We start from the raw sequence: 72,089 nt of genomic DNA, 5'->3' as shown, positions 1-72,089 counted from the left end.
ACCTTTTGTTGTTAAGACCGGCGTAAGACAGGGTTGCAAATTATTAGGAACAGTCTTCCTGATGATCATAGAGTGGTTTATGGGCAAGACAACCCAAGACAACAACTCAGGCATCCAGTAGAGCTTCACCAAATAGCCAGAGGACCCGGACATTAGTCTCCTATCTCACTGCCAACAACATGATCAAACCAAACTGAGTAAGCTAGCAGAAGAAGCAGAGAAGACTGGCTTAAAGGTCAACAGAAAGAAGACTGAAGTGACAAGCAGGAATCTCAATCCAACTTCAAGGAGAGAACATCCTGGAAAGAGATCGTTTGTATATCTCGGGAGCATAGTCAACAAGGATGGCGGAGTGGATGAGGACATCAAAAGTAGCATCAACAAGGTCAGGCATGCACACAACAGCTTACGGTCCATCTGGTATTCCCGACCATAATGATTTCGCAGTAAGACCCGCACCTTCAAGACTAATCTGAAGGCAGTCCTGCTGTGTAGTTCTGAAACCTGGAGAGTGACAGATACCATCAACAACAAGCTTCAGTTCTTTACCAAACGAGGTCTACACAATATTCTGCGAATAAAAAGGACTGAAAAGATCTCCAGCAGCAGCCTGTGGAAAAGAACCAGCCAGAATGCCATTAGACAAGACATCAAAAAGCGCAAATGAGTCTGGATAAGACACACCCTGCACAAACCAGCTGACACCATTGCCAAGCACGCACTTGACTGGAACGTTCAGTGGAAGAGGAGAGTTGGGATAACAAAGAAATATTTGAAAAGAACAGTAGACAGCGAGGCAAAGGACGTAGGGACCAACTGAAGGAGAGGGGGGGCTGCTGTATACCGGGTCCGGTGACGAGGTGTTGTTGTGGCCCTGTGCTCACCGAGGGAGCAGCACAAAATAAAAATTCCGTGTGTGCACAATGATCACACACACATACACGAGCGCGCAAAGAGAGAGAAACACAAAGACACATAAGCACGGATACCCTTACAGAGTAAAAAAAAAAAAAAAAAATCAGCCTTAGAGGTAAATGCAGAAAATGTCATGACGATTATCGCAAAGAAATTGAGACATTCTTTCTTGTCAAGAAGACTCTTTACAGCTTGATAATCTCTAAGATTGAAACCGCCATATCTTACCAAAAATACAGTCAACAGAAGATCAAATCTCTTCTGACTGCAAAAAAAAATATCTAAAAAAGTCTATAAAAAACATCACTCGATTAAAAAGCCATGTTATTAATCTTTTGACTCTATATATGTCCGTTGAGTGACATTTTTTCAATTACTCATGAATAATCAAATAAAAGTACAAGAAACATAATTCTTTTAACTCAGCATCTAAAGTACAAATCGCATTTTCAAAACTGAGTATAATACAGAACATTATGTTTTGCTAAATGGTTTAGTGTTAATAGTGGAATAGAAATTACTCAATTAGCCTCAAAGACAAATTTATCACATTCTTCCTTTCGCTCTCCTGTTAGGTACAGAGATGTGTTGATAGGAGCGGATGGAATAGTGAATTATCTGCTACCTGTAGATTTTATATTAGAAGAAAACGAGTGCCTGGAAGTCTCTGTTAACTCGGACAATGCGAAAGGTAGAGGAATAGGAAGTTGCAGTTTTGACGCGTGGTCGTGGTTCGTCTGCAAGTTTGCCGTTAGTGGCGACGACACTTTACCACAGATGCCGGTGTCACTCACAGCCAGCTGGTCAGTGGACGTCTTGCAGTGTCCGTCACTCCACTACACACACACTTTCCTCGCTTGTGATGTCAAGAGTGAGTGCTGGGCGGACAAGTACGACAACGCTAAGACATGTAGTACTCCTCTGACGTCACTTCGTCCTTCGTTCTCGTGTATCAACGAGATGCAAGGAGTGCCGTACCCTCTTGTGTGTGATCATCGTCCTGACTGCTCCGATAACAGTGACGAGAGTTTCTGCGTCTTTTCTTCATGCCCTTGGTACAAAAACGTTTTCCAGTGCAGCAACAAACAGGTAAACAGTTGAGTGTGGGAATGAAGGTTGATAGTTTCGATACTAGTAGTGTGGTAAGTTCAGCCAAATATATATTAATGCATTGTTCACACCATGTGCGTCCTCGTGTTTTACTTGATGCATAAAATGATTTAAAGAGGATAATAAATGCAACGAGCATTAGCCGAAGATACACATTACTGATACCCACTTTGTAAGCCTTTAGTTACATTTGAATTGTTCTCACGTTTTCTTGTCAGGTCAAACATTAGCGCAAATGAGTAAGAGTTTTCCCACCCATAACGTTTGAAGATTATATAGATAGAATATTTTTCATGTGACATTTCTCGAGCTAAATATAGCAGTAAGTTAAGTATCCTTTTTTTTTTTCTTTGTCGTTATATTTCTTAGAAGAGAAGTTTTAGTCTGCTTCGAATCCTGAATTCGATTCGTAAAGCTAAGTTTTTTTTTAATCTTTTATACTGACCTGCTCTCATTTTGTTGCATGATTATCGTCTTTTGACAAGACCTTTGTTTGATACTCTAAAGTTTTCTCTGTTTTTTAAAGTGCATTCCAGATCAGTTCCGATGCGATGGATTCTGGCACTGCCTAGATGGCTCAGACGAAGTAAATTGCCCTTGTCATCGTGTGTCTAGAGTCAAAGAAGGTCTTCCTCCACCAGCTGTCATAGACATTGACTCGGATGGTGCGCTGAGAGGAGTGAAGCCACTGATTACGACAAACCAGCCTCTGTGTCCTAAAACCCATTTCCAATGTCCAGGAATTGACATCTTACTGTCTTCCGTCTATGTCCGCTGTAATGGTGTCTTTGACTGTCCTGGTAAACAGGACGAGACGGCGTGTGACACCTACACCTGTCCCGGCTACTACCGCTGCCGCTCGTCACCACGTCTGCCTGCACCCTGATCACGTGTGTGACGGTTGGTCACAGTGTCCTCGGGGAGACGATGAGCTGCTGTGTGACCTTTCTTGTCCTGACACGTGTGTGTGTCACGGACTGGCCTTCACCTGCACGGCAAGGTTTGCAGCAATCAATTACCCTGAACTGCGGTATCTTGACGCAAGTGGCTCGGGGATGACCCCCAGAGATGTTGTCAATAACATCATGATCGTTTATCTCAGCTTTAAAAACTGTGACATCAGTGTTCTCGACCAAATGAACTTGTTTAACCTTCAGGTCTTTGACCTAAGTAACAACTATATTACCTCATTCAGTTCTAATATATTTGAAAACTTACAAAATCTGAGGACATTACGTCTAGCAGGTAATCCTTTTACATCATTATACCCAACTGACAGACATCGTCATTGTGTCTTAAGGCAAGTAATAGACCTTGATGTTTCTAGAGTTGTGTTTTCAATACTGGATGTTATGATTTCTGCAACATTTCCTAATCTACGAAAACTCAATCTCTCTGGCTGCGGCGTTGAAACCATTGCTGGCGAGGTGTTCAGAAACCTGACTGAACTACGAAGTCTAGATTTAAAGGGTCTACTGTGAACTATTTCCCACCACAAACATTTACCTTCTTAAGTAAGTTAGAGTCCCTCTATACGGACAACTATAAGGTCTGTTGCTCTTCTTCCCTTCCCGAACGGTTTATTCTGCAAAAGTGTGAAGCGCCATCTGACGAGATCTCGTCCTGTGATGCTCTCCTGCGCTCAGAGACATATCGTGTCTTCCTCTCGTTATTCGCGTCTTTAGCTCTGATGGGCAACGCGGGAAGTTTTATTTACCGTGTGTTTATCAGTAAGAAAACTAGCAACCTTGGGTTTGATGTCTTTGTCACTAATTTAAGTTTAGCTGACTTTGTGATGGGTGTGTACCTGGCCATCATAGGAATAGCTGACCGTGTGTACCTGGGAAACTACTTGTGGAACGACTTAATATGGAGAAATAGTTTTGTGTGTAAGCTGGCCGGCTTTCTCTGTCTACTGTCTAGTGAAGTGTCAGCTTTTATTATCCTTCTCGTCACATTAGACCGACTCCTAGTCATCGCGTTTCCATTTAGTTTCTTTCACTTTTGTAAACGTTCTGCGTGGATTGCTTCAGGTATAGTATGGAGTGTAGGTTTTAGTATTGCAGTGACTCCATTGCTGCCGTCAACAACTGACTGGAACTTTTACAGTCAGAACGGACTCTGTATTCCGATCCCAATCATTAGAAACTACTTTTCTGGAAAGGACTACGCTTTTGGTGTCATGATTATCCTCAACGGCTCCATCTTCTTGCTTATTACTGCTGGTCAGGTTTTAATCTTTTCGTCAGTAAGAATTAACAGTATTCCAAACTCCGACACATCCAAGAAGATAAGGACCTGACCATCGCTCCGTCGACTGATGACAGTGGTTGTGTCTGACTTTTGCTGCAAGTTCCCCGTGGCCTTGCTGGGACTTCTAGCGGCCCGCGGCACGCCGGTCTCTAGTGAGGTCATCGTCGCTCTCGTCATCTTCATTGTTCCCCTCAACTCCGCTCTCAACCCCTTCCTGTACACATACAACGTCATGAAGGAGCGCAGGCGCAAGGCCAAGGAAGAGAAAATGAGAAAGTATTTTATATCCATTTCGAAATGTAAAAACACGGAAACATAACAGTGTTTGTGTAAAGAAACACAATTGCTTTGTTTCAGAAATTAATTTGCCTTATTTTATAAGTAAAATATATTCTTTACAGTAATATTAAATTTGTGACAAGATTCATGTTAAGCTTAACAGCAGAAATTTCAGTAGGTAGCACACGGTTCATTATCAAGGCCTTTGTTATTAGTTACTTCGTTCGAAAACATAAATACTGTATTATTGATTAAAGGCAGCGTACTCAGTTTAAATAAATTACTAAATAAAGGCGTTTGTAAAATTTACTGGTTTACAGACAGGACGCACTCAGACGCTAAGAATGTGTAGACTATACTGAAATCTTTTTATGGTGGAGCAAAGACAGCTCGATCTTGATTCTTCCTACGGACTAGGTCATGTCACACTTGTCATGTCACGTGGAATGTGTAACTCCTGACGTTACAGCTACTGGAGGACATAAGGATGTCATGGACCTAGTCAGAGTGTTAGAACTGAGCACGTGTGTGGATGAAAGGGAGCGAATGATGGACTTTCTAAATGGAACTTGATAAATGACGTAAGGGCACGTCAAAACAAATAGTGACGTCAAAATTAAGGTGACGAGGAGAGGGGGGGGGTCGTTAGAGGAAAATGGAAGAGGAAGGACGTTAGAGGCATGATAGAAGAAGAAGAAGGAAGAGTGGAGAGAAGGGAGAAGACGGAGTGAGTTTGTAGAGAGCTATTGCCAAGACATTGTGCCTCGCGATTGAGTAAACGATTGAGTGTGTTAGTCAAAGGAAAAGCCGTTGTGTCAGTGACTGTATTTCTTTTAGAGTTAGGATTTGTTCTTTTGAGTTTTTGTTTAGTAAACACGGGCAGACTCGTACAGGCGAATTTTTTTTTCTGAGAAAGAACGCGCAATTGTTCCGACCCGCTGGTGTGTTGGAGAGAGTGAAAAACGAGAGGCACCAGCGGCGTCGTGACAATTTGGTGACCCCCCAACGTGATTTGACTGTTGCGGGTCTGTCTCCATCGTAAAGAAACTGACGGAATTGTTTTATAGAGATTTGTAGAAATAGTGTAGAATGTCTGGTCAGGAAGAAATTGTGATTGATATTGCAACCTAGAAGGAGGAAGGAAAATTAATAGGATTAGAAGGTGATGCTTTGACAAAATATATATTACAGTCCATAGACAGACATGAGCGACGCTTAGCAGAAGCAGTAGAGAAAGAGAAAGCAGGGAGAGAAAGTTAGGGTTCAAGATTTGCGTGATACAGGAGCAACAATCTCAGGCATTCGGGCAAGTTTGGTGGCCCCACGTGAGTATTTAAATAAACGCCAAACATGTGTAACATTTTGCAGACGGTGAAAGATCTTCCCGTTGGCGAGAGTCCAAGTTAGAACTCCCTTTTATACTGGGCCCCTCACGGGTTGCGTGATCAAAAGCCCCATTATTATAGACCTAATTATTGGAAATGTTAGAAGGGAAGCTACTCGTCGTGATGTAGAGTCTGAGAGGACCAAGGTTCAAAGTGTGTCACAAGCACAACAGCCGTCAATGCAGAGAGAATCGACTCTTCAGGAGGTTGATGAAGCATTGAACCGTAAAATCAACGACATGAGTGATGAAATCAGAGCGTTACGACAATGTTTACAGAACATTAAAGAAAATACTGAACGTGATGAATGCAGACTTGCAGAGAGAAATCAGTGACCGGGACAAAGAAATTATTCGGCTTAAGGCTGAGACAGAGGTTTGGCGAAAAGAAAGAGATGAAATGTGTAAACAACAGTGGGTGACAGTTGGTGACTTTAAAGAAAAAGTTCGTGAACTTGAATTAGGTCATAAGAAACAGTCTGATGACCTACAGAAAGCCTTGGCAGATATCAAATTCTTCAAGGAACGCGAAGAAAGCATGAAGAAAGACCGTGAGAATACTGTCACAAAAGAGAAATATCTGGAAATGGAGAAATCGGTCAATCGTGAGACTAACAAAGCGGTGGAACGATTGACAAAACTAAAAAGAGAACCCGAACAAATCTACGATGACGAGAGAAAAACTAAAAAGGTGTATCTGGACATGAGACATCAGATGTCGAATGAGATAGAGGAAAAGACGACAGACGCCGGCATCTTGACCAAAGAGTTTAAGGTTCATCAGACCTTCAAAGAACTCAAGACATAGATGGGAAAAGCCAAGAAAAGATGATCATTTTCAGAGGACTATTATGGGACAACTTTTAAAGAATTAGGATATCTGCTGCTAAATTTTGATCCAAAAACAAAAAGACGAAAATTGTGAGTTTTCAAGAAGAGAAGAACTGTCAAGCTAATCATTGCATGACTCCACGGATGAGTTGCGGTATAACTTTTTAACGGACGACTAGTCGTTTACTTTCGGAGGTCTCCCGCTAGCTGCAGAGGCAGTCTGCATATAGGAAGTGGAGACTGTATCCGCCAATTCCAGTAAACAAAGTTTTATTTATTTTAAACTTTTGATTTTGCAGGCCCTTGCGTACTCCTGTAGGTACGTGTGCTGGATGTTATTCAATAATTGATTTCACAGGCTTTTGTGGCGGAGAGCCTGCTTGTCTTAGCGTTTACAACAGGAAGGAGAGATGGACAACATGGACAGGATACGAGGAAAGGAAAAATACAAATAACAGTGCTGACGACAAATAGAAAGAAAACACAATACAGGGTAAAAACACAGAAGCACCGAAGTAACAATGAACTGTGAAACTAGTTGGGATTTTTGTTCAGGAAGACGACTAAGAAAGCCAGCAAAGCGCGAGAGACTACACGATAGCGGGTGACGTTCGTGTGACAAAGATAATGTACGAGCCATTGGTTCGTGTGTGGGACTGTTTTCGTTGATAGGAGTCATGCTGTATAAAGAAGTGCATATTTCAGGGCAGATGTAAAGGATTCAATTGTGGTAGTCGTTATGGTGGATGTCGACAATACAGAAGACATTTATTGTACGGTACTACCTCCTGGTCCAGAAACTCTTGTGACCATATGTTGTTGTTCTGGTGACAGGAATAGTCAGGATACGGTACTCAGACAAAGGCGGAGACTTTTTGTACTGAGTCCGAGAGCGGGTGGGTAGCCAGTGTAGAAAACGATGTAAACAGCTACCCAAGCTCTGTACCTTCTGAATGAAGTCTTTGAATGAGGGATGAGGGACAGCCTGCGAGCATGGAGCTGCAGTAATCAAGCTGAGAAGGAACAAATACACAGACAAGAGTGTTGGTGGCTCGCGTACAGAGAATGTAACGGATGGCGCTGATCTTACGACGCTTATAATAGGCAGACAGCTGTAACTTGTTTATAATAATAGTTAGACTGACAGACAGCTGTAACTTGTTTATCATGATAGGTTGGCTGACAGACAGCTGTAACTTGTCAGGAGTGTCAATCAATCCCACACTTCTGACGGATGACACAAAGGTGATGTTGGTTTCGCCCATCTTGATGTGATTGGGCAGATCAGTGACCGAAGGTCGAATTTTTTTTCTTCTAAAGAATAGGAGGGCTTCCGTTTTTTCCCGTTGTGTGTAAGTTTGTTTGCTACAAGCAAGTCCTTGAGGTCGCTAATACGGGTTGATATAGTGCAAGTAGCAGAGTAAAACTCAGGGAAATGACAGCAGGGTGAGATGTTTGACCATCCAGACTGGATCCTGTCGTTGACGTAGGACTGGAACCATGAGAGTGCAGGTCCAAACATTCCGTATAGAGTGTGGAGTCTTAGAAGGACCAATAGAGTCGAATGAACAGACAGGTCAAACAGAGTCAAGACAAAAACCTTACCACTGTCAAGGGCAGACAATGTGTCTGTGGTTACTTTAAATAGAGTAGTCTCAGTGCTATCAAAAGGTTGATTTGCCCACTGAGCCTATGGGATAAGATGATGCATTGCCGGAATCAGGCCTTTTCTACTTTGTGACGATGCGGGTTGTTCTCGTCCCATGAGAGGACAGAAGAAGGGAGACCACTTGTGTCACTGAGCGGAAACTGCACGCGGACGACGACAGGACGGTTCGGACAAAGACAGGTTAATCCAGTTATCGTACCTTGTACAGTAGACATTGGCAGCAATGACTTCCCGTAGTTCAGGAGACGAACATCAGTCAAACGAACAAGGACATTGGAGCTAGAATGACCACTGAACACTGGAAAATCTCGCCAAACTAAAACACTTTAATTTTAATTAATTCGAGAGCTCCAAGTATGCTTAACCCCAATAAACAACACAAGGCAATTTAAGGTATTAAAGAAAGTTATTAATCATCGAGAGTATTCAAACATTTACAAAAAAATAATACAATTTCAAAATATAAAAATATTGTCGTTTTCTATGTGTCCCGTGATTATCTATCCCTAGTCCAGATATCGTGAACCACTAAATATCTAGCACTAACACTAATTACTACACACCGCTCTCTCATTTGTCTGGCACACACTCGCCACTCATCTCGTCACACCCAAAGTCTCTTGCCTCGTGGAAGGCCCTCCTCTGTTAGACGTCCTAGAAATCTGTTTGTGTCACTCCATCGAGCCTGTCGGCCTTCTTTCTCCAGAGCATAGACTCTGGCACTGTCCTGTGTCAACCACGTGTCTTTCTCGTGGTGTCCTTTCTTTCTGCACGCAGAGGCTATGGTCCTGCCGTGGGTTACCACGTACCTCTCTCGTCCCTCGAGGCTGAGTCGTTGTCTCAACAGCAGCACCTGACAAGGACCAACATCTGTCTACTGCTTCAACCTCTACTGGTTTTGACCAAACAGTTACTGGTGATGACACAATATACAATACACTCGGGATGGCAACCCTGTGAGACTGAGGCCTTGTTGGATTACAGAAGTATTACACACTTCCAAAACATCCCTGACCAGTGTAACCAAGGCTCACCATGCAGGCAATCGCTATATACAACATCTCTAATAGTGTTAACTGCTGCCTGCTGCTGTCAAGCTTCTAAGCGACTTTCTCATGGCCATGTCCTGTATAAACATCCAGAGGACTACACTCTGTCCAGGGACACATTTTATGTTGAAAGTTGTAACAGTGTGTGTGATCTTTCTGCCTGTGTTCGTATTACAAACACAAGGCACCATGACATACGCATGGGTCTCGCTGTTTTAGACTCCAATGAACATGTTGATAGAGATTCTACTTCAAATTACAAGCAAAGAAGTGTACAGCACAGCCGGAGACAACTTGGACAACACAAAAAGAAAACTTATAAACTAGCAGAGAATATCTGTAAATGTATCGTTGAACAATACAAACTTAATTCCGAACATGAAGAAAACACATTAACTGAAACAGACAATAGTTCTGATGAAGATTTGGAAATGAAAATATAATATCTATAACAAAATTCATCCATCATTGATAAATGAGATAATAATTTACCATCAATATTTGCACTTTCAAAACTGAAATTGTTCTAACCACGGTACAGCTCTACACGGACAATTTATTGTATTGTCTCTATAAACATGTTCATTCCAGTCTAAACCTGCAAGACCCACTCGTATGCTATAACGGATTTTTATCTTCTTCACTTCACATATTTGTTATTTTGTGATATCATTTTGTTGTTATTATTGTTGCTCTTTTTCCTCTTCTACTCTTTTTCGTTTTGTTGTCCAAAAGGAATCAAACCCCACCTGAGTCAAACTAACAGCGATGTATATACAAGCTCTGCCCTCTGGCTTCCAGCCTCGGATGTTATTACACATTTACAGATTACAGAAGTATGTGATGAGTACCCGCAACGGAAGTGTGATAAGAAATTGGTGTAGCAGAAATTGTAAATTCATGAGATGGACACGACTGTCATTTTCCAGATTGAGAGTGTAAGAAACAAAGTATACATAACAACTGGAAAATAAAAATAACACTACTACATATGAACACTAGCGTACACGCACATCGCACTCAACACGTGGGTGGAATGTACACACAGACCGTACATGTAAACACGGACTACAAGCCGAATACTGATATCCCCACTTATGAGGAAAGAACGATAAGAGATAATTATAGAGAAAGACCAAAAAGCAATAAAAACGAAGTTTGAAAATTCAGTTGTTTTTATGTTTGTGTCATTTGCGCTGTTCATTCTTCTCTCCTATTTATATAGATTCTAGTTTGTTTGTGGAGAATACATTCGTTGGAAAGCGTTTCATTTCAGCTTTGTGAAAGGCCAAAAGCAAGTACTCAGCTGAGAAACACTTTTTATTTGCCCGGTTAGTGCGCTCAGACCCTACGGCAAGTACTGGTCGGGTGAGGAAGGCCAGGCCAGTCGGCGGTGCCTGTCATCTCTACCCCGCCTTTTGTCCGGGTAGTAATTGGAGACGACAGGCCGCTTGCAGTCGTGTCCTCAAGAAACATTGTTTAAACTGGTCAATGTTACTAGTAAATTATATAAAGCAGACTGAATCTCTCTACACAGTATTTTATGATGACAGAGTAGAGCCTCTAAAAGTTCTTGGAAGAGTTGGTTGTTAAGGAAATTTATGTTCATGGTACATCGGCGGGAGGGCGCACACACACACACTCGCAAGCGCACGTGTACACACATCTGAAAATAAAACGCAGATCATTGACTAATTTACTGTATTTCGTAACCTTAATCATAAACAATTAACAAGTGCAAAGGAAACATTGTCGTGAATATCGGATTAAGTTACAAACAAACTTATTAGAGACGTCAGTTGTGTTTTGTTTGTGTGATTCTCTTTACTATTTACTTGTGTGTGTGGTGAATGTATATATATATTTAGATTATGGAACAATAGTTCCCAGTGGCTGTTGATACGGAGAAAGCAGGGTTGTGCCAAACTTTACACTTATTGAACTTTCTCTCACGACTGTGCTTAGAGTTAAAGAGATTATTATAAAATAATGAGAGGTCTAATATAGATTGTAGTAAGGAATAACTGATTTATGTTTACTAGGAAATTCTTTTAAGCATTTACTGTGTATTTTCATTAGTTATTATAGCATAAATTTAGTTACTATCATTAAATGTAAACAGGCTTACAAAAGAGACGAAGTTATTTTTCTGAAGAAAGAATTACGTGCAAATGTCCAGGTGTGCAGGTGACTGTAATCGTCAATGACAGCAAGTACTAATTGTCCAGAAGGAAGAGGTCCAAGAAAATAAAACGCAATGTTCTCTCAAGGTCCTTGGGGTATCTGTGTATTGTACAATGGCTCTGGGGGTTTGCTTGGTTCATAATTTGACATCTTTGGCATGTCTTGCAATATTTCTCTGACTCTTTCTCTATGTGTGGCCACCATACTTTTGTAATTAGTTTTTTGTCCCGACCACATCTAAATGTCCTTCGTGCGCTAGTGTCAACTCACGATGTCTCAATTTCCTAGGAATGGCAATTCGAGAGTTTTCAGTATCAACTTGTGTTTAGTATATATCGCAGGATTTATGGCAGCATACAGCTTGTCAATGTCAGGGATGCGTTCACTTCACATTTTCATACACCGTCACACATCACTCGAACTCACTGACGGCCATATGTATGCACGTCCCCACGCGTGTTCTTTTCACACAGATATCACAGAGATTTGTCGTGGGCAAATAAGATTTATATAATTCAACATTTAACATTAAACACATACCTTATTAAAAACCATATACGGTGTAACATCGGTATAAATGTCTTTTTGCGGCGTCGTTCAATTAAGTTGGTCGTCCGTTTTTCTTTCAAAAGTTCTCAAATTGCTACTTACAGTTTGGCTTCTGTTATTCACACTTATTTATACTTCCACACTGTCCGAAGCGATCGCCCAAGAATAAACTTTCTGGTAAAATCCTCCCTGAATTTCACATACACTATACTGCATCCCAATGTTAATGATCGTAGTCACTCTCCTTTTCTGACTACACATTGAACAACCGTATTAACAGAGTCGTACATTGATTAGTTTGACAGTTCTTCTCTTCTTGAAAACGCTCACAATTTTCAGTTCTCATAAGGGGTAGATGCTTCCTTGGCCGACATCTAGGTGGCGACCACGAATAAATATTCTGGAACAACACACAAGTTCCCAAAACTGACAATCCATACACTCTGTCCGCTTCTCTCAGCAGTCTCTGTATCCACACGTACAGTCAGACCGCTCCTCAGTTTTCCGCCCGTCCTCTCTCCCAACAATCTTCTGCGTCGTCTGCTGTCTTCCAAATTATTTTCACTCCCCTACAATCTAAAATTACGTCATAAAATGACGTCGGGTTCTGACGCGAAACCACGACGCAGCAAACACACTCATATACTGGCAAGGGCAATAATCTCTGACTAACAACAGACAGGGACAACAACCCCCTGTTCCTAACAGTCAACACTTTGCCTATTCCCTGCCTCAAATCAATGATCTGTTTCTTGTTGTTCCTCATCCTTTTCTGCTTCTGGTCTTCGGTTTGGAATTTAACCGAATGTACTCTACTGCCTCTGCACAGAAATTCGATGAAGATTAAGACGATGTTGAAACCAGTATGAAAAGTGAATCTGCTATATTTACTTTTCCCAGAATATTAATCTCTCTAAATGTGTAAGCCTGTAGTCTCGATACCCATTATTCAATGTGTTAACAAACTTCTCAAAGGCCAGGATGATATGAAGCGCTTCTTCCTCTGTCTGAGAATATCGCTTCTAAAAGACTGTCAGACTTCTATTGGCATAACAGATAACTGTTTATATTAAATTTGTATGTGTGTGTGTGTGTCAGGTGTATTAGAAAAAAATATATATAGGCAGATATGGGTGCGTGTGTGTGTGTGTGTGGTTTACATATATATACATAAGCAGATATGAGACTGTGTGTAGGGGGATTTTATATATACATAAATGCACATATGTGAGTAGCTGTTAGTGTCAGGGGGTATTAGATAAAAATATTTGTGCCGATATGAGTATGTGTGTAACAGAGGTTACATGTGTGTTTTATATATATATAAAAGCAGAGATGAGTGTATGTGTGGGGGGGAGTTACATATATACATTCCGATATAAGGCTGTGTATGGGTGGGGTAGTTATACAAGTATACATAAGCAGATGTGTGTGTGAGGAAGGGATTTTATATATATATATGTGTGTGAATATGAGTAGGTGTGTGTGTGTGTGTCTCAGGGGCATTGTATATATATTTGTAAATATGAGAAGGTGTGTAAAGAGAATTATACATATATAAATGTGAGTAAGAATGTATGTGTACATATATCTGTGTTTACATAAAATGAAATAAAGGGGCAAAAAATCACCTCCAAAACATTTTGGTTGTTTACATATGTTTAAATACTTTGAATTATTTGATTAGACATGCAGTGATCCAATTTGCATTAAAGGGCTAGAAGAAGGAAAGAACAAGTGAGTGAGGCAAAAAATTAGCTTTTAATGTATTAACTGTTACAAACTGATCAGTACGTGAATGTGTGTGTGCGTGGGTGAATCAGGGAGATTGAATATAAGATATAGAGTCATGCGAGTGAATATATGTATATTTTGAATATCTCAACATCCTTAAAAGGGTGAAAAAATTAAGATTTTTGAATCAGAAGCTTCAGAAACTGATGACACTCTGAAAAACATGAACTAAGTGCATGGATGAAGATGTAAGACATGAACCATGGAGTGCTACATTACACAAAATATTTCTTCAAGAATTCTTAAAGTAAAAGGTTATAAAATCAAATGACCACAAATACAAGCACTGGTTAAAAATACCAAATGGTGTGCTTGTCTGTCCCTGATAGCAACAGTTTGAACACTTTGCCAATGCTAGTAGCAAAGGAATTAGGGTTTTTGATGCAATTAGTAACTTGTCAGGAAATAGGCATTTACTCAATATCTGAACATGCCACTATGATACCCGATTTTAGAACTTGTAGGTGGTATGAATTTTAAGAAATATAGGTTTTGATTTTTTTTTACTAAATTTAACTGAAAGATTGTAACTGTATGGAACAGTGAGGTGAAAAAAGAAAAGTATGTCAAAACTTAAAATACACAAAAATTCAAACATATAATGTTAAATAAATAATTTGAATTTGAATATTACTTGCTATTTAATAGTAATTTTTGGTTATTAGAGTACAGATCACTGTCGAATGGAGCAACCGACTCAAGCATTGCGCTTGATCAACTGACTTTGTGTCCACTTTCAAAAATAATAATTAATAGCCTCTCCACCAACACTCCAGCGGTTAATGGGAAGTAATCCATAGTAGAGCAATTCTTAGAGAGTCCAGCAGTTACCTCCCATAAGTAATCTATTATGATAGACTAGCTACATATGTATGTCAGTCTGCCTATTATGATAGGCTAGTTACAGCTATCTGTTAGTCTGTCTATTATGAACTACGCAAGATCAGCGCCATCCGTCACATTCTGTCTACACGCGCTACCAACACTCTTGTCTCTGTGTTTGTTTTATCCAGACTTGATTATAGCATGTCCTTGCTTGCTGGCTGCCCTGTATGCCTTCTTCACAAACTCCAGAAAGTACAGAACTCTGCTGTACGTCTGGTGCTTAGAGCTAGGAAACAGGACCACGCCACCCCTCTCATTCGTTTTCTTCACTGGCTTACCATCCCTTCTGGCATACAGTACAAACTGTCCGTGCTGTCTTTTAATTTCTTTGATGGTGCCTGCCCGGATTTTTTCTCTGAACTGCTCCTCTTTACATCCCAGCTAGACAACTCTGCTCATCGTCTCCTTACTCTTCCTGTCACAAGAACAACAACATATGGTCACATGATTTTTAGTTATAGAGCAGTCAAAAAATAGAACTCTCTTCCTTTCCATATCCGCCACCTACCCACTATTGAATCCATTAAAAGTGCACTGAAAACTCACCTCTTCCATAAGTATTACTCCTAACAACCTTCCCCATAATGCTAGTCCTTTTTCAAACATTCCTTTTAGAAAAAAATCTTGTTACTCTTCGCTCTGGTACTTATTATGTGGTTCCTCTTTGTGTTTTTTCTGTAGTTGATTTTATTCTTCGTGTAGAACGATTATTTATGATTTTATGGCTGATATGTTACTTGTCTGTTTTCCTGTCCCTCTTCTACTGTCAGCGGTCCGGTGGCGCAACGGTTAGCGCTGTTCGCGCCTGTCACCAATACAGTGAAGGTTGGCTGCCATGAGTTCATTTCTCGTCTCGGGCACGCTGATCTTTCTCTGCACGTGGCATCTGTTTACAGGGCTGGCTGCTTGCCGTAATATAGCCTTAGCTGCTGACACGTCGTAAAACACCAATTTCCCCCCCCCCCCTTCTACTGTCCATGTTTCGTTCTTGTTCTTAAGCGCCAAGAGCTTACTCCTTATGAAATGGGTATCCGCTTTAAAATTTCTCATTTATTAGTATTATTTTTACATTTTTAAAGAACAGAAAAGTAAGTAAAATATTAAAATTTGCAACAAAGCAAACATATAATGCTAAAAAACACATATTTTATTATAATATACATTAGAATTTAAATGTTACTTATTATTCACTTGTCATTCTCGGTTATTGGAGTGCAGATCCATGTCGAATTGAGCAACTGTCTTGAACATGGTGCTTGATCAACTGAATTTGTGTCTGCTTTCAAACATAATAGCCTATTGACTTTATACCCCCTGCAGTCAATGGGAAGTAATCCATGGTACAATAATTCCTTAAGAGTCAGCAGTCGCCTCCCTTAGGCAGTTGCCCCTTAGGCAATCATTAGGCAAAGTGCGATATGTTGTATGATCCTACCGTTGTTTAGAACGCGTAGTAAGCGGGCTATACATCCTTACCACATGTCCCTATAGCTTCTAAACAAAAATTTACTCCTTTAATTAAATACCGGACTGGTGTCCTTCGCATATTGATATCAACTGAACGTCGAAAAGCTGTGTAGCCCTATCTTTTTCACGTGGAAATGGTAGTCGTCACAAGAGGATATTATGGAGCAACAGTAGGGCACGTGACTAACCGTGAGAACGTGACTGTGTCCTTAGAACCAGCTCTGGGATAAGACAGTTGGCGCTTTTCTTGTGAACATATTCTGTGTCAAAACTGGTATTAGGTTTTGAGTGTAAGAGTGTTTATTTTTTGTGTCATTTGGAACAAGTGGATGACAGGAAGTAAAGTCCCATTAAATTTTGATAGGGTCCGTAAAGGCAACGTCCAAGCAAACACACTATGATTGCCCTGTTCCTTTTAGTTACAATATTGGCGCAAGATGAAAATGTCCAAAAACGGCCCGAAATTGCTTAAAATCTTGTCATATCTAGGCATAATTTCTTTTCGAGACAAGGGTACAAAAACTCCTTGAAGTGATGGGATTTTGCCGTTACAAAATATTTTAATACAAAGAGGAAAAAAAGATAGTATTAACCATATAAATACAGTTAGGTTGGTACAGAAATCAATCAAAAGTAATTTATATTATAAATTATAATTGATAAGTCAAATTTATTTGACAAGCATCGAACAAGATTGCCGTCTTGCACTTTTGTCTGGAACCAATTGAGTAATGTTTGGCCAGCAATTTTTTTATTATTAACAGTCTTATATAAAAAAAATGCCTCTCATACAAGCTATTTGATTCCGTATAACTTTATATGAGTGTAACAGAGCGCAGGGGTGGGCAATTAATTTTCCCAAGGGGCCGCATGAGAAATTGGGATGGTTTTAGAGGGCCGGACTAATATAGTTAACTCAGTTTTTACCCAATACTGCATATATTAATATATAGTGTATATATATATACTGGCGGGCGGGCCGGTCAGAGACAGGAGGCGGGCCGAATCCCGCCCGCCCAGGTCTGTTCTATGGTATTAAACTTTAAAGAATGCAAAGGGGACTTTACTCTGGAGCACTCATTAGATTATTTGTTATTTATTAACTGCTACTGGTATGTTCTTTGAATAGCTTTTTCTTTCCTCCCCTTAAAAACTCCTCCCCTACGGTCTGCATCACTGTGGTGCGGAGATTTTCTCAAATACTGTAGGTAGTGTCGCACAACACATCGCCCTGTCCAAAAGCAATGAATGAATGTAGAAGGGCGGAAACTTATGGTACATTCAGGATGTGTTTTAGCATGGATTACTTCCCTTAGACTGTTGGGCGGGGGTAGGAGTCACCCAGTCAGTTATTTTGTTGTTTGAAAGTATGAAAGTTTTAGTAGATCACGCGTCATGTTTGAGTTAGTTGTCTGTTACTTAATTCAACAACTGAAAATTACAAGAAAATATTAATACTTAAATTCTAATGTCTATTCCAATAAAAGATTTGTTCTCGCACTATTTTTTATATACATTTAAACTTTTGATCTACTTTACCGGTCTTCTTTGTCATACCCAATTAAAATCTTTCAGTTTAGTACAAGAGATTAAAATCTACAAACCTTAAAGTCACACCACGTAAATGTTTAAAAAATATTCGTTAAAACGATGTATCACAGTTGGTTGTCTTTATTATAAGATAATATTTACAAACTTTTGATCGTGGGCTTTTCAGCCCAAAGTCACTTGTACGGAGTATAATCAAAGCTCCCGACAATAGAAAATGTGAAGCCTATGGACAGATCTTTGGGATTTGTTGTGAGAAAGAACACACTGTTTGTGTTAAAAGCGTTAAATGTGCACAGGAGTGGGTTGAGTGTTGAGATAATAGAAACAATGATGACCAGAGCTACGATGACCTCACCAGAGGCTGGCTAAAGACGAGGCCGTTAATCGTTAGTGTGAGACTGCGTCCCTCGTGTTGTGCAAAATGTCTTCATGATATGCTGATGACTGTCGCAGCAGGTGTAGAACTGGTCTTTGGTCGCCATACTTCTCATTAGTGTTAAGTTCTCTGTACGAGATCCTGCACTCAGGCCCGTTCTTAGCCCCCGCGGGGCCCGAGGCAAAGGGCATGTGCGGGGCCCTCACGCCACGGCTGACTACACTTCCGTATGCCTAGTTACCATATCAATCAAAAGCGCGGGGCCCTAGGCAGATGCCTCGTCCGCCTGCCCCTAAGCACGGCCCTGCCTGCACTAATATAACATGAGGCCCACATATTACACATAATTAAATATGACAAAATTTAAAAAAGTAGTTCTGTTTGTTTTAATGTCTTCTTTTTTGTCAAATGTAAACATTTTCTAATTTGGAAACCACTCATTTACAAGGGTTTCAGATAAAATCCTAATTTGTCAATGAATGTACCCGATACAAAGCTCTATCTGGGTCATGACGTGTCAGTTCACTCAGGTGAAGCGGAAACTAGTCGATAAAGAGGTCGTGTCGCTGCGTGGGGGCGCTGTGAATACGAGAAGACATGCGCAATGGTGACCTCTGCAGAACTTCCAGAGATACAGACTTTCGGGAAAGTTTTTTAAGCGAAAGACTGTGGGGGATACGACTTGACTACCTCCCCTATCCAAGTCGTCGTTCATACACTTTATATGCCCAGACATGATATCATTGCTTTTTTTTTTTCTCCGGAAAGACAAAGAGTGTAGCTTTACTGACCAGTGACAATCATAGACGAGCTTTGTACAATATTTAGATTAACGTTATTTGTTTCTTTTCCATTAACTTTTAATACAGGATTAGCCAAAGGAAGTTAGTTCTACATATGTCAAGGTCAAACTTCTGATACTTTGTTGAACATGTGTCATAAAATGGGGTAATGTTGCTTAAAGTTTGTAAAAAAAAATTTAAACAAAAACCTGATTATTACTAGAAGATTGATCTAGATTGAGGGCATGCATGTGTTGGCTTAAAACTCACAAATCCTGTCATGCGAAATGGAGAAGAAAATTGATTAGAACAGAATGCAAACAGGTCACGTGGAGGTGAAGAGGTGGTCGACAGGGACCTGGTCGTAGACATCCATGATCAGTAGCACAGTAGGTGTCTAAAAGGCACCGAGGCGGATGAATATATCTCCGTGCAAAAGGTGAACAGCGATAAAAGATTTCTTTGAAAAGAACTTCGCATTGTTGTCAGCCACGTAGTACTTTACAGTCTTCTATTTTAGTAACAAAGGATAGTTTGTAGCTTTTTCCTCACATCCCGCTGTGGATTAAATTAGAACATATTTTACCAAGAAGCTGAATCCCGGCGTATTGTACTATACCTATTGTCGACAAGCAAGGTGCTGGGAGGACCCGGCAGGCTGGTGTGACTTCCAGCGCCTACCTGCAGCCAGTTGCTGTCGCGGCCTGAACTCAGCTCACACGTCCCGTCGTTCTCTTGGAAAGGCACCCCACCCCCTCCTCTGCTTCTGATGTTTAGAGCAAAAAAACGAGGGAAAAGTTTCTGGCGGAGCTTTTCTGATCGTACGGAAGCTTGTGTCTCTGTATCGATAGATAGCTTCCTGGCATCTCTGTGATCACAGTTTATACCGTGTCGCTTATCGAGAAAATTTCATAAAACATGACAAAGAATGTGCCTAAAAGTCACAACAAAACTGCGCTATAAATTTGTGAAAATACTATTTTTGAAGGGAGCTTCTCTTAATTAAGCTATGTTTACAAACATTGTAAATTTGCATGGTAAATGTGCATGACAACATGGCAGCCATGGAATCAATTTTTGATCTTCCATTTATAAGAAAAAAAAACACATAACATATCAAGCATATTTAACGGTTAAGCGTGGCTGCTTGAATAAATGATTTTAACCACTCACAGGTCACCACACGAACACCCCGCTATGCTTCATTTCATCCTTCATTTTACATCCACAATGTCAGGTCTTATGTAATTTTTGTCGTTAAAAGAACTGTTAATACTTAAATACCACTAGTCATAATATCAAGTAAGGACTGCATTTTGACCTGGGTTTCATGTGATCGACGCCATAAGGTAAAAAAAAGTAGTTCCCACTTCCAAGAATCAAGTTACTGTTCCGCGTGGTCTTCTTACAAGAGTGTAGTCCAGATTCTGCCAAAGTAATTCAGAAATGTTATGCTCGGTAAGCTCATTAGTCAGTGTAATAAAGACTCGTGGTATATGATCAACTTCAGGAATGTTTCGTCTCCAAGTGGAACACTTTACACTTAGCTTGTCACCCCTTGAAGAATCCGCAGATGTTTCGTGGTGAATCAATTTCTGTCAACACCATCATTCACAGAAAACGTAACAGACACTTTGTCCCCAAAATAAATTTCTTTTTGCTGCAGGACCACGTGATTCAAGATCATGGAGGAAAAACTTCTGCAGATGCAGTTATGCTACGAGATCTGTGAGAGCTGACGACAGTTCCGGCAAACGATGAAACAACAACTAAACTGTGATGACCTGCATGACGACTGGCGAGGACTAAAGCCTACAGTCACATCCAGAACACTGGCTCCTCCTCATGGCATGAGTCTCTGTGTGTGTGTGTGGGGGGGGGGGGTGTAAATGGATTTCTTCGTTGCCTTAAGAGAAATATTTTTTTTCGTACAGAAATAGCTAATCAGTTCAGTCTGTGCAGGGAAGCACACATCTGTATGTGCACGCACCATTATGGGTGTATATACGTGTACGTCCATGTGAATAACGGTTACAAATTTCATGCTGTTCATGCGCTTTCCCGAAATGCCAAGACATGGACATTAACACTTGGCAAATCCTCACAAAAGCTTTAACAAAATAAATCTCCATATTTCATAAAAAAAATATCTTTAAAATAATGTAGTGATCTTTGTGCGTTTGTGCACGACTGTGAGAGCAGTTCTGTGCGAATGTGTGCACGTGCGCGAGCGCCAATCAACGTCGTCCCCTCACAATGCATGCACACACACGTACACAATTAACGATTTCATCCTCTCCTGTAAGGAGTTATTTATTCCTTAGTTACAAATTTCAGACTTTTCTCACAAGAAAAAATTTAAAACTAAATGTAGCTTACCTCTACGTTCCTTACTAAAAAAAAAAATTGTTTTGGAATGTTCTTCGGAAACAAAGGCGGGGAAGTGGGTAAGTGTATTTAAATCAGCCTGGCAGACAACGGAGCCCACAGGACGTCACAAAGAAACTGTTGATAGGACTGCAGCAGTGACTACTGTTAATAGTTGTCAAATGAGTTCCGTTGGGAAAACGGTGGATGTCTTAGGATTAGTTGTTATACTGTTCACTGAAATATTTGTATTTTCTAACTCAGGTAGATTAGGAAACACTTCGGACACAGAGAACCACTCGCGCCGGTTTGATAATGAATACTTGTTATCTTCTCTGGCTCTCGTCAGACGCGATGTTTCTACTAGTCACGTGACAGTGTCTACACCTGACGTCACGTCTGACACTGAACAGCTAGACAGGAGACTTACACTGTCTTCACTGTCAGATAGGGAGGATGTGTTCGTGACAGAGAATATAAATGTATTCATGTTTTCAGGAAATGACATTTATTCTTCCGTCAATATTTCTCTCGATTACATTAAAAAATGTTTGATAGAACAAACATCAGATGAGTTCAATGTAAGACTTATGCAGATAGGAATAAGCGCTTCGCATTTAACTGCGATAGGAAAATGTACAATTATAGTAACTGTACCACGTGACCACGTGGCTAAAATCCAAGTAAAGGTGATCAGAGAAACATCGTGTGATGATGTCGACCTACAGATCTTCGACCTTGGGAAAGACAACATGTCGCTCGTGCGTTACTGCGCGGCTTCTGAAGATGTCTTTTCTTTCAGCAATAAGGTCAAAGCTGTGATAAACAAAAGGAACACTTTAAGTACTCTTTTTTCTTTATTTATCAATATATCCGCAGTTCATTCTCACCTTAGGCCGAAACTGGAAGTCAACTATACCACAGTAACGCAGGGTACGTGAAACATGAAATTTTTTTGCGTGTCTGAGTAATTAAATTATCGACTGTGCTATTATCTTAAATGACTAAAAGTAAAACCTACCTCATAACTGAATCAATGCAATCCATTAATTCATTAGCAGGTATGTGAATAATAACCTAAACACTAAACAATAACACCGTAAACACTAAACATCGGCCGTCAAACATTCAGGTCCAGCAGGTCGCGTCTGTTTTAACTGTTCTCAACAATCAAATAACTAGGCTACAATGTACGTGCTTGAGAGTGAGTTCGCTTTGTCATGTGGTGACTTTCTGGGTGACACGGAATTTGCCCACGTGTAAAGGTCTGGACTAAAGCTGACCTCGCGCACTTAACAAAGTAAAAGGAATCTGTGAGTTAGGGAAGCGTTTTCAGGGTAGAAAGCATTCAGTGGGTAGAGGAAGCCACGCGTGAACAGCTGCCCAGCGGAGGTATGAATGTCTGCGGGACGAGGATCGTCTCCATGGTTACGTGTGACGGTTGTAGGGAGAGAAAACAAGCGAGGGCTGTAACACCTGGCAGGGTTCAGGATGAGTGTTATTTCTATTGGCGGGGCTGGGGCTAGACACAGGTCAAGTGAGGTCAGTGAGTTGTGGTAGGTCTCGTGTTGTCTCGTGTACCAATGTGTCTTGTGTCTGACGTCTTGTGTCTGACGTCTTGTGTCTGACGTCTTGTGTTTGACGTCTTGTGTGCGTCATTTGTTCCACGTCAATTGAGGCAGAAAAAAACGTCATCAATAAGAAATGTAGTTGTACCCAAAATGTCAAAGTGAGCGGGAGAACAACGGTCTTCGTCCGCCATCTTCTTTATAACTCTGTGACATTTCTCTGAACTTGTTCCTCTTCGATTCACCTACAAATATCGTCATCGTCATCGTCATCGTCATCGTCATCGTCATCTGTGCGATGTCGCTGTTCTTTGTGTGTGTGTGTGTGTGTGTGTGTGTGACATATGTCGTCGTAAAAAACTCTAAGGTCCACGCGACCAGAATACATGGTACCTGTAAGAAACATAAAGCCAAAGCCGGCAGGAGTAAGGTAGGGGACTGCTGTTTTCAAGCCAAGCTGGAACCGACAGGGGAGGCGCAGGGTTGGGAGACCCAGACAGACATGGAGGAGATCAGTCCACAGCCAGATGAAGACAGTTGGCATGACATGGTCCCAACTGGAGAGGGACGTCCAGAACAAAGTCCGATTGCGGGGTGTAGTTGCGGCCCTATGCTCCACTAGGAGTGATTAGGAACCAGAAGACAAATATTTTGTTCGTAAAAGCGGAGAGACGTTGCAAAATCCTGTACTAAATATTCCAAACAGTTGTGAATCGCCTTAAGTAAACCAAAGTGCTATGTGTTTGTATTTGGATGTCCTGTGCGCATGTATCTGTAACTATGTGAGCGTAATTCATCGTAAAATGTATACAACTGATTACAGGCTATGTTCAAACACCAAACTGGAACGGAAAAACTCTGTATCCATTCATGGATAGCTGGACTAAGATATCTATCCCCGAGCATCATAAAGTAATGGTCAGTTTTCAAGAAGTAAATATCGCAGGATCACCCTACTGCGGATTTGATAAAATATCACTTTACAGTGAACACCCTAAAAATATGAGTGTGATCGATGAGATATGTACCAGTCACAAGCCACCTGTTTCTCTCTACAATGTCAGCAAGCTGTACATTCACTTCAAATCTGTGACATTATATCCAGGGACAGGGTTTAGACTTTCATTCTCTTTTCATGCCCTCTCCGCTCTTCCCCAACAACTGAGGGACGGCAGGTGGAACTGCTCTGTGCCGCACTGGCCCGACTTCCGCCTGCACTTCCCGTGTAACCTGGTGTCCGACTGCGTGGGCGGCGAGGACGAAGTGGACTGTCCTTACACCAGTCACGTGTGTGGTCCAGGCTTCCAGTTAGTTAATGGCGCATGTCTGCAGTTTGTGAAGACAGACCAAAACATTTCGTGGAACACAGCTTCGAAAACTTGTGAGTCTCGAGGTATGCTGCTGATGGCAGCGAACACACCTGCAGAATGGGAGGCAACTCTTAATCTTCTGCGATATCATCCCTTCGAATACTTGCTTTATGGGCTTGTACCAGCTTCCCCTTCGTTGCCGTACATGTAAGCTACTGTAGTTTTCAAATGACTATTACTATCTGTTATTTAACTATCCCTTGTCTAGTTTTAAATTGAATTTAAAGACTAATCTTGATTAAGTGCTTCTTAAACAATTATAATCTTCCTACATCATCGAACAAATCGATCTTATATCTCTTGCCACAAACACACACACACACACACAAAAAGAGAGACAGAGAGAGAATTAAATGAATTAAAATCTCCCATATAATAAGCCTTATAATGTTCCAATTACCTGTGACTTTGAATGTGTGCCTTTAGCGACATTTTTCGACCTGAATACCATCCAAGTAAACCAGAAGTCATTACCATAATCACAAATATTTACAGAACATTACGTTTTATCGTTCGGTGTAGTTTTCATGATGTAAAAGAATGAGTATGTACAGTCGGGAAGTAAAATCTCTCACATTCTTTCCTTTTGTGTTAGGTACAGTCATGGGTTGACAGGGCTGGATGGAATATTCCGCCACTTTCTGCCGATAGATTTTTATTACGGAACTAGCGACTGCATTGGCATCTACATTTTAAAAAACGAGGACCTACGGGTATTTACACCAGACTGCTATAGTGCGATGGCGTCTATGTTGATCTGCAAGTTTGCCGTTAGTGGCGACGACACTTTACCACAGATGCCGGTGTCACTCACAGCCAACTGGTCAGTGGACGTCTTGCAGTGTCCGTCACTCCACTACACACACACTTTCCTCGCTTGTGATGTCAAGAGTGAGTGCTGGGCGGACAAGTATGACAACGCTAAGACATGTAGTACTCCTCTGACGTCATTTCCGCCTTCTTTCTCGTGTATCAACGAGAATGAACGAGTTCCTTACTCCCTTGTGTGCGATCATCGTCCTGATTGCATTGATAACAGTGACGAGAGTTTTTGCATATTTTCTTCGTGTTCTCTGAGCAAAAATGTTTATGAGTGTACCAACAAACAGGTAATACAGTGTGTGTGGAGTGGGGAGGGCTTTAGCTGTTGGATTCACTTATCTTACTATGGTTCAACATGGAATTTTCCCCCACCAGGTACGCGTAAGCATTTCATCTTAATAAAAAATGAGAGAAGCCATCGTGGCATACAAAAGTCGAAACATTAGGATGTGCAATGGGAGTACAGAGAGAAACGAAGAGAAAGAAAAGAGATATAACGGCAGCAACCCGAAAATACAATGGTCATATACATGCTCCTAGTTACAATAGAATTATTCTTATATTTTCTTTCTTATTCCGATATTTATTGGCCAAAATTGAAAGCTCTTTCTTACTCAAAAATCTACACGGTCATCTGTAGCTTCTTTCACATATAGTATGTTCCTCGCTAAATTGTAATGAAACATTTTTCTTTATCATCAAAGTTTTGAAAGGTAGATTTCTTGTTATTAAAAGTATCAGTGCTAATAAATGTCAGAAATAAATCAAAAAACTAACCCTGATATGTCAGTTTTATTTCCTAAACATAAATCGTGAGTTGAAGATTTATGTCCAATAATTTTAATACGACTTTCATAACGCTACATATTTATCGTTTTATAAAAAAAAATGCTTTGGTTTATACTTGACAAGATGTCGTGTTCTTTCCAGTGCATTCAAGATCGGTTCCGGTGTGATGATTTCTGGCATTGCCCAGATGGTTTAGACGAACTCATGTGCGACCATCGAGGTTATCTACAAGCAAAAAGCGGTCAACCTCCCCCTGCCCTCATAGACATTGATTCTGATGGTAAGCTGAGAGCAATGGAGCCACTGTCAATGACACAGAAACTTCTGTGTCCTGAAACCCATTTCCAGTGTCCATTAGCTGACTTTTACTGTCTGCCCGTCTATCTTCGCTGTAATGGTGTCTTTGACTGTCCTGGTAAACAGGACGAGACGGCGTGTGAACCCTACACTGTCCCGGCTACTACCGCTCTGCCGCTCTCGACACGTCCAGTGCCTGCCACCTGATCACGTGTGGTGACGGTTGGTCACAGTTGTCCTGAGGGAGACGACAGCTGCTGTGTGATCTTTTCTTGTACCTGACACGTGTGTGTGTCACGGACTGGCCTTCACCTGCAACGGCAAGGGTTTTGCAGCGTCCAGTTACCTGGAACTGAGGTTTCTTGACGCAAGTGGCTCGGGGATGACCCCCAGAGATGTTGTCAATAACACCATGATTGTTTATCTCAGTTTTAACAACTGTAGTATCAGTGTTCTTGACGCTATGAACTTTGTTAACCTTCAGATCCTAGACCTAAGTAATAATTATATTAAATCATTAGGTTACAATAATTTTCGTAATTTATATAATCTGAGATCCTTAGATCTTTCAGGTAATCCTCTTTCATCCTTACACCCAACTGACAGACCTCCTCATCCTGTACTAAGACAGGTAACAGACCTTGATGTTTCCAGGGTTAAGTTTTCAATACTGGATGTTATGATTTCTGCAATATTTCCTAATCTACGAAAACTTAATCTCTCTGACTGCGGCGTTGAAACCATTGCTGTCGAGGTGTTTCGAGACCTTAACGATCTACGAAGTGTAGATATGGTGGGTTCTCTTCTAAACTATTTTCCACAACAAACATTTACTACCTTAAGTAAGTTAGAATCTATCAACGCTGACAACTACAAGGTCTGTTGTCCAGCCTCTCTTCCCGAACGGTTTATTCATGCACAAAAGTGGTGAAGCGCCCTCTGACGAGATCTCGTCCTGTGATGCTCTCTCTGCGCTCAAGACATACTAGCCGTGTCTTCCTCTCGTTATTCGCGTCTTTAGCTCTGATGGGCAAACGCGGGAATTCCCACTTTTATTTACCGTGTTTATCAGTAAGAAAACAAGACAACCTTGGTTTTGGATGTCTTTGTCACTAATTTAAGTATAGCTGACTTGTGATCGGCTGTGTGGTACCTGGCCATCATAGGAATAGCTGACCGTGTGTACCTGGGAAACTACTTAGTGGAACGACTTAATATGAGAAATAGTTTTGTGTGTAAGCTGGCCGGCTTTCTCTGTCTACTGTCTAGTGAAGTGTCAGCTTTCAATTATCCTTCTCGTCACATTAGAGACCGATTCTTGTCATCGCGTTTCGCATTTAGTGTCCTTCACTTTTGTAAAAGTTCTGCGTGGGTTGCTTCCGGTATAGTATGGAGTGTAGGTGTTCTTATTGCAGTGATTCCTTTGCTGCCGTCAACAGCAGTTTGGAACTTTTACAGTCAGAACGGTATCTGTATTCCGATTCCATTTATCAGGAACTACTTTGCAGGTAACGACTACTCTTTAGGTGTCATGATTATATTAAACGGTATTTTCTTTTTGTTTATTGCTGCCGGTCAGGCTTTTATCTTTTGGTCTGTAAGAATTAACAGGATAACTAACTCCGACACATCCAAGAAGATGAAGGACCTGACCATCGCCCGTCGACTGATGACAGTGGTTGTGTCTGACTTTTGCTGCAAGTTTCCCCGTGGCCTTGCTGGGACTTCTAGCGGCCCGCGGCACGCCAGTCTCTAGTGAGGTCATCGTCGCTCTCGTCATCTTCATTGTTCCCCTCAACTCTGTTCTCAACCCTTTTCTGTATACATACAACGTGATGATGGAGCGAAGGCAAAAGGCTAGGGAAGTGAAGCTAAAGAAATATTTTATATCACTTTCACATAAAAGGAATACTGAAATAACGCAATGTACCTGAGAAACAGTATTTTAAGTGTTATATGCGAATTCTGAAGTGTTAATATTTTTAGGATTTAAAAAAGATAAGTATCCGTAATCTTAGTCAGCAAAGGTATCTTGTTTTTATGATGGTGGTGCTGGCGGTGTTGGTGGTTGTGTATGGTAGTGGGTGGTGGTGTGGTTATAGTGGTTGGTGGTGCTGGCGGTGTTGGTGTTTGTGGTGGTGGTGGTGGTGGTGGTTGGGGTACTGTTGGTTGGTGATTAATGTTGGTAATTGATGGTGGTTGGAAGGTGATTTTGTGTTTTGTTTGAGTTTGTTGGTGCTGGTTGTAATTTTTGTTTGTTGCGGTCGTTGATGCTTGCTTGTTGTGGTTGGTGGTGGTGGTGGTGGTGGTGGTGGTGGTGGTGGTGTGTGGTGGTGGTGGTGGGTGTGGTGGTGGTGTGGTTGGCGTTGGTCGGTGTTTGGTGATGTTGGTCCAAAGAGGTCAGTTTAACCTGTTTAAAATATTTCTAGAAAACTCCAAGTTTCGATTGATTTGTTGACGTAGTTTTGATGATCGCATGTGTTGACTCTGTCAGACTAGACCAAGACCATAAATATTAAACTATGCAATAACAAAATGCCAACGCCTGGTTTTAATGAAGTCCTGTGTACCTACCTCTATGCCTGGAGAAAGAAGATGATGAAAGGTGTTTCCCTCTCTCAGGACAACGCCAACCCGCTCGCTCCAAGCGTGACCAGGGTCACCATCATCTTCTCTAAACCGTAAACCATTTATCGACAGAAATATTGCAATAATTATTCCTTTAGGCTTAACACTATTTTCTTAACTGCTATCCTTACAAAGTTCTATGGGTACAGTTCTTTCAGAACTTTACCAAAACAATATATCTTTAAATTAGACTTTGGCGGAAAAACTATATTTGTCGATTAGACTGTGTCCAACGGAGAAAAGTGTGAATAAATCAAGATTCAGCAGTGGATACAGGATCATGGTCCTACAGCCACGAATCATGAGTTTTTATACACTGTCATACGTGGATATTTTATTATCACGATTAGTCTCTTTACCAATTAATTATATTTCCTTATTTCTTATTTTACCTTTCTTGATTTTGTTGATGCAAGTGGTGGAGTTTGTGGTGTTGTAAAACTTAACAAAACATTCCATTGTGTGAACAGGTCCGATAGTGTTTCTCATGTCACAATCACTCTCGGTGTGGTCTGTAGGCGAGTAGGCAACAGAAAAAAAGTCTGAGTGGATAAGCTTGCCACTGCTATTGTGTGAAAGGAAGAAAGAAAGGATGGAAGGAATGTTACACGTGATGCACATTTATCTTGGTTATACATTTTAATTTTTCCTCAAAAATCCTCAAATGTTATGAGACACACCACGACAACCATTACTGGTAAAGAATATCCGTGTACTGAACTGAGTTGTTCTGTAAATAAAATGCATCTGTGGACTAGATCGCTCGAACAGGCAAATAAAAAGTAAATCCAAACACCAATTATAAATGTTCTCATGAAATGTGTGCACGCGCGCGTACACACACGGCGCCATAATGAACAGTGCGTCCTCAATTTGCAATATTCAAGTTATTACTCTGCTTGATCTGTCTTACCATACTACAGTCCAGCTTTTGTCAAAGTATTTGACCGACCTTAAGCTCAGTGGCCTCAATAATTAGCATGTTGAAGACTAGTCGCTAGAGTATGTGATCGGCTTGAAGACTGTTTTGACTATACGGAGCAGAATGCTGTAGTGTTACCTTGTCAACTCCCTGGAGACACTCCTCAGATTGTGTCGTGTTACAGCAATTTGCGTCCATACCATCATCCACATATAGCATACATATAACACCATCATCCACACATAGCATACATATAACACCATCATCCACACATAGCATACATATAACACCATCATCCACATAGAACATACATATACACCATCATCCACATACAGCATACATATTTATCATCATCCACATAGAACACACATATCAACAATCGTCTGCAGCTTCAACTAAAGTGTTCGAATATTTGGCCAGAATGTAGAAAAAAAGAGAAATGTGGACATTCAAGCCTGAGAAGTATGACATGATCGCTTAAAACCTGATAGATGTGAGACTCTCTCTTCAAGTCTGATAACTGTGTACTACTAGCTAATAATTCACATAAATAGCATGTTACAATGCCATACTTTCACTATTTATGTGTATGAGTCTGTTTTGTGTTTGCTTACTTGTGTGTGCGTGTGTGTGTGTTAGACAAAGAGAGATGTTAAACCGATTGTTTATGTCAAATTAATTTTCTGTCAGGGAAACGGTTTAAAATAAATTTTTATAATTATTAGCATGTTTTCAGAGATAATAATGATAATGATAATCTGAGTAAATCATTCACTAACAGTAGATCACATAAACATGTCGCTAACGGATCATACCTGTTAAAAGTCAAACATGTTATGCTGCTTCTAAGTCTGTTTTTGGTATCGACTGTGTGTTACGACTGTAGCGGTAACTTGGCTCGTTTAAAGATCTGAAAATCTGCGGTGTCACACTTTCCTGTACAAAGTCACTTCAGTCATCCGTTGAACAGAAGATAGAACACGTATACAGCGGCTCACACTGTAATATTTCTCAGTATTATTTCAACGTTCAACAACTCAACGTTATAACCACATAATCAGCGGACTGCCACACAGGCTACTTATATCTTCTTACTTTCAACTCACACAGAGTACTACTTCCAACTCACACAGAGTACTACTAACAACTCAGAAAAATCGAATAACGACCACCTAGGTCTACCCCAGCTTTTTATAGATCCCTTCAAAAATGCTAAAAATGCAAAATAAAAAAAAAAATATTAAAAAAATTAAGACGCAGTACGCCCTGGCCTTGACATCGCCACTTCCTGCCAAGGCCCCGTCAAACTAAAAATACTCAATTTCGTAACATACCTCCCACTTCAAGAACAAACTCCGCAGGACTTTCTTCTACAAACATACGAAATGAAACAAACATTTTAAGGTATCATCCATCTTCTCAACCAAAAACCAAATTAAAAGCATGATCTCTCCTCATATCAAAACTAACCAAGTCTCTTAACAATAAAGCTACTTAACAAAACTTCACACATGTAATTGCTAATCACAGTATCTTTCATCGGATTGTAGTTATATTCAGCTCAGTTCAGTTCTTTGAGCCAACCCGGCTCAAGAAATCAGCACCAACGTTGTCTGATCCATTTACAGAGTCAAAATGCACGTCAAAGTTCTGCAAAAACAGGGTCCACCTCATCACCCTATTGTTCTCAAATCGTGCAGTGTTCAAATAGGTGAGAGGGTTGTGGTCTGTCCGTATGGTAAACCTAACTCCTTCTAGTATAACCGGAATTTCCTCACCGCCCATACGATGGCTAAACACTCCTTTTCGATAGTGGAGTATCTTCTCTCAGCCCCATTCAGCTTTCTGCTTGCGTAGCAGACAGGGAATAACTTTCCTTCGTGTTCCCTGCATCAGAACCGCCCAATCCCTGTATCTGATGCATCTGTGCTTAAAACGTACATCTTAGAAGGATCTGGGAGCTGCAGCCACCGGGTCACTGGTCAGGAATGTTTTGACTCGGTAACAATGCCCGCTCTTGCGCTTCACCCCACTCGAGTGAATTTGGCTGTCCTTTCTTTAGAAGAGTCCGTGAGAGGTGCCGTCACGGCTGCGAAGTGAGGCATATACTCCCGATAAAAGGATGCCAGGCCAAGGAAAGAACGTAACTGCTTCTTATTTTGTGGCCTTGGTGCATCTCTCACCTTCTTGACATTGTCCTCGTGCACTCCTTTCACTCCGCTCTTAAGACGATGCCCTATGAAGTCTACGTCATCAGTGCCGAGTATACACTTACTAGGCCTGGCAGTCAGGTTGTTCTCGACGATGCGATCAAGCAGCACGCGGATCACGCGGAGATGATCTTCCCAAGTCTGAGTGTGAACCAGTATATCGTCGGAGTAGTGCACGATACCCTCCAAGTCGTCTAATATCTTCTTTAAACCCTCCTCAATGTTGCACCTGAATTTTTCATTCCAAACGGCATTCTCAAAAATTCGTATACACCATCGGGTGTAACGAACGCTGTTTTCTGGATGTCCTCTTTCGGGTATGGTCACTGCCAATAACCCTTGCTCAAATCGATTTTCGTAAAGATCTGTCACCGCTCAGCTGTCGGAACAGATCAGCCGGCGTCGGCATGGGCTCTGGGTCCAAGTGGTAAGTTTATTAAGTTTCCTGAAGTCGACGCACACCCGGTTGCTTCCATCTTTCTTTCTCACTACCACAACTGGCGACGCGTAGGGTGACTTGGACTCCCGAATAATTCCCAAACGCAGCATTTCCTCGATATCCTTCTTCAAAGACTCCCTGGTAGCGTATGGTATCGGGTAAGGCTTTGATCTGACCGGCACGTCTGACGTTAATCGTATCTCGTGCTGGATGAGGTTCGTTTTTCCCGGTACGTCCGTAAAGATACAGCTATGTTGTCTCACTAGTTCTTGTAGCTCTGCCCGTTGTTGGCTGGACAGATTGAGCCCGTAAACCAGGTTGTCCACCGACTCACCATGGTGTATGTCTCCCAGTTCGAGGAGGTCCTCACCCCCGTCCTCGACACACCCATCTTCATCTCTCGTGATGGTGGCCACTTGACATGATGCAGAGTTGCTCAAGCTTGGCGGCCCATTAGCAATCGAAGCGATTGCTATATCGGTAATGTTTTCAGCCGCTCTATCCGGATCTCTCTCTACGTACCGCTTGAGCAGATTGGCGTGGAACACCTTCTCTTTTCTTTTTAAAAACACGACATAGTCATTCAGGCCCTTGACGTCTCGCACTGTAAACGGACCTTTCCATTGCATAATCAGTTTATTGTGGTCTGAGGGTAGTAACACTAGGACTCTGTCGCCGGGCTTGAACGTTCTGTTCTTCGTCTTCCGATCATAGAAATGCTTGGCCTTCCTTGAGCCTTCTCTAGTTCAGTCATCGCTAGCTGTAAGGTTTCTTCCAACCTTTCCCGCAGCTCGAATACATACTGATAGCTGTTCCGAATTTCGGGTTCGTTGACCTCCTTGGTCCATAGCTCCTTCAAAATGTGCATGGACCTCGTATGGTTCGTCCAAATAACAGTTTCAAAGGTGAAAAACCCGTAGCCTCTTGGGTGACCTCCCGATAAGCGACAGCAGTGCGTTGACGTACCGTCCCACTGTCTAGGCTGGTCGCGGCACAGTTTTTCTTACATCCTTAAGGGTACCCGTTGAATCTCTCGACAAGTCCATTACACATCGGTGGTATGGGTGTGTGTAATTCTGGCGAATGCTGAGGAGCCTGGAGACCTCTTTCATGCACTCAGACACAAACTGCGGTCCCAAATCGCTAAGTATTCTTCTGGCACTCCAATGGCTGAATATTCCAATCAAGGCTTCAGCGACTGTCTCAGTATCAATCTTCTTCAGAGGGACCGCTTCTGGGTACCTGGTTGCGTAGTCAACTAGCGTCAGGAAATATACCTATGTCCTGACTCGCTGGCGGGCTCAATCTCACCTATGAGTCTACCGCTACCCGCTTAAAAGCACATCGATCAGCGGCATCTTCTGTAAAGGTACCTAGCCACCCTGCCTTATGCACCGTTTTCTGACAGGCATCGCAAAGACTGGCAAAAGCGGTTACATCCCCGGAGATGCCAGGCCAGTAAAGGCTGCAGTGACTCTGTCCAAAGTCTTCCTGACACCTAAATGACCACCCATGATGGATGAATGTGCGACGTCCATCACTGACCGCCGTAAGACTGACTAGCACTTGGCGACCGGCTGCCCATTAATGAAGTTTCGCTGGCGAATATGCGGTACAACACCCCTCCTTCTCCTCAAACCTGATCTTTTTCGTCATCTCTGTGTACTTGCGACCTGCTTGCGACATTGATCCAGTGTCGGGTCATCTCGCTGCATCCGAATGAGTTCTTCTTATCAATGTCAGGCATTCTCACGTTCGGTATGACAGTTAAAGCTTGGTTTTACTTTTCTGGGCCGCCTGTGCTCTAGTCATTACAGCACATGTGTGTTCCACTCTGGGTCGGGTCATCAGCGGCTCTAGCGCCTTCAATGTTGCCGATGATCAGATCATATGGCGGGTTATCGAGGCATACTGCATTCACCTGACCACTGAAATACGGCGACGATATTTCAACATCAGCAATCGGCACATCTGAGTATGCCCGTGGCAGCATCTGAGCCTCGAGCTTTACCCGAACTGCCTTCTAACACAAGGTCTTTCCGGATGACAACTCCAGAACACCAGTGTCCCTCAGCACGGTGACGTTGTTACCTCCCACCTGTCCGCGTGACACCGCATATCCAATGTCGCCGTCGTCTCATGTAAACGCGCAGTCTACCACTGGAGTGTGCCGCTCGTTCTGGGTCGTGCTGTCAGTAGCGATCGTGTGTTGTCGTCGGCCTTCATAGCTTGGCCCTTGGCCCTTGGCCCTCACAAATGCCACGTTTGCGGACATCACAGGACGACGATTCGACGTTGCGGAGTCCGTCGTGTGTTCCCTCCAATGTTTGGCGGCTGGTTTGAATGTCTCATCGAGTTGCTCGGGCACCCATGGCTTGTGACCCTTTCCACCGCAGGAATAACACCGCAGCTCGTTGCCTTGATGCCGATCGTAACCTTGGCTGCGCTGGGCAGATGTGATGTTCTGGCCGTGTCGGCTGCAGACAGGACCCTCTTAACCTGGCTGTGAACTCTCTGCCTTGCGACTGCAGGTATCTTGTCGCAGCATTTGACAATGCTTTTAGGCTCTGTCTTCTTGCTGCTGTAAGAAGACTGCCAAGTCTTTGGGCATTCTCGATGAACTGCTCTTTGAGTACTATAATACAACATCGACCGTCGAAGTCCGTCTTCTGCCCCGCTCCTCAATCCATCTATAAAGTATGCTCTTAACCTTCTTAAAACTGCTCAGGGCTCTCCCCTTTCTCTGATTTACTGCACGGAAACGTCGCCTAAAGCCGTTATCTCCGTGAAGTCATATCCACTCAACAACGCTCTGCTTTAACTGATAATAGTCTTGAACTGCTTCTGTCGGCAATGCGTGAATAAATGTCCAGTGCATGCCCGACACGTAACGCACTGAGCGACACCGCCCACTCAGTTCGTGGCCAACTAGACAGCTCAGCATGGCGCTCGAACCGTTGTAAATAACTGTCCATACTGTCTTTTCCGTCAACAAATTTCGGCAACCTTGATGCCTCTCACACTTCACAGACACCTCCGACATGGTGACTGCTGGCCTCAACGACGCCAATCTCTAATTCATGCACGCGTTGTCTTTCTCTCTCTTCATGTTCTACAGTTGTAAATTCCGTAGTTCTCGCTCGGCAGCTCTTTCTTCTCTCTCCCTCTCTCTTTGTTCTCTTTCTTTCTGCTCTTTTCCTCTCTTTTGGTTCTACAAACTCTTTTAACTCTTCTTTCTCCAGGCCTAATCTCTTTGCCTAAACTTCACTAGCTCCTTCGTGACTTCCATGGCTGTACACTCAACTCAAAAAGATCACTCACAGTTCTCTGTCCTTTCTACACCAGCTTCTTTGCAACGAAACGATGACGGTGCAGATCCCGGACAGGCCCCCAGATGTTTACGACCGTAGCGGTAACTTGGCTCGTTTAAAGATCTGAAAATCTGCGGTGTCACACTTTCTGTACAAAGTCACTTCAGTCATTCCGTGAAACAGAAGATAGAAACGTATACAGCGGCTCACACTGTAATATTTTCTCAGTATTATTTCAACGTTCAACAACTCAACGTTATAACCACATAATCAGCGGACTGCCACACAGGCTACTTATATCCTCTTACTTTCAACTCACACAGAGTACTATTTCTAACTCACACAGAGTACTACTAACAACTCAGAAAAATCGAATAACGACCACCTAGGTCTACCCCAGCTTTTTATAGATCCCTTCAAAAATGCTAAAAATGCAAAATTAAAAAAAAATATTAAAAAAATTAAGACGCAGTACGCCCTGGCCTTGACATCGCCACTTCCTGCCAAGGCCCCGTCAAACTAAAAATACTCAATTTCGTAACACTGTGAGTCCCTCATAAACGACACTTGAATACGAATATTAAATAAATAATTTAGACGATACTCTAGACAAGATGTACCACCCTCAAGACAGCTGTAAGTCTTTTAAATTCATTTAGTACTTAACTACGCTTTCTAAACGCTTCTTGACTTTCATCTGTAAAAGAAAACGACTTTCTTTTGTACGGAGCTCTCTCCATGATCAGTCGCACACCGGGTGTTTGCAAGGCTTGGAGTTGGGTGGATATATCTCCGTGAAAAAGGCGAGCGACGATGTCTTTGAAAAGAACTTCGCATTGTTGTCAGCCGTAAAGTGCTTTGCCGGCTTCTGTTCTTGTAACAAAGGATAGTTTGTAGCTGTTTTCTCACACCCCCTGTGGATTAAATTTAAACATGTTTTATCTAGAAAATAATGTAGGAATCCCGGCACATTGTACTCCAAGACTCCCCTCTCCCCCAGCTATTGTCGACAAGCAAGGTGCTGGGAGGACCCGGCAGGCTGGTGTGACTTCCAGCGCCTACCTGCAGCCAGTTGCTGTCGCGGCCTGAACTCAGCTCACACGTCCCGTCGTTCTCTTGGAAAGGCACCCCACCCCCTCCTCTGCTTCTGATGTTTAGAGCAAAGACAAAGAAAAAGTATTCGGAGGAGCTTTTGTGATCGTGCGGCAGCTTGTATCTGAGTATCGATAGATAGCTTCCTGGCATCTCTGTCGTCAGAGTTTATACCGTGTCGCTTATCTTCCCTTTTCGAGAAAATTTCATAAAACATGACAAAGAATGTGCCTAAAAGTCACGACAAAACTGCGCTATAAATTTGTGAAAATACTACTTTTGAAGGGAGCATCTCTTAATTAAGCTATATTTACAAACTTTGTAAATTTGCATGGTAAATGTGCATGACAACATGGCAGCCATGGAATCAATTTTTGATCTTCCATTTACGAGGAAAAAAACCACATAACATATCAAGCATATTTAACGGTTAAGTGTGGCTGCTTGAATAAATGATTTTAACCACTCACAGGTCCCCACACGAGCACTCCGCTATACCCTCTATTTTTACATCCACAATGTCAGGTCTTATGTAATTTTTGTCGTTAAAAGAACTGTTAATACTTAAATACCACTAGTCATAAAATCAAGTAAGGAATGCATTTTGTCCTCGGTTTCATGTGATCGACGCCATAAGGTAAAAAAAAAGTAGTTCCCACTTGCAAGAATCAAGTTACTGTTCCGCGTGGTCTTCTCGCAAGAGTGTAGACCAGATTCTGCTAAAGTATTTTAGAAATGTTATGCTCGGTAAGCTCATTAGTTAGTGTAATAAAGACTCGTGGTATATGATTATCTTCAAAAACGTTCCAAGTGGAACACTTTACACATAGCTTGTCAGTCCCTTGAAGAATCCGCAGAGGTTTCGTGGTGAATCAATTTCTGTCAACACCATCATTCACAGAAAACATAACAGACGCTTTGTCCCAAAAATAAATTTCTTTTTGCTGCAGGACCATGTGATTCAACCCAGATCATGGAGGAAAAACTTCTGCAGATGCAGTTAAGCTACGAGATCTGTGAGAGCTGACGACAGTTCTGGCAAACGATGAAGAAACAGCTAAATTGTGATGACCTGCATGACGACTGGCGACGACTAAAGCCTACAGTCACATCATCCAGAACACTGGCTCCTCCTCATGGCATGAGTCTCTGTGTGTATGTGTGTGTGGGAGGGGGGGGTGTGTAAATGGATTTCTTCGTTGCCTTAAGAGAAATAAATTTTTGTTTATACAGAAATAGCTAATCAGTTCAGTCTGTGCAGGGAAGCACACATCTGTATGTGCACGCACCATTATGGGTGTATGTACGTGTAGGTCCTTGTGAATAACGGAAACAAATTTCATGCTGCTCATGGGCCTCCTTAAAATTGCAAGACACAAACATTAACACTTGGCAAATCCTAAAGCTTTAACAAAATAAATCTTAATGTTTAATCAAAAAAAATGTCTTTAAAATAATGTTGTGGTCTTTGTGCGTTTGTGCAGGACTGCGAGCAGTTCTGTGCGAATGTGTGCACGTGCGCGAGCGCCAATCAACGTCGTCACCTCACAATGCGTGTGCACACACGTACACAATTAACGATTTCATCCTCTCCTGTAAGGAGTTATTTTTACGTACTTACAAATTTCAGACTTTTCTCACAAGAAATGTTTTAAAACTAAATGTAGCTTGCCTCTACGTCCCTTACTAAAAAAAAAATTGTTTTTAGAATGTTCTTCGGAAACAAAGGCGGGGAAGTGGGTAAGTGTATTTAAATCAGCCTGGCAGACAACGGAGCCCACAGGACGTCACAAAGAAACTGTTGATAGGACTGCAGCAGTGACTACTGTTGATAGTTGTCAAATGATTTCCGTTAGGAAAACGGTGGTTGTCTTAGGATTAGTTGTTCATATACTGTTCACTGAAATATTTGTATTTTCTAATTCAGGTAGATTAGGAAACACTTCGGACACAGAGAACCACTCGCGCCGGTTTGATAATGAATACTTGTTATCTTCTCTGTCTCTCGTCACACGCGATGTTTCTAGTAGTCACGTGACAGTGTCTACACCTGACGTCACGTCTGACACTGAACGGTAGACAGGAGACTTACACCGTCTTCACTGTCAGATATCGTCACTAGGGAGGATGTGTTCATGACAGAGAATAAAAATGTGTTCATGTCCTTAGGAAATGACACTTATTCTTCCGTTAATATTTCTCTCGATTACTTTCAAAAATGTTTGATAGAACAATCATCAGATGAGTTCAATGTAAGACTTATACAGATAGGAATAAGAGCTTCACATTTAACTGCGATAGGAAAATGTACAATTATAGTCACTGTACCACGTGACCACGTGGCTAAAATTAAAGTGAAGGTGATTAGAGAATCATCGTGTGATGATGTCGACCTACAGATCTTCGACCTTGGAAAAGACAACATGTCGCTCGTGCATTACTGCGCGGCTTCTGACGAGATCTTTTCTTTTAGCAATAAGGTCAAAGTTGTGATCAGCAAAATGAACACTTTAAGTACGATATTTTCTTTATTTATCAATATATCCGCAGTTCATTCTCACCTTAGGCCTAAACTGGAAGTCAACTATACAACAGCCAATCAGGGTACGTGAAATACGGATTTTTTTTACTTGTCAGAGTAATTAAATTACCGACTGTGCTATTATCTTAAATGACTGAAAAGTGAAACCTTCCTGATAACTGAATCAATGCAATCCATTAATTCATTTGCAGGTATGTGAATAATAACCTAAACACTAAACAATAACACCGTAAACACTAAACATCGGCCGTCAAACATTCAGGTCCAGCAGGTAGCGCCTGTTTTAATTGTTCTCAACAATCAAATAACAAGGCTACAATGTACGTGCTTGAGAGTGAGTTCGCTTTGTCATGTGATTACTTTCTGGGTGACACGAAATTTGCCCACGTGTAAAGGTCTGGACTAAAGCTGACCTCGCGCACTTAACAAAGTAAAAGGAATCTGTGTACAAGAGTTAGGGAAGCGTTTTCAGGGTAGACAGCATTCAGTGGGTAGAGGAAGCCACGCGTGAACCGCTGAGCAGAGATATCAATGATGTCTGCGGGACTCGTCGAGGATCGTCTCCATGGTTACGTGTGACGGTTGTAGGGAGAGAAAACAAACGAGGGCTGTAACACCTGACAGGGTTCAGGATGAGTGTTATTTCTATTGGCGGGGCTGGGGCTAGACACAGGTCAAGTGAGGTTAGTGAGTTATGGTAGGTCTCGTGTTGTCTCGTGTACCAATGTGTCTTGAGTCTGACGTTTTGTGTCTGACGTTTTGTGTCTGACGTTTTGTGTCTGACGTTTTGTGTCTGACGTCTTGTGTCTGACGTCTTGTGTCTGATGTCACGTGTGCGTCATTTGTTCCACGTCAGTTGAGGCAGAAAAAGACGTCGTCAATAAGAAAAGAAGTTGCACTCAAAATGTCAAAGTGAGAGGGAGAACAACGGTCTTCATCCTCCATCTTCTTTATGACTCTCTCTGTGATATTTCTCTGAACTTGTTCCTCTTCGATTCACCTACAAATCTCTTCATCGTCATCATCATCGTCATCGTCATCATCATCTGAGCGATGTCTCTGTTCTTTGTGTGTGTGTGCGCGTGCGCGCGTGCGTGTAACGTCTGTCGTCGTAAAAAACTCTAAGGTCTACGCGACCAGAATGCATGGTACCTGTAAGAAACATAAAGCCAAAGCCGGCAGGAGTAAGGTAGGGGACTGCTGTTTTTAAGCCAAGCTGGAACCCACAGGAGAGGTGCAGGGTTGGGAGACCCAGACAGACATGGAGGAGATCAGTCCACAGCCAGATGAAGACAGTTGGCATGACATGGTCCCAACTGGAGAGGGACGTCCAGAACAAAGTCCGATTGCGGGGTGTAGTTGCGGCCCTATGCTCCACTAGGAGTGATTAGGAACAAGAAGACAAATATTTTGTTCGCAAAAGAGCAGGGAGTTCTACTCGTAAAAGAGGATAAAAATTGTAAAAATCCTGTACTAAATATTCCAAACAGCTTTGAATTGCCTAAAGTAAAGCAAAGTACTTCGCATTTGTATTTTGATGTCATGTGCGCATGTATCTGTAACTATGTGAGCGTAATTCATCGTCATAACTGATTACAGGATATGTTCAAACACCAAACTGGAACGGGAAAACTCTGTATCCATTGATGGATAGCTGGATTGAGATACGTATCCCCGAGCATCATAAAGTAATGGTCAGTTTTCAAGAAGTAAATATCGCAGGTACACCCTACTGCGGATTTGATAAAATATCACTTTACAGTGAACACCCTAAAAATAAGGGTGTGATCGATGAGATATGTACCAATCACAAGCCACCTATCTCTGTCTACAATGTCAGCAAGCTGTACATTCACTTCAAGTCTGTGACATTATATCCAGGGACAGGATTTCGACTTGATTTCTCTTTTCACGCCCTCTCCGCTCTTCCCCAACAACTGAGTGACGGCAGGTGGAACTGCTCTGTGCCGCACTGGCCCGACTTCCGCCTGCACTTCCCGTGTAACCTGGTGTCCGACTGCGTGGGCGGCGAGGACGAAGTGGACTGTCCTTACACCAGTCACGTGTGTGGTCCAGGCTTCCAGTCAGCTAATGGCACATGTCTACAGTTTGTAAAGACAGACCAAAACATTTCGTGGAACACAGCTTCGAAAACTTGTGAGTCTCGAGGTATGCTGCTGATGGCAGCGAACACACCGGCAGAATGGGTGGCAACTGTCGATATTCTGCGATATCGTCCTTTCGAATACTTGCTTTATGGGCTTGTACCAGCTTCCCCTTCATTGCCATACATGTAAGCTACTGTAGTTTTTCCAAATGACTATTACGATATGTTATTAAAATATCGCTTGTTCTCTAGTTTTAAATTGACTTTAAAGTCTAATCTTGATTAAGCGCTTCTCAAACAATTATTATCTTCTAGATCATCGAACAAATCGATCTTACTTTTCTAGCCACAAACACACACACACAAAGAGAGAGAGAGAGAGACAGAGAGAGAATCAAATGATAAGGTTAAAAAAATCTCCTATATAATAAGCCTTATAATGTTCCAATTACCTCTGACTTTGAACGTGTGCCTTTAGCGACATTTTTCGACCTGACTACCATCCAAGTAAACCAGAAGTCATTACCATAATCACAAATAGTTACAGAACATTCCGTTTTATCGTTCGGTGCAGTTTTCATGGTGTAAAAGAATGAGTATGTACAGTATGTATCGTCCTTTCTCCACCTGAATACCATCCATGTAAACCGGAAGTCATTACCATTATCACAAATACTTACAGAACATTAAGTTTCATCGTTCGATGCAGTTTTCATGGTGTAAAAAAAGGAGTATGATCAGTCGCGAAGTAAAATATCTCACATTTTTTCCTTTCGTGTTAGGTACAGTCATGGGTTTGCAGGGCTGGATGGAATATTCCGCCACTTTCTGCCAATAGATGTTTATTACGGAACTAGCGACTGCACTGGAATCTACATTTTAAAAAACGAGGACCTACGGGTATTTACACCAAACTGCTATAGTGCGATGGCGTCTATGTTCGTCTGCAAGTTTGCCGTTAGTGGCGACGACACTTTACCACAGATGCCGGTGTCACTCACAGCCAACTGGTCAGTGGACGTCTTGCAGTGTCCGTCACTCCACTACACACACACTTTCCTCGCTTGTGATGTCAAGAGTGAGTGCTGGGCGGACAAGTATGACAACGCTAAGACATGTAGTACTCCTATGACGTCACTTCCGCCTTCTTTCTCGTGTATCAACGAGATTGAACGAGTTCCTTACTCCCTTGTGTGCGATCATCGTCCTGACTGCTCCGATAACAGCGATGAGAGTTTTTGCATATTTTCTTCGTGTTCACTGAGCAAAAATGTTTATGAATGCACCAACAAACAGGTAATACAGTATGTGTGTGGATTTGGGAGGGCTTTAGCTGTTGGATTTACTTATCTTAGTCTGGTTCAATTTGGAATTTTCCCAATCAGGTATGCGTAAGCATTTCATTTTAATAAAAGATGAGAGAAGCCATCGTAGCATACAAATGTCGAAACATTAGGATGTGCAATGGGAGTACAGAGAGAAACGAAGAGAGAGAAAAGAGATATAACGGCAGCAACCCGAAAATACAATGGTCATATACATGCTCCTAGTTACAATAGATTTATTGTGATTTTTTGTTTCTTACTCCGATATTTATTGCCGAAAATTGTAAACACTTTCTTACTCGGAAATCTACACGGTCATCTGTGGCTTCTTTCACATATAGTATGTTCCTCTGTAAATTGTAATTTGAACATTTTTTTTATCATCAAAGTTTGAAACGGAGATTTCTTGTTATTAAAAGTATCAGTGCTAAATAAATGTCAGAAATAAATCGAAAACTAACCCTGATCTGTCAGTTTTATTTCCTAAACATAAATCGTGAGTTTACGATTTATGTCCAATAGTTTTAATACGACTCTCATAACGCTACATATTTATCGTTTGTAAAAAATGTTTGGTTTCTACTTGACAAGATGTCGTTTTCTTTCCAGTGCATTCCAGATCGGTTTCGGTGCGATGATTTCTGGCACTGCCCAGATGGTTTAGACGAACTCATGTGCGACCATCGAGGTTATCTACAAGCAAAAAGCGGTCAACCTCCCCCTGCCCTCATAGACATTGACTCTGATGGTAAGCTGAGAGCAGTACAGCCACTGTCGATGACACACGAACTTCTGTGTCCTGAAACCCATTTCCAGTGTCCAGGAAGTAACTTCTACTGTTTCCCAGTCTATCTTCGCTGTAATGGTGTCTTTGACTGTCCTGGTAAACAGGACGAGACGGCGTGTGACACCTACACCTGTCCCGGCTACTACCGCTGCCGCTCGTCACACGTCTGTCTGCACCCTGATCACGTGTGTGACGGTTGGTCACAGTGTCCTGAGGGAGACGACGAGCTGCTGTGTGACCTTTCTTGTCCTGACACGTGTGTGTGTCACGGACTGGCCTTCACATGCACGGCAAGGTTTGCAGCGTCCAGCTACCTGGAACTGAGGTTTCTTGACGCAAGTGGCTCGGGGATGACCCCCAGAGATGTTGTCAATAACACCATGATCGCTTATCTCAGCTTTAACAACTGCAACATCAGTGTTCTTGAAGATATGAACTTTGTTAACCTTCAGATCCTTGACCTAAGTGATAACTATATTAAATCATTAGGTTATAAAATTTTCGTAATTTACATAATCTGAGATCCTTAGATCTTTCAGGTAACCCTCTTTCATCATTACACCCAACTGACAGACCTCCTCACCCTGTTTTAAGGCAGGTAATAGACCTTCATGTTTCCAGAGTTAAGTTTTCAATACTGGATGTTATAATTTCTGCAATATTTCCTAATCTACAAAAACTCAATCTCTCTGACTGCGGCGTTGAAACCATTGCTGGCGAGGTGTTTCGAGACCTTAACGATCTAAGAAGAGTAGATATGGTGGGTTCTATTCTAAGCTATTTTCCACCACAAACATTTTCTACCTTAAGTAAGTTAGAACGTATCAATGCCGACAACTACAAGGTCTGTTGTCCAGCCTCTCTTCCTGAACGGTTTATTCTGCAGAAGTGTGAAGCGCCCTCTGACGAGATCTCGTCCTGTGATGCTCTCCTGCGCTCAGACACATACCGTGTCTTCCTCTCGTTATTCGCGTCTTTAGCTCTGATGGGCAACGCGGGAAGTTTTATTTACCGTGTGTTTATCAGTAAGAAAACTAGCAACCTTGGTTTTGATGTCTTTGTTACTAATTTAAGTATAGCTGACTTTGTGATGGGTGTGTACCTGGCCATCATAGGAATAGCTGACCGTGTGTACCTGGGAAACTACTTGTGGAACGACTTAATATGGAGAAATAGTTTTGTGTGTAAGCTGGCCGGCTTTCTCTGTCTACTGTCTAGTGAAGTGTCAGCTTTCATTATCCTTCTCGTCACATTAGACCGACTCCTTGTCATCGCGTTTCCATTTAGTGTCCTTCATTTTTGTAAATGTTCTGCGTGGATAGCTTCAGGTATAGTATGGAGTGTATGTGTTACTATTGCAGTGATTCCTTTGCTGCCATCAACAGCAGTTTGGAACTTTTACAGTCAGAACGGTATCTGTATTCCGATTCCATTTATCAGGAACTACTTTGCAGGTAACGACTACTCTTTAGGTGTCATGATTATATTAAACGGTGTTTCTTTTTGTTTATTGCTGCCGGTCAGGCTTTTATCTTTTGGTCTGTAAGAGTTAACAGTATTCCAAACTCTGACACATCCAAGAAGACGAAGGACCTGACCATCGCCCGTCGACTGATGACAGTGGTTGTGTCTGACTTTTGCTGCAAGTTCCCCGTGGCCTTGCTGGGACTTCTAGCGGCCCGCGGCACGCCAGTCTCTAGTGAGGTCATCGTCGCTCTCGTCATCTTCATTGTTCCCCTCAACTCTGTTCTCAACCCTTTTCTGTACACATACAATGTGATGATGGAGCGGAGGCAAAAGGCTAGGGAAGTGAAGCTAAAGAAATATTTTCTATCACTATCACATAAAAGGAATACTGAAATAACGCAATGTACGCGAGAAAAAGTATTATAAGCTTTATATGCGAATTCTGATGTGTTAATATTTATTTTTAGGATTTAAAAAGTAAGTATTGGTAATCTTAGTCAGCGAAGGTATCTTGTTTTTATGAGGGAGGTGTTGGCGGTGTAGGTGGTGGTGGTGGTGGTGGTTGGTGGTTGTGGCTGTTGATGTAGGATGTTGGAGTTTGTTGTTTGTTGTAATTTTTGTTTGTTGTGGTCGTTGATGCTTGCGAGTTGTACTTGTTAATTGTTGTGGTTGTCAGATGTTCGTTGTTTTTGGTTGGTGTTTAGTTGTACGTGGTGGTTGTGGTTGGTGGTTGGTGGTAGTATTTCGTAGTTTGGTGTTGTTGTTGGTTGGTTGTTGGCGTTGGTCGTTGTTGTATCTGTTACTGGTCCAAAGAGACCCTGTTTAAAATATTTCTAGAAAACTCCACATTTCGATTGATTTGTTGATCTAATTTTGATGATCCCATCTGTTGACTCTGTCAGACTAGACCAAGACAATAATATTAAACCATGCAACAACAAAATGTCAACGCCTGGCTTTAATGAAGTCCTGTGTACCTACCTCTATGCCTGGCGAAAGAAGATGATGAAAGTTGTTTCCTTCCCTCAGGACAACTGCAAACCGCTCGCTCCACGCGTGACCAGGGTCACCACCACCATCTTCCCATAAACGTGAACCATCTATCGACAGAAATATTTCAATAATCATTCGTTGAGGCTTCACACTATTTTCTTAACTGCTGTCCTTGCAAAGTTCTAAGAGTACAGTTCTTTCAGAACTTTACCAAAAGACTATGTCTTTAAATTAGACTTATCGGAAAAACTATATTTGTCGATTAGACTGTGTCCAACGGGGAAAAGTGTGAATAAATCAAGATTCAGCAGTGGATACACGATCATGGTCCTACAGCCACGAATCATGAGTTTTTATACACTGCCATATGTATATATTTTATTATCACGATTAGTCTCTTTACCGCAATTATATTTCCTTATTTCTTATTTTACCTTTCTTGATTGTGTGGATGCAAGTGGTTGAGTTAGTGGTTTTGTAAAGTTTGACAAAACATTCCATTGTGTGAATGGGTCCGATAGTGTTTCTCATGTCACAATCACGCACTGCGTGGTCTGTAGGCGGGGAGTCAACAGAAAAAAACTGATCACTCATGAGACACACCACGACAACTATTACTGGTAAAGAATATCCGTGTACTGAACTGAGTTGTTCTGTAAATAAAATGCATCTGTGGACTAGATCGCTCGAACAGGCAAATAAAAAGTAAATCCAAACACCAATTATAAACGTTCTTATGAAATGTGTGCACGCGCGTACACACACGGCGCGATAATGAACAGTGCGTCCTCAATTTGCAATATTCTTACTCTGCTTGATCCGTCTTACCATACTACAGTCCAGCTTTTGCCAAAGTATTTGACCGACCTTAAGCTCAGTGGCCTCAATAATTTGCATGTTGAAGACTCATCGCTAGAGTATGTGATCGGCTTTAAGACTGTTTTGACTATACGGAGCAGAATGCTGTAGTGTTACCTTGTCAACTCCCTGGAGACACTCCTGAGCTTGTGTCGTGTTACAGCAATTTGCGTCCATACCATCATCCACACATAGCATACATATACACCATCATCCACATATAGCATACATATACACCATCATCCACATATAGCATACCTATACACCATCATAGCATACCTATACATCATCATCCACATATAGCATACCTATACACCATCATCCACACACAGCATAACAGAGATCCTCAACATTAAGTGCTTCTCATGCACACACAGAAAACCCAAAGCGTTTGTCAAGGCCAAGTTAAAGAGAAGAATCGTCTGCAGCTCCAACTAAAGTGTTCGAATATTTGGCCAGAATGTGGAAAACAACGAGAAATGTGGACATTCAAGCCTGAGAAGTATGACATGTTCTCTTCAAAGCTGGTAGATGTGAGACTCTCGCTTCCAGTCTGATAACTGTGTACTACTAGCTAATAATTCACATAAATAGCATGTTACAATGCCATACTTTCACTATTTATGATTATGAGTCTGTTTTGTGTTTTGTGTGTGTGTGTGTTAGACAAAGAGAGATGCTAAACCGATTGTTTATGTCAAATGACTTTTCTGTAAGGGAAACGGTTAAAAATAAGTCTTTATAATTATTAGCATATTTTCAGAGATAATAATGATAATGATAATCTGAGTAAATCATTCACTAACAGTAGATCACAAAAACATGTCGCTAACGGATCATACCTGTTAAAAGTCAAACATGTTATGCTGCTTCTAAGTCTGTTTTTGGTATCGACTGTGAGTCCCTCATAAACGACACTTGAATACGAATATTAAATAAATAATTCAGACGATACTCTAGACAAGATGTACCACCCTGAAGACAGCTATAAGTCCTTTAAATTCATTTAGTACTTATTTACACTTTCTAAACGCTACAAGGCTTTCATCTGTGAACCCTCGACTTTCTTGTGCACGGAGCTGTATGTGGGTCATGACCTGTGAGTTCACTCACGTGAGGCGGAAAGTAGTCGATAATGAGGTCGAGTCCTGCATGTCGGTGCTGCATGCAGAAGAGGAACAGACATGTGCAGCAACGTCCTCAGCAGGTCCTCTATACGTGTTTCCATAAATTCATCATTCTGGGGATTTTCCACCCTTCGGTATTTAATTCTGAAAGTTAAAGGGGTGGAGGATATAGTTACCTCCCCGTCTCGCTAAGCCATCGTTCATAGACAATCATACACTTGATGTGCTGAGATATAATATTTTAATTATTTTATATATAAACTAAGATACCGAGTGCCCTTTTACTGACCAATGTAACAACCGAAGATGGGAAATAACAAATTGATTTTGTTGTTCGTTTCCTATTTCTGCCCTATCAACATTAGTCATATCCAAGACCTTTCTGATATGATGTTGAATCTTGTCTCATTAAAAGTGTGTTATGCACTTGAATTAACGTTCATGACATTCCTGCCCATTATACTCCCACTGAGCTAATGTCAGTCGAAAGTAGAAGCTGAGGAGGACAAATATAAGAAATGTAAGAAGGATTTATTTTAAGCTGCCCCGAAAGTTACAAATCTTGTCACAAAATAATTTTCGAATTGATCTGCACTGAAAGCAAACCGGGTGTTTGGAAGGCTCGGAGTTGGGTGGATATATCTCCGTGCAAAAGGTGAGCAACGATAAAAAAAAAGTCTTTGAAAAGAACTTCGCATTGTTGTCAGCCGTAAAGTGTTTTCCCAGCTTCTATTCTTGTAACAAAGGACAGTTTGCAGCTGGTTTCTCGCATCCCGCTGTGGATTAAATTTAAAGATGTTTTATCTAGAAAATAATGTAGGAATCCCAGCGTATTGTACTCCAAGACTCCCCTCTCCCCCAGCTATTGTCGACAAGCAAGGTGCTGGGAGGACCCGGCAGGCTGGTGTGACTTCCAGCGCCTACCTGCAGCCAGTTGCTGTCGCGGCCTGAACTCAGCTCACACGTCCCGTCGTTCTCTTGGAAAGGCTCCCCACCCCCTCCTCTGCTTCTGATGTTTAGAGAAAAGACAAAAATAAAAGTTTGCGGCGGAGCTTTTGTGATCGTGTGGCAACTTGTATCTGAGTATCGATAGTTAGCTTCCTGGCATCTCTGTCATCACAGTTTATAGAGCATCGCTTATCTTCCCTTCTACAGAAAGTTGAATAAAATGCGACGAAAAACTAACCTAAAATCAAAACAAAATTGAGATATAAATACTACTTTTGAAAGGAGCTTCTGTTAATAAAGTTATGTTTACTAATTTTGTAAATTTCCATGGTAAATGTACATGCCTCAATTGCAGCCATATAATCAATTTTCGATTTTCCAATAAATATCAGCAAAACATATCAAGCATATTTAGCGGTTAAGCTTGTCTGCTTGAATAAATGATTTTAACCACTTACAGTTCACTTGATGTACTTGATGTATGGTGGGAACAATGAACACTAACACACGGACACACACTCCCTACCCACGCACAGACACACATATAACAATACACATCTGCATGTCAAACTTTATTCTTTTGCAGTACTATACAATACTATTGTATGGTAAATATAACAGCGTAATTAATATAGTGCCATTAAAATTACTGTTGATAAAATATTTAATAAGTGGCATTACCGAAACATCTGCAGCTATGCGCTAAAACTTGTAGGTGATGAGAGTAAATTGAGTTTTGCAGACAATCTCTCTAATAAACGGATTCCTTGCGTTACCATAATTAACATTTGCAAGAGCAATATAAATATTCCCTGAGAATCGGATTTACCAGCATAACAAACACGCTACTAGAAATTTCATTTCTTGACATGTCAAAGAAGAAGAAATTATCGATATTATGAATATTTTATTATTATGAATAATGAAAAATTTAAGGTCTTCAATTATGAAACACAAACTTCCGCAATTATAATTATTGTAATTTTTCATAGACGAAACCCGTTCCTTACTGACTGGCCACTTGACTGTAACCATTGTAGTTTTATGCTTCTTCTTCTTCCTTTGGCTGTAAAGGACTTCTTTTTAATAAAATGACAAATAACTGTTACATATTTACCGCTTACGTCCTGTTCATTTAGAAATAAAACAATTTATTGCTCTTGTGTAAGTTGAAAGACATTTGAGCTTACCTGCAGAGGCTGTGAAAAGGACCTTGGTCATGTCATCATTCATGTTCAGTTTGTTCTGGGAGAGGTTTACATACAATCAACTGTGTATTGTGTGATGGTGTGGACCTGTTACACATGTGAACGAGGTCAGACACTAGCAGCTGTGTATCATCAGCATCCATGTGATAGGCCTCAGTGATGGATGGTGGAACCGAATGGTTAATGTACACAGTCAATAAAAGCCGGCAGGGTTAAACCAAGTCTCGGTGTTAAAGCAACATCGACTTTACATTAAAGAATAAAAATTCAGTAAAGCATCCTCCATAAATACATTTTAAATATTGTACACCGCTTACCTCCTACGTCCTCCGTCCTAATCCCTGATAATTCCTCGATGTACAAGATACATGCTACTTGTATGTGTTTGAAAACACGATTTGTTGTCACTAAATGTACTGAAACAAGTTATAGAAATTTTGTATTTCAGTGTATACACAGAAAATATACCCGTCAGATTTATTGAAGGTTCGAACATCACGTAGTTATGCAAACGTATAAAGCAAAAACTGAGGTAGCTAAATGTATTAGCAAGACAAATGTCCTTAAAAGCAAAGCTTTATCACTGAAAAAATACTTACTGTGAAAATGAGCCACTCACACGGCCTCAGGTGTACCTTTATCATGAAGCTCCATTATTGACATTGCATAAATCATGTCAATACTTTTAGTGTGGGCTTTTACTTTGATGTCAGATATTTATCCATCTAACATTACAAAGATCTCATCAGATAGGTCTGTTTTATCGGGGTCACAAATGAGTAGTTAGTTGTCCCTGATTATTTATGCTTCACAGATAATAGCAGGCAATAATCAAAGAATTTAATAAAAATGAAAAGAAGATATTATTTGCTTGTTAATTTGGTGATAATCGTCCATTTTCATTTCATTCACTTACAATTCGTAAAAAAATTCACTTTGATTATACCTTATTAAAACCAAAAAAAAATTCAAGTGACACTATTGATTTATGGTCAAGTAATCTCTTTTAATTTTAAAATAAAATGTAAGAAAAGGACTTGGCAATTAACAGACAACATAGCACAAATTTTAAACAATCAAAAAAAAAAGAAATGTATAAGCTATTTTGCCTTCGAAGTTTATACCACCACATCGTTTTAAAGGGGTTATGCAAGGTTTTAACGGCTTGGCTGGTACGTTCAGAAATAAAGCAAAATGTCGTATATGGAGATCCAATTGTTTAAAATAAATTCTTCATAGCTTATTTCGACAAGTTTTTCTGTTCTAAGAGCGACATGAAATGCTTCTTTATCCTACTTTCTTTGGCCTTGCGCCTACGCTCCATCATCACATTGTATGTGTACAGGAAGGGGTTGAGAGCGGAGTTGAGGGGAACAATGAAGATGACGAGAGCGACGATGACCTCACTAGAGACTGGCGTGCCGCGGGCCGCTAGAAGTCCCAGCAAGGCCACGGGGAACTTGCAGCAAAAGTCAGACACAACCACTGTCATCAGTCGACGGGCGATGGTCAGGTCCTTGGTCGTCTTGGATGTGTCAGAGTCTGGAATACTGTTAATTCTTACTGACCAAAAGATAAAAACCTGACCAGTTACTATAAAAAGAAAAAGAATACCGTTCAGGATAATCATGATGCCGGTTGCGTAATACTTTCCAGAAAACTTATTATTCGTGATAGGTATTGGAATGCAGATACCGTTCTGACTATAGAAGTTCCAATCTGCTGTTGATGGAAGTAAAGGAATACTGCGATAAAGACACCTGCAATCCAGACTAGAACAGAAGAAATCCACGCAGAACGTTTACAAAAGTGAAAGACGCTAAAGGGAAACCTGATGACAAGGAGTCGGTCTAATGTGACGAGAAGGATAATGAAAGCTGACACTTCACTAGACAGTAGACAGAGAAAGCCGGCCAGCTTACACACAAAACTATTTCTCCATATTAAGTCGTTCCACAAGTAGTTTCCCAGGTACACACGGTCAGCTATTCTATGATGGCCAGGTACACACCCATCACAAAGTCAGCTATACTTAAATTAGTACAAAGACATCAAAACCAAGGTTGCTTGTTTTCTTACTGATAAACACACGTAAATAAAACTTCCCGCGTTGCCCATCAGAGCTAAGACGCGAATAACGAGAGGAAGACACGGTATGTGTCTGAGCGCAGGAGAGCATCACAGGACGAGATCTCGTCAGAGGGCGCTTCACACTTTTGTAAAATAAACCGTTCGGGAAGGGAGGCTGGACAACAGACCTTGTAGTTGTCAGTGTAGAGGGACTCTAACCTTTTTAGAAAGGTAAATGTTTGTGATGGAAAATAGTTTACAGCAGACCCCTTTAAATCTAGACTTCGTAGTTCGTTGAGGTCTACGAACACCTCGCCAGCAATGGTTTCAATGCCGCAGTCAGAGAGATTGAGTTTCTGTAGGTTAGGAAATGTTTCAGAAATTACAACATCTAGTTTTGTAAACTTAACTCTAGAAACATCAAGGTTTATTATCTGTCCTAGGACAGGATTAGAAGTCCTGTTTGTTGGGTATAAGGATGCAAAAGGATTACCGGAAAGACGCAAGGACTTAAGATTAGGCAAAGTTCGGAAAGTATTTAAACTAAGTGATTTGACATAATTGTCACTTAGGTCAAGGATTTGAAGATTAACAAAGTTCATTTGCTCGAGAAGACTGATGTTGCACTTGTTAAAGCTGAGATAAACAACCATTGTGTTATTGACAACATCTCTGGGGGTCATCCCCGAGCCACTTGCGTCAAGAAACCTCAGTTCCAGGTAACTGGAAGCTGCAAACTTGCCGTGCAGTGAAGGCCAGTCCGTGACACACACACGTGTCAGGACAAGAAAGGTCACACTACAGCAGCTGCGTCTTCCTCCCTCCAGGACACTGTGACCAACCGTCACACACGTGATCAGGTGCAGGCAGACTGTGACGAGCGGCAGCGGTAGTAGCCGGGACAGGTGTAGGTGTCACACGCCGTCTCGTCCTGTTACCAGACAGTCAAGACACCATTACAGCGAACATAGACGGGCAAACAGTAAAAGTCAACTCCTGGACACTGGAAATGGGTTTCGGGACACAGAGGTTCGTGTGTCTTCGTCAATGAGTTTACTGCTCTCAACTTACCATCAGTATCAATGTCGATGAGAGCAGGGGGAGGTTCACCTTTCTTTACTTTAATATATTCTCGATTGTCGCACACTGCTTCGTCTGAGCCATCTGTGCAGTGAAAGAAATCATCGCACCGAAAATGATCTGGAATGCACTGGAAAAAAACACTAGTGTCAAGTATTTATCAAAACTCTTTTTATCCGACGATAAACATGCAGCATATTAAGAACAGAAAACAACAATAATTGCGTTTTAACTACAGACGGATTTCATGTAAAAAGCTTACATATAATCTGTCTGGAGGTAAAAAGTGACATACAAAAATTAATTTATAATCCGTGTATTTGCGAGATCATGCCAGTTGAAAACAAAAATCTCTTTGCTAGTAAATTTCCGGAACACAAACAAATAAATTTTTTAGCTGTATTTTCCCTAAAATGTCTCATTAAGCCCGTGTTTATAGAAAGTTATTATTAAAATACCCTTCAGGCGACTTTTTTCCTGCTTTTAATAATTTGCTGGAGATTAAATGATACTCATAATAATACCTTTGACGAAATGTAGGAAACTATTGGGACAGAAATTAGTGCATACTACTACTACTAAGGCTAATAATCAAGCATAAACACACTGTATTACCTGTTTGTTGGTACACTCAAAAACCTGTTTGCTCAGTGGACATGAAGAAAAGATACAAAAGCTCTCGTCGCTGAGGTCGCTGCAGTCAGGACGATGATCGCACACAAGAGCAGATAGGCACAGTGAATCTCGTATAATGCACGAAAAAAGAGGCGGAAAATGACGTACAGAGGAGTACTAATGTTTAGCGATCGTTTGTACGTACTTGTCCGCCAGCACTCACTCATTGACATCACAAGCGAGGAAAGTGTGTGTGTATGGGAGTGACGGACACTGCAAGACGTCCACTGACCAGCTGGCTGTGAGTGACACCGGCATCTGTGGTAAAGTGTCGTCGCCACTAACGGCAAACTTGCAGACCAACAAAGACGCCGCGTTGCTATTGCAGGATGGTAAAAATATTTCTAGGCCATCTTTTTTGTCCAAAGAAATGCCAAAGCAGCCGCTAATTCCATAATAACTGATATCTACTGGCAGAAAATGAAGTAATACTCCATCCACTCCCGTCAACCCATGGCTGTACCTAATACGAGAGGAAAGTGAAGTGTGAGATATTTTATTTCCCAACTGATCACGCTAGTTCGATTACACCATGAAAAACAGACCAGACGGTTAAACGTCTGTTTCTTTATTTTTTATAATGGAATCGCTAGTGTAGACCAGGAGGTAAGCATAGAGCAATATGTTTACTTCTGGTTTTCGTAGATGGTATAAAGGTAAAATGAGGTCACTGAATGAAAAGACAGAAAGTCGAAGGCAATGGAAACATTATGTGTATTATCATTTCAGTAATTTGTTTATAGATGAACTAAACTCTCTTGTATAGTAAAAGAGATTTCCTTTTCTCAGTTTTGTTTTTCGACTACTTTTTGACGAGATGTGGTTGTTTCCTTTGTTAGAGATTAGTAGACTGTTAAGAAACTAAATCTGCGAGAAAGGTAAGCGTGTATCACTTTCCTCGGGACATTTGTTAATTACTTTCTCCACTTAATTTTTAGGCTTTTTATGCTTTAACTTGTATGGGCCCCTCGCTTGTGTGTTTTTCTTTCTCTCTATCTGTGCGTGTGCATGTGCCAAAGGCCAGCAAGTCTCTAGATTGTCGCTAAGAATAATATCAACAACAAAAATGACAGACAGCGTGCGTGATGCTCATTCTCTTTTATGACAAGGATTTAGAAATTCTTCTCTCCTGGCAAAAGGAAACTTAGAGATAGAGGGTTTTATTGGTTGACTCTCCAAAATTAGGGTCTGATTGTATATTTTTAGCAAAAACTACGAGAAATGTGTCAAAACTTCATCAATTTTCAATTGTATTAATTAAAGGAAGCTACTGAGGAGCTATATTTAGACGAAAAATTTTAGTTCTCCTTAAGTCATAAAATCAGTTTGTGCGATGATCTTTTAGAATTTAGAATGAGGCTCTTCTCGTAAAGGATCACTTTGTCAAATAAAAAGCTTTAGGACACATAGTCGTTTTTGAAAGGCACATAACAAGAATTATTTCAGTAATAGATAATAAGAGAATTTTCAAATCTACAATACTTACATGTATGGCAGTGAAGGGCGAGATAGTATAAGGCCGTAAAACAATTTTTCAAGGAAACGATACCGCAAAAGATCAAGAGTTGGCTCCCATTCCGCCGGTGTGTGCGCTGTCATCAGCAGCATACCTCGAGACTCACAAGTTTTCGAAGCTGTCTTCCACGAAATGTCTTGGTCTGTCTTTACAAACTGCAGACATGTGCCATTAGCTGACTGGAAGCCTGGACCACACACGTGACTGGTGTAAGGACAGTCACTTCGTCCTCGCCGCCCACGCAGTCGGACACCAGTTACAACGGAAGTGCAGGCGGAAGTCGGGCCAGTGCGGCACAGAGCCAGTTCCACCTGCCGTCACTCAGTTGTTGGGGAAGAGCGGAGAGGGCGTGAAAAGAGAATGAAAGTCTAAACCCTGTCCCTGGATATAATGTCACAGACTTGAAGTGAATGTACAGCTTGCTGACATTGTAGAGAGAAATAGGAGGGCGGCTGCTATTACATATCGTATACATCAAACTTGTATTGAGAGGTTCTTCACTGTAAAGAGAGAGTTTCTCTCGTTTGCAATGATATGATTCAGACATATCTACTTTTTGAAAACTAACCATTACTTGATGGTGACTGGGAATAAGAATCTTAGTCCAGCTGTCCATGCTTGGAGTCAGAATTTTCCCGTTCCAGTTGGGTGTTTGAACAAAGCCTGTAATCAGTTAAATACATATCCCGATAATCTGCACTGGGTGTGTAATATGAAGGATTTCTACACCTAGATATGCAAGTAACATCGCGATACAGTCACAAACATATCAAGAGTCACATTGCTATCCAGCACAATGCTAAACACAACAGACAGTGTTGACCATTGATGTGCTGCTTGAAACAGCTCAGAAAGAATTGAGGGTCACACATGTAGCTTCAACAAGGATCAGTTGTTAAATAGTAAATTTGACATGTAGTAAAATAAGAACGAAATAAGAGCGAAATAAGTTTTTACAGAGATGCATTATTATTATATATTCTAATCTATTTTTAATGGTAAAACTCATTATCATCATGATAGTTGTAAATATAAAGTAAACATGCAATGCTGGCAATTAACCATCTATCAAACAAAAAATGCAGGAATATATTTGAGACCAACGCATACGTGTATTTTAATGTGTCTATATTGTATTAACAGTAACACACCTGAAAAATTACCTGAAATGATCCTACGTAGGAACACAATCCATAATACAACGTAGACTACAGTGGCCATGATTGTCGCCCCTACATTTTCATTTGGAAAAGATTTACTTACCAGTGTGTCCAGTGAATTCAGTTTGGACCTTTTAATTATTTTGTAAAATTCAGTCGAAGCTTCTAAATAAAGTTTAAATCTGTAGGGCTGTGTTCCAAAATCAGCAGTTTTATTTTCTGGGTAAAAACTCTCTTCTTGAAGACGACAACCTGAGCGATGTTTCTACTTGTGACTGCAAGACGCGCATAGATTTGAGCTGATGAGCCACTCTCTCTGTTACAAACACTTGCACGAACTCTCCAGTACAGGAGAGAATTTTTTTTTTTTGCTGTCCTAGTGGCAAGTGAGAATGCCGATGTTTGAAGGTTTATATCTTTAAAATTAAGCGTAATTTTGTATTCACATTTTGCGAATCATTATCGAAATGTCACTTACATTTCACTGATATCCGCTCGCCAGATTATATATATATATAGGGAGAGCGATAAATAAAAAATACTTTTCAGTACAGTGTTGACGACGACAGAATGTTCCAGACATTAGACGAGCCTGTCACCATATTATTTAAGTAATAAAATACATTGTTCACAACACAATGAAGTAATTGTTTTAAGCCTTCTATTTATGTAAATCCTATATAAATATTAAAGTAGTTTTATGGTTGTGCTGATCAATAAATATTCTGCTCATTAATAACTTACTGGAAATCACTGGTTGAAGTGAGTGAAAACTATTTTGTTTTCTCAAAATGCTCCACCCTGTCTGTCTAGTGCTCCTCATTCGGGGAAAAGCTGTTGATAGCAGCAGCCGACAAATGCTCTCTCCCCCAGCACACTGCTAACGGTGGAAGAGTCAAACACAGGTACACTGAGTACGACTCTTTCACGCAAAGTCAAGAATCGCTTTCATCGGTTTGCTTTGTTTCCTCTACCCAATGCCTAAAATTTTACTTCGAAAGGAGAAAACACCCATAAAAGTGGCTCAGAGCTTCTCTTCACTACTCTTGATTTAAATCGCTCTTTCTCCATGCAAAAAGGTAAAGGTCATCTCCTAACCTTTTCAGGTCGTTGTGGGTGAGCTGTTAGACACCTCACTTTTCTCGTGGCCAGCTTTACATGAGTGTGGTGCCCATCGCATCTCCTTCACTGCCTTTCTCTCCCCAACTCTCTATTATCGCCAGCTGGGTCGACTGGGGGAGGTTTGCTGCGCTAGTCGGGCATTGAACCATCGCGTTCTCAGTTTGGATGCAAGCTCTCTCACCAGTTTCTACATTTTAGGGAAGCTGAAATCGTGAAGCTCGTAGAAGACGTCCTCAGGAAAAGAACCTCCTATTTTTTTTTTTTTTAAGGGGATGAGGGGTGGATCCCGGTCTTTGTTTGTCCTTCGTGTTGTGATGTTGTCTATCATCAATAGTTCTTATGAGATTCTTTCAAGTTTGTAAGCGTTTTCTCAGCACTGGTTCTGCTGTTTAGTGACGTATAAAAGCTTCGGATATGGGTTTTAAGTAAATGACTAAAAAAACAAGGTTCAGAGCGGGGTCACAAGGTGGCTGAGGTCACGCTTCCGAAGGCTTCAAAGTTTTTGCCTTCACTAAGAAGTTTCCACAAAAAATAAAATCGTCGTTCCGCCAGCCAACTATTACAGTCCTTGGATGCTTTATCTCCATCTATGTGGTCCATCTATCACAGGCATGTCACTGACATCTGTGGGCAGCTAGTCACTCGTGGTACCCTCTAGCCACTTCAGGCCGTCTACACTGCATAATGTCTCTCTACAGACCTGTACTTAAGTCCTTTTATGTACTAAAGTGTTCTCCTTTGGGGACTTATTGACATATTTAGTGTAGAATTTTAATCGTTAGCCATTTTCGTGTTTACTTGACATTTATTTACCACATTACAACGCTATCTTACTCTCAAATACTTACATTATACTCTGTTGTTTGCTTGTTTCGAACAATGGAAGTAGTTGCTCCTTGTTTTACTTGTGTCTGCGTGATGACAGTTATTTAGTGTTTATTAATTGAATACTTGCACTTGTATTGATTTAGTAATCAGGTTGATTTAACATTTAACTTCTCAGCCGTGATAGTCTACTGTCGGTTATTCAAGCGTTGAGTCAAGCAAAAAAATTAATAAAAAATGAGTGTTGCACGTACCCTGTGTGGCTGTCGTGTGGTTGATTTCCAGCTGAGGAATGGAAACTGCGGAGATATTGATAAATAAAGAAAAATGAATACTGAAAGTACTTGAAATGTATATCACAGCCTTGATTTTATTGGTCAGAGAGAAGACATCTGCAGGAGATATGCAGTGATGCATGAGTGGTTTGTTATCTTTTCCTAGGTCATAGACTTGTAGGTCGAAGTCAGAACACGATGTCGCCGTCGTCACCTGAATCTTAGCCACGTGGTTGTGTGGCACAGTTACTATCATTGTACATATTCCTTTTACACTTAAATGTGAAATGTTTATTCTTATCTGCATATGACTTACATTGAACTCATTTGATGATTGTTGAATCAAACAATTTTTAATATATTCTGAAGAAATATTAACGGAGGAATGATAGCCGCTTGGTAAAGACATGTTTACACCTGTACTATTCTTTTCTGTTATAAACATGTCCGCCATAGTGACGATTTCTGACAACGAGAAAGGTATGAGTCTCCTTTGTAAATGTTCAGTGTCAGACGTGACGTCAGGTGTAGACACTGTCACGTGACTAGTAGAAACATTGTGTCTGACGACAGACAGAGAAGATAACAAGTATTGATGATCCAACCGGCGCGAGCGGGACTCTGTGTCCGAAGTGTTTCCTAATGTCACTGAGTTACAAAAACTAAATGTTTCAGTCGACAATGTTTGAACAACTAATCCTAGAATAACCACCAATTTCCTGGCGAAAATCATTTGAGAACTATGAACACTAGTCAATGCAACGGTTCTATCAACAGTGTAAAACATTTCTTTGGTAGAGTTTTGTCGTGTGGGATTCCTCGTCTGCCAGACTAACTTAAATACACTTACCTATTCCACCGCGAACACAATCCTTTGTTCCAGAATAGCATTTTGTAATTTTTTTACGACATGGAGTGTTAAGCTATATAAAAATGTTTTTAAAACGTTTTTAACGATGGTTTTACTTGCAAAACTCATGAAATTCGTTCATGAAGTACTCGTTGTAGATGGGATAAAAAGTCGTGAGTGAATTGTGTGCGCTTTAGAATATAAATGCGGGGCGTGGACTGGCGCTAGCAGGCACACACACACACAAAATATTAAACAGAGACTAAATGGACGTGCGCACACAAGTGGAAAAAATATTTTTAGTTTTGTTAAAAGCATGAAGTCGTTTACAGATTGTGCACATGGCTACCTGTGCAGAATGGAGGAGCACGTGCGCGCGCACACACACACACACACATTTCCCGACTGTTAATGTCCGTGTCTTACTGTTATTTGCAAGCGCTCTAAGAAAGTGGAGTTTAATTACCGTTATTCACACAGAGCGACACAGAAACACCTGTACACATAATACAGCTCTGTGCTCCCCAGCCACACATTCGTTGCGCACGTACTATTTCTCTTAAAAAATGTTTTTATCTTAAAGTAACTCAGAATTCCTTTGCACTATCGAACAAGGAACGCACGCACACACGCACACACGCGCGCACACACACACGGGCGCGCACGCATAAAGAACAGTCAAGCCAAAGGGAGGAGCCAGTGTTCTGGGTGTGTCTATGATGCCAGTCATAGGCTTTAGACTTTGCCAATCATCACACAAGTTGTTACATGCTGCATAATCTTTTGTTTGAAAAGTCGTCTGCTCTCACAGCTTCATTCCATCTGAGGACGTTTCTCCTCCATACACGTGGCCGTGCAAACACAGTTCTCTCGTGCGTGCTTGACATTTATTGCTTCTAATTTATTGTCGAGAAAGAGTGTATTATGCTTAATGGGGAAAATGGTTTGTGGATAAATTTTATGTATCATTACACGACTCGCCAGACTCATTAATGGGTTGACAAGATAACACCAGGCGTGTTCCACAAGCGACGAGTTTTTAATATACTGAATAATGTGCTTACTAAACTTAAGGCTGGTTAAATACTTTGGCAGACGACACTATGGTAAAACAAGTCAAACGGTGTAATACCTTTCATATCTTTCATACAATGTGGACATAATTTTTCAACATCGCTCTTTGTTAAGTAGGTTTGTCACCAAACTGTGGAGCTGGTGTTGTTTGAAAGCGTTTTACGTCACCTAGGATATACTTACAGAAATTACTTAATTCTGGTGGCAATGTATTATAAATAATTAGCAGCAGTCCGTAGAAGTCTTTTTTTTTTTATTTTTTTTTTTTTTTTTTTTTGTTCTGTTAAGAGTTCAAACTAGAGATAAATAGCAGCTTCTCTTGTAGTAGTAAAACAGTAAGTTACCTCCCTTATATCGGCCTATGCAGGGCCGCCGAGAGACAGCTACAACCCCGGGACAGGCGATTTCTCTTGGACCTTTGTAATTGTAAATTTTTCCGCAAGTATATAATAATCCATTTACAATTTGATTGTCAATATCTTCATTTCATTTGGTAACATAATATAGACTGTAAACAGTAGAACAAGTGCACTAGTATCTACACCACTACTTGAGCATAGAATTGTTTACAACTTAATAATAACAATAAATGCAAACTTTATAAAGCTTATATTCACACTCCTAAGAAGTATGCTCTTAGTGCATAAGAACAACGAAACATGGACAGTACCAAGGCACAGAAAAATAAACAAATAATATATGAGATATAAAAGAATAAAACACAGTACTAATAAGGTAAAAAATCAAATACAGAAAACGCAGAGGAACCACATAACAAGAACAAGAACTGAGGGTAACATAATATTGCAAAGACGAAAGGGTGTGAAAACGCCCTCGCATTGTTTGAAAGGGTGTTAGGAGTAATGTTTACGGAGGAGGTGCTTTTCGTGGCCACAGTGTTTGCATGTATGTGTCGTGTGTTTGTAACATCGTTTGTCGTGGGTTTTTTTTTTTTTAATTCATCTATTCAGGAAAAGAAACTCTTGCTTGTTTGAATTTGTTTATCGATCTTTTCGTTTTACTTTGTGATTTTATACCATTTAAGCTCCGTTGACTACGGGATAAAAAGCCCTTGAGTGCTTTATTTTTCAGTACAAGCTATTAACCTACAATAAAGACAATCATATATGATACTCTTTTTGAACTATTATGCAGCGTGAATTTTAAGAAATATAGATTTTAGTGACTTCTTTAAAAAAAAAAAAAAACCTTAATTTAAATGAAAGATTGTAAGTGTATGGAACATAGAGGCGAGAACAGAAAAGTTGGTCAAAAATAGAAATTAACAAAAAATAAGAACACATAATGCCAAACATATATTTTGATATAATATACGTTAGAATTTAAATGTTACATATTATATATTTAAATATATTTACTTATCCTTTTACGTTGTTGGAGTACTGACTCCCCACACACACCCCAGAGGTTATGGGAAGTAATCCATACCTAAACAAGATACCAGCAGTCACCTCCCTTGTGTATTCATTGACGCACATGTGTTGTATGACCCTACCCTAGTTGAGAACGCGTAGTAAGCGGGGTATAGCTTCCTCTTCTAGCTTGCTTTGTTTCGTTTGTGTTTGCTGATGATGATGAGATTGGAGTGTCGCGTTCACTCAGGCGCCACATGTTTCACTCTCGCAAGCACGCTCATAGTCACACAGGCTCAACAGACACACAAACGCCCGATGCCAACGATGCACAAAATGACATGCACGCGTGAGAACAGTACAAAACACGAGTTTATTAATGACGGAAGAAAAAAATACAAAAAAAACAAAGAAGGGAAACAGCACAAAAAGACAACACAAACAACCATGCAAAGTCCCCCTCCCCGACCACAGCCTTGGGAAACTCGCCCCTGCGAACAAGAATTTAAATGGGAAGAATCAAGCTTGACGGATGTGGGGAGAGGCTGGACAGGTGCTGAGCACTAACCGGTAACCTTGCTATGGTAGGTGCGAGTAGAACAAAGTAAAATAAAAATAGGCACTCAGCTGTCAGGCCCTCTGTACGACGACTGCACTGTCATTCCGCGATGATTTGACGATGAACGGTTAACCCTACTGAAGACAGTTGAAGGAGTTTTCGAAGAGACGTTGAACGAGGGAATGATTAATTGAGGAAACGACGAATGGGGCAAAGATGAATAAAAGTAAGTATGTAAAAATAAGGGATCGAAGTATTGACGGACTGGATTATTGACGAAGAAACGATGAATTGAAATATTAACGGAGTCTGGAGAAAGAACAAAACACACTAGAGTCAAAATGCCCTACCACCATCCCCACAAATCCTTTCATCTCTCATGTTACCGCTAGGAGAGCCCCCCCCCCCCAAGTGCCTCTCTTACAAATACTCTATGTCGCTCCCTACAAACCTTCTATAGGCAGGAGTTGTCCCTCAACTCACCCAGTAGCTCGTGACGGGTCCTTCTTTCGCTCACAGACGACTCAGTTCAGAGACATAAGCAAATAAACAAAAAATCTCCACACTGCGAACAATGACTTTGCGCCCTTTCCCCCCATCCGTCTGGTCCCCAACCCAAAAATTTCCTACGTCACCGCACGCGGCGATGAGGTCAAAAGGAAAAAAATATTACGTCAAACGCGGTGACGTAGTAAATTCCCCCTCCGGCTACCTCCTCCCGCCCCCTTTTCTACCGCAAGCATGCGACACGTGACAAGGAGATTAATGTCGTCTGCAAAGTCAGGTCCTGCAGCTGTTTGCTTCACGTCCACTGGATGCCGCTGTTGTTGTCTTGGGTCGTCTCGCGCATAACGCAGTGTACGACCGTCATGAAGATTGTCGGATATAATTTTAAACCCTGTCTTACACCAGTCTTCATTACGAAAGGTTTATTGAGTTTGCCATAGTGGACAGCCTGGCAGGATGAGTAGAGGGACAACCCCTGGAGAATGTTTATGAGTGAGTTTAGTTTTAGTTTAGTTCGTGTTACTCCGTGTTACTCCTCAAGGAGCATAACTACACCTCTCCAGCAGACCCAGTTTTTGACAGCCCCCTTCAGTTGGGCCCATGGGGTTTCGATGACATTGATTGCTGATCTGCACAATCACATCAAGGTGGGGGAAACCAGCATCACCTTTGTGTCATCCGTCAAAAGTGTGGGATTGATTGACACTGCTGACATGACTACTAATAGACACGTTATAAGTATCTGTCAGTTTATTATTATAAACATCTTGTTCTTGCTTCTATTATTGTTCTTCTTCTTGTTCTTTTTGTTCTTGTTCTACTTGTTCTTCTTCTGCTTCTTCTTTTTGTTGTTGTTGCTGTTCTTCTTCTTCTTCTTCCTCTAGTTGTTCTTTCTGTTCCTCTTCTTATTCTTCTTGTTCTTGTTGTTCTTGTTCTTGTTTTTCTTGTTTATGTTCTTTTTGTTCTTATTCTTGCTCTTCTTCTTGTTTTTCCTCTTGTTCTCGTTCTTCTTCTTGATGCTTTTCTTTTTCTTGTTTTTCTTGTTTATTTCTTTACTCTTATTTTTCTTCGTGTTCTCTTTGTTTTTCATCTTGTTCTTCTTCTTCTTGTTCTTCTTGCTGTTCTTTTTTCTTGGTTTTTTTTTTTTTTTGGTTCTTGTTTATCTTGTCTCTTTTTGTTCTTGTTGTTCTTCTTATTGCTTTTCTTCAACTAGTTGTTCTTGTTCTTGTTCTTGTTCTTCCTCTTCTTCTTCTTCTTCTTCTTCTTCTTCTTCTTCTTCTTCTTCTTCTTCTTCTTCTTCTTCTTCTTCTTTCTTCTTCTTCTTATGCCATGTCGCTCCTCTCTTTCGTTTTCTGCACTGGCTACCCACTATTTTCACAGCTCTTATTACTAAGTGCCTCTGTATTTTCTGTATTTGTATTCTATTCGTCGTCAGCACTGTTATTTTTTTTTTCCTTTCTTCGGATCATGCCCATGCTGTCCATATCTCATTCCTGTTGTAAGCGCTAAGACGCTGAGTCGTAGGAGTGTGAATATAAGCTTTATAAATCTTCATTAATTTTTTTCTTTATGAAAAGATGGCCCTGTAACCAAATGCCCTTAACAGCCGACAAGCAGCCTCTCAGCCGCAAAGACTGTAGCTAACTTATTAAATAACATTACAGCACGCGTTACACAGGAGTACGCCAGAGCTGCAAAAACCGAAGTTAAAATAAATAAAACTATTTCTACTCGAGTTGGCGGATACAGTTTCCTCTTCCCACGTGCAGACTGCATCTGCAACTAGCGGGAGACCTCGGGAAGTAAGCGACTAGTCGTCCGTTAAAAAGTGATACCGCAACTCATCCGTTGAGACACGTGCAACTACCCACGACACCATGACACGTCCTCACCTTCACCTACGGCGTGAACTGTCCGGTGTCAGCAGCTGTAGCAGCTTCTTTTGTAACCTTGCCACCGTGTATTGGCACTAGTAGGGGGAGTAGTGTAGTGGAGTATGGTCCTTATTGAAAATATTATCAACTATTGGACTAACTGATTATTTTGTGGCCTGTCCTTCTGTTTGATGAATAAGTAGCCTTCGTATTTGAATAGAAATGTGGTCAGTAAACAACTCAAGGGTTCAGAAATCTGGCCTGGGAAAAGCTTTTTTTTTATCTCTGAAGGGTATCCTACTTTCAAAATCTTTATTTCTGAGTTGGTGCTTTCTTTCACTGACATACGTGTCAACTAAACTGTCACATCAAAGAAGACAGGTCCAGCTAGTACTGGGTCAGGGCTCTTCACAATGAAATGTTTATTCTTTTAAACTAGTAATACAAAAATGTTGGTCAGAAACTCTGAAGTCTAGTAAATGATGAACCCTCACAGCTCAAGAATGGCGCGAAGTATAAATTATAAATCCTTATAAATCTATGAAGGAGCGGGGTGATAGAAATTTGGTACACCTACAATAAGGAGATGCAGCTTTTTGTACTGACCGATCGTCAGCAACCCCATCTCTGTCAGTGCCTTAAGTATCTCAACTGTTTTTGAAGATAGTACTGAGTTTATGCCAGGTCTTAATGTCCTCCAGTAGCTGTAATGTCACGTGCTAAACACGCCACGTGACATGACAAGTTTGACGACCTTTTCCGCAGAAAAAATTAAGATCGAGTTTTCTTTCCTCCACTCAAAAAAGGATTTCAGTATACTCTATATATTCTTAACGTCTGATTTCGTCCTACCAGTAAGTTTTACAAACACCTTTATTTAGAAACTTATTTAAACTGACTGAGCTGCCCAGATTCAATAATAAAATAGTAAAGGTTTTCCGCATAAAACTTATAATGAATACCAAGAAAAGAAAACTTATTAACAGCAAATCCGATTTGAAATGTTTCTAATGTATTTTGATTCAAAGTTGATATATCTGTAAAGAAAAAAAATGTAAAAAAAAATAGAAAACAATTTCTAAAGCAGATTATGTTTCTTCACACAAACACTATTCTGTTTCTGAGTTTTTATATCTAGAAAGTGACATAAAATACTTTTTAATTTTCTCTTCTCTGGCTTTGCGCCTCCGCTCCTTCATGACGTTGTATGTGTACAGGAAGGGGTTGAGAGCAGAGTTGAGGGGAACAATGAAGATGACGAGAGCGACGATGACCTCACTAGAGACTGGCGTGGCGCGGGCCGCTAGAAGTCCCAGCAAGGCCACGGGGAACTTGCAGCAAAAGTCAGACACAACCACTGTCATCAGTCGACGGGCGATGGTCAGGTCCTTGGTCTTCTTGGATGTGTCGGAGTTTTGAATACTGTTGACTCTTACAGACCAAAAGATAAAAACCTGACCTATAGTAATAAGCAAGAAGATGGAACCGTTTAGGATAATCATGACACCAAAAGCGTAGTCCTTTCCAGAAAAGTAGTTCCTGATAATAGGAATCGGAATACAGAGACCGTTCTGACTGTAAAAGTTCCAGTCAGATGTTGATGGCAGCAAAGGAATCACTGCAATAAGAACACCTACACTCCATACTATACCGGAAGCTATCCACGCAGAACGTTTACAAAAGTGAAGGACACTAAACGGAAACGCGATGACAAGAAATCGGTCTAATGTGACGAGAAGGATAATGAAAGCTGACACTTCACTAGACAGTAGACAGAGAAAGCCGGCCAGCTTACACACAAAACTATTTCTCCATATTAAGTCGTTCCACAAGTAGTTTCCCAGGTACACACGGTCAGCTATTCCTATGATGGCCAGGTACACACCCATCACAAAGTCAGCTATACTTAAATTTGTGACAAAGACATCAAACCCAAGGTTTCTTGTTTTCTTACTGATAAACACACGGTAAATAAAACTTCCCGCGTTGCCCATCAGAGCTAAAGACGCGAATAACGAGAGGAAGACACGGTATGTGTCTGAGCGCAGGAGAGCATCACAGGACGAGATCTCGTCAGAGGGCGCTTCACACTTTTTCAGATTAAACCGTTGGGGAAGGGAGGCTGGACAACAGACCTTGTAGTTGTCAGTATAGAGGGACTCTAACTTACTTAAGAATGTAAATGTTTGTGGTGGGAAATAGTTCACAGTAGACCCCTTGAAATCTAGACTTCGTAGTTCAGTCAGGTTTGTGAACACCTCGCCAGCAATGGTTTCAACGCCGCAGTCAGAGAGATTGAGTTTCCGTAGGTTAGGAAATGTTGCAGAAATCATAACATCGAGTATTGAAAACTTAACTCCGGAAACATCAAGGTCTATTACCTGACCCAATTCAGGGTGATAATGTTTGTCAGTTGGGTGTAAGGATGTAAGAGGATTACCTGCAAGACGTAAGGATCTCAGATTATGTAGTTTTTCGAATATACTAGAACGGAATGAGGTAATATAGTTGTCACGAAGTTCAAGTATTTGAAGATTAACAAAGTACATTTCGCCGAGAACACTAATGCTACAATTATTAAAGCTGAGGTAAACAATCATGGTGTTATTGACAACATCTCTGGGGGTCATCCCCGAGCCACTTGCGTCAAGAAACCTCAGTTCCAAGTAACTGGATGCTGCAAACCTTGCCGTGCAGGTGAAGGCCAGTCCGTGACACACACACGTGTCAGGACAAGAAAGGTCACACAGAAGCTCGTCGTCTCCCTCAGGACACTGTGACCAACCGTCACACACGTGATCAGGGTGCAGGCAGACGTGTGACGAGCGGCAGCGGTAGTAGCCTGGACAGGTGTAGGTGTCACACGCCGTCTCGTCCTGTTTACCAGGACAGTCAAAGACACCATTACAGCGAACATAGACGGGCAGACAGTAAATGTCTAGTCCTGGACACTGGAAATGGGTTTCTGGACACAGAGGTTGGTTTGTCCTCGTTAATTGCTTTACTGTGTTTAGGAAACCATGCGAGTCAATGTCTATAATAGCAGGGGGGAGAAAACTTTCTTTGCGGATAGATAAATACTTATTATTAATGCATTTGTTTTCGTCTGAGCCATCTGGGCAGTGCCAGAAACCATCACATAGGAATTGATCTGGAATGCACTGTAAAGAACAGAGTAAACGTGCAAGAATCAGTTGAAGCGTTTATCAAAAGACGATAAGCATGTAATAAAATTAGAGTAGGTTTAATATAAAGTATTTGCAAATGGAACTTAAAGATTCAAAAATAAGGATCAGACACAGACCAAAAATTTGTCTTTTACAAAGTTTGACGAGAAAGAAAAAAGGATACTTACTATACTGACATCTATATCTAGCTAGAGACATGTCCCATTCAAAATTACTTGAGAAAAAGAAGCAACCGTCATGTCCACACTCAACTGTTTACCTGCTTGTTGGTGCACCCAAAAACTTCTTTGTTTAAAGGACATGAAGAAAAGGTGCAGAAATTCTCGTCACTTTCATCGGAGCAGTCAAGACGATGATCGCACACAAGGGAGTAGGGCACACGTTGAATCTCGTTGATACATGAGAACGAAGGCGGAAGTGACGTCAGAGGAGTACTACATGTCTTAGCGTTGTCATACTTGTCCGCCCAGCACTCACTCTTGACATCACAAGCGAGGAAAGTGTGTGTGTAGTGGAGTGACGGACACTGCAAGACGTCCACTGACCAGTTGGCTGTGAGTGACACCGGCATCTGTGGTAAAGTGTCGTCGCCACTAACGACAAACTTGCAGACGAACCACGACCAGTAGTTACCATTGCAGTTTCCTGTAGATGTGCCTAAGTGATCGCCTGAGTGGATAAGAACTGCCAAGCACTCATATTTTTCTAACATGCGTGTTATTGGTAGCAGATAATTCGCTATTCCATCCACTCCTGTCAACACATGTCTGTACCTAACAGAAGAGGAAAGAGAAGAATGTGATTAAATTTGTCTTCCAGTCATTCGCGCACTTTCTATTCAACCATGAAAACTAAGCGAAGCCGTAAAAGCTAATGTTCTGTATGATATTTATTTTGTTTTTATAATAAGATGGGTACTTTATACTAGAGGCACAGTTTTATTAGATTTATTGATCAGTAACTGTACAAAGGTCACTTAACGGACGTATAGAAAGTCAAAAGATTAATAATGTTATTTATTGATAAAGGGATTTTTTTAAAGCAGACGTTAATTTTCTCGTACAGTCAAAAGAGATTTGATCTTCTGTTGATTGTATTTAGACAAGATAGCGTGGTTGCCATCTTACAGATAATGTAACTATAAAGAAAATGAGTCTGCTTGACAAGTAAGCATTCCGCACTCTTTGTGATAGTCGTCATGACATTTTCTGCATTTACTTCTAAGGCTGAATGTGCTTTGACTTGTTAGGGTACCCGTGCTTGTGTGTGTGTGTGTGTGTGATCATTGTGCGCACACGGATATGTTAACTAAGTTTTGCTGTTTGATAAAAGAAGCCTTACATCGTTTTTCAGTCTAAGGCAGATTATCGCTAAGTCCGTGATGAATAGCAAGTAGAAAAATCTTCGTTCTATATCCTCGTGACAAGGATATAGAGCGGTTTTCTTCGTTACTGTCAGTAATAAAGGTCTATTTGTAGCAGAAAGTAAAACCAATAAAAAATTACTAATTCTTATTTAATTGAACTATGAAAAAGCTTGTGTAATCAGTAAATAACAAGATTAATTAAATAAAACGAACGGCTTAAGCAGTTTGGGGTTTTTTGTGTGCTGTATTCCATACAATTTAAAAAAGTAAGATCAATTTGTTTGATGCCCTTCAAGGACAAGGTTTGTTTTACGAAGAATCACTTATTCAAGATAAGCCTTCACGAAACAGAGTTTATTTAAACAAATTCTAGCATTATTAAAGTAAATAGATAGAGAAATTTTAAAGCTACAGTAGCTTACATGTATGGTAATGACGAGGAAGCAGGCTTTAGCCCGTAAAGCAAATAATCAGAGTCCGTAAAATACCGCAGCAGAAGAACTCGAGTTGCCTCCCATTCTGCCAGTGTGTTCGCTGTCATCAGCACCATACCTCGAGACTCACAGGTTTCCAAAGCTGTCTCCCACGATACTTTCTGGTCTGTCTTAACAAGCTGAAGACATGTGCCATTAGCTGACTGGAAGCCTGGACCACACACGTGACTGGTGTAAGGACAGTCCACTTCGTCCTCGCCGCCCACGCAGTCGGACACCAGGTTACACGGGAAGTGCAGGCGGAAGTCGGGCCAGTGCGGCACAGAGCAGTTCCACCTGCCGTCCATCAGTTGTTGGGGAAGAGCGGAGAGGGCGTGAAAAGAGAATGAAAGTCGAAATCCTGTCTCTGGATATGTCAGAGACTTGAAGTGAATGTACAGCTTGCTAACATTGTAGAGAGAAATAGGAGGGTGGCTGTCACATATCGTAAAGATCACATTTGTATTCAGAGGTTCTTCACTGTAAAGAGAGAGTTTATGTTGGTTGCATCCTTCTGACGAAAATATATCTACCTTTTGAAAACTAACCATTACTTTATGGTGACTGGGGATAAGAATCTTAGTCCAGCTGTTCATGCGTGGATGCAGAATTGTCCCGTTCCAGTTGGGTGTTTGAACATAGCCTGTAATCAGTTAAACACATGTACCGATATACACACACACCAGACAACCATTGAATGTGTGTGAAACACTCTGTTTTACTTAAGGTTTTTTGCAACTATTCTGGAGTATTGTGTATACGTTGTTACAATATTCCTGTGTGTTCTCGTGAATGCAGATAATGACCACCGGGAGCCGGGTACGTGGGTGACATTTCAGTCTTTTCTCTGACTACCCGCATTATTTCAACCCTGCAGGAGAAACATAAGATTCAACTTTCTCCTCATCTCACATTGGTGACTTCTTCTTCTTTTGCTGGCTTGCGAGGTCCAGAGGTGCAACGGTGTCTGTCATTAATACAGTGAACTGAGCTCAGATCTCATCTTTGGCTCGCTGCTGTTTCTCTTCATGTGGAATCTGTTCTCGCAATGCCCGCAAGCCTTTTTCTCGATTGCTTAGATGTGATATTTTACGTCCTGTCATCACAGATATTGTAAATGTTAGCTTTTCAACAGGCTCCCCTCTTTGTTTAAAGCTGCCCCGGAGTCTGATTCCGGATAAACATCCACACAATACCAGTCATTTTTCAAATCCCCTTATTGTACGTTTAATGCTCCTTCCCTCCTCATCTTACCCGGAGAATCACGAGGCTTTAAATTGTTGATACGCGAGTCTTCTCTGCGTTTTCTTTATTAGTCTTTTATTGGTCATCAAAAGAGTTGTTAAGTTTACCGTCCCGCGTATAATAAGTCCACGTCCACTAAAATATTATTACGAGCGTGATTATAGCGAATACAGATCACACGTTTTTGCAATGATATTATTATTATTGGTATTATTATTATTTCAAAAACAACAGTTTAGGATTCCACGATAAATCCGCTGGAATTAAAGGGGCGCTAAAGATGCATCAGCTCTTGCTGGTGTCCTCCTTTCTCTCCAGTGGCTTTCAAGTTTCTGTTTCCATCCTTAAACATTTACACACACACACGCCGGACTTCCATTTACAAAGACTCACACAGTCTGTCTGTCCCCTTTAAGCGAAAGTCAAGGAAAAGCACACCTTACGTGACGAGTGACAAGCTTTATACCTGCCTACAGGTGTCAGAGGGGTTGGTGGGATGAGAACAAAGACTTTTTGTCTCTCCCTGTAGTGCTGGTAAGTCCCACCAGCCAGATGTTACAGTCCTTGCATGTTTTCTCTCTGTCTAACCGACAGACGTAACC

General features: G+C 41.1%; 4 protein-coding genes across 4 annotated transcripts in view; 3 read left to right on the top strand and 1 right to left on the bottom strand.

Moving 5' to 3' along the window:
• Positions 1 to 1,875: 1,875 nt before the first annotated feature.
• LOC112557555 (sortilin-related receptor-like) lies at positions 1,876 to 2,911 on the top strand. The gene is made up of 2 exons (XM_025227496.1): positions 1,876 to 2,004; positions 2,552 to 2,911. The coding sequence occupies exons 1-2, from the start codon at positions 1,876 to 1,878 to the stop codon at positions 2,909 to 2,911; spliced, it is 489 nt and encodes a 162-aa protein (XP_025083281.1).
• Positions 2,912 to 26,117: 23,206 nt separating this feature from the next.
• Positions 26,118 to 26,498, top strand: LOC112557551 (CD320 antigen-like). Its single transcript, XM_025227492.1, has one exon. The coding sequence runs from the start codon at positions 26,118 to 26,120 to the stop codon at positions 26,496 to 26,498; it is 381 nt and encodes a 126-aa protein (XP_025083277.1).
• Positions 26,499 to 35,853: 9,355 nt separating this feature from the next.
• LOC112557545 lies at positions 35,854 to 53,077 on the top strand. The gene is made up of 7 exons (XM_025227484.1): positions 35,854 to 35,902; positions 37,844 to 37,909; positions 39,444 to 39,497; positions 41,035 to 41,728; positions 42,325 to 42,838; positions 43,477 to 44,157; positions 52,898 to 53,077. The coding sequence occupies exons 1-7, from the start codon at positions 35,854 to 35,856 to the stop codon at positions 53,075 to 53,077; spliced, it is 2,238 nt and encodes a 745-aa protein (XP_025083269.1).
• Positions 53,078 to 71,234: 18,157 nt separating this feature from the next.
• LOC112557543 (low-density lipoprotein receptor-related protein 2-like) overlaps positions 71,235 to 72,089 on the bottom strand; it is a 14,308-nt gene continuing 13,453 nt past the window's right edge. Inside the window, exon 3 of the mRNA XM_025227482.1 lies at positions 71,235 to 71,338. Coding sequence (XP_025083267.1) covers positions 71,235 to 71,338 — 104 coding nt within the window. The remainder of the gene's footprint in view (positions 71,339 to 72,089) is intronic.

The sequence above is a fragment of the Pomacea canaliculata genome, linkage group LG2 (genome assembly GCF_003073045.1).
Source record: "Pomacea canaliculata isolate SZHN2017 linkage group LG2, ASM307304v1, whole genome shotgun sequence".
NCBI lineage: Eukaryota > Metazoa > Mollusca > Gastropoda > Architaenioglossa > Ampullariidae > Pomacea > Pomacea canaliculata.
This window is presented reverse-complemented; position numbering and strand designations above follow the sequence as displayed.

What these genes read in the sequence shown, in the direction of transcription:
- LOC112557555 (XM_025227496.1), top strand. Translation starts at nt 1,876, where the DNA reads ATGCAAGGAGTGCCGTACCCTCTTGTGTGTGATCATCGTCCTGACTGC. An exon ending in TCCAGTGCAGCAACAAACAG is followed by an intron (nt 2,005 to 2,551) that starts GTAAACAGTTGA and finishes TGTTTTTTAAAG; the next exon opens with TGCATTCCAGATCAGTTCCG.
- LOC112557545 (XM_025227484.1), top strand. Translation starts at nt 35,854, where the DNA reads ATGACGGTGCAGATCCCGGACAGGCCCCCAGATGTTTACGACCGTAGC. An exon ending in AGATGTTTACGACCGTAGCG is followed by an intron (nt 35,903 to 37,843) that starts GTAACTTGGCTC and finishes TTTTTGCTGCAG; the next exon opens with GACCATGTGATTCAACCCAG. An exon ending in TCCCCTTCATTGCCATACAT is followed by an intron (nt 41,729 to 42,324) that starts GTAAGCTACTGT and finishes CTTTCGTGTTAG; the next exon opens with GTACAGTCATGGGTTTGCAG.
- LOC112557551 (XM_025227492.1), top strand. Translation starts at nt 26,118, where the DNA reads ATGTCGTGTTCTTTCCAGTGCATTCAAGATCGGTTCCGGTGTGATGAT.